Source organism: Heloderma suspectum, chromosome 3 (genome assembly GCF_057233095.1).
Source record: "Heloderma suspectum isolate Gila_16-S chromosome 3, 16-S_ref, whole genome shotgun sequence".
Lineage (NCBI taxonomy): Eukaryota > Metazoa > Chordata > Lepidosauria > Squamata > Helodermatidae > Heloderma > Heloderma suspectum.
Genome location: NC_139460.1, coordinates 64,719,175 through 64,791,263, shown reverse-complemented (window position 1 = coordinate 64,791,263; position 72,089 = coordinate 64,719,175). Strand labels below are relative to the sequence as shown.

Genomic DNA, 72,089 nt, shown 5'->3' with positions numbered 1-72,089 from the left:
TAAACTGTTACCCACTGCAAAGGTTATACTGAATGCGTGTTAAGATATGATAAGTTCACCTGTTCGACAGATCTCTGATCACATCTCTTAAAAAAATACAAAAGCATAGTGGTATGGGGATCTATACCTGTAGAGATTGGGTTACTCTTCCATTCTTCTGAAAGAAGTTCTTCTCAAAGAACTTTCTGCAGTAAGAAAAAAGACAGAAGCCACAACACAGGATGATTACAAATCGATGATGAAAACAGGTGGATGCCACTACCACCCTATAAAATGTGAGTGAATAAGCCATGGTGATTCCACAGTACATGCCTTGTCTAGAAACCACTCAATTCTGCCACAGTGATATTGTGTGTGTGTGTGTGCGCACGCGCACACGTGCATGCATGCAAGTGTGTATGTCTGTACATGTGTACTCATCTCATGGTGGAATAAACATATGACCAGCTCATGAGTCACCATACTTTTTGGTGACCCTAATCTTCACTGCTTGTTAGACCCACTAGTTTCATGTGGATCCCTTCATGCAGTGATTACATCAACAACAGCATACTAGAAAAACTGCACTATGCAACATGAAGACCTGAATACATCCTGTTGTTAACCAGCAAAAAGAGAGGGTAAAAGACTGAAAGCCGATCTTACACTGAATGAATGGAAGAGTGAGAACCAGCGCAGACATTACCACAGCTGGCTAATCCCTTGAACATCCATAAGCAGAGTAAAGTCTACAGCTGGGACACACAGAAGACTGCAGTAGCTATTTCATGAGTATAAAAGTTGCAATATGCATTTTTCTACTCGTGGAAGTAGCTGCTACGATCTTCTGCATGCCCTCATTTTATACATGAATTTATACACAGAAAACAACAATAGCACCAGATCATACAAGTAAAATTCAGGAGTGTACCCTTTCAAACTGCTGATGTGTATATGTGGAGTGGGGCTTGGGGGTCATTGTTCTAAGTATTCCCACAGTTTCCCAAGTAATAGCACATCAGGGAGGGAGCTACATTAAAACTTCCTATCTGATGTGCTAGAATATTAGACAGGAAGCTTTTTACATGGAGGAGAATGTGCAAATGCTGCCCACCCACTTCTGCAATATGACATGGTACAGTTCAGAATCCTACTACTGCAACAAAGCAATCCTATGCATGTCTGCTCAGAAATAAGCCTCATTGAGTCCAGTGGGTTTTATTCCCAGGCATGTGTGTGTAAGATTACAACCATGTTCTGTCTAATGTGCATGTAAGCTCTAGAATGAGGCAGCTTCAAATAATCTATCACTATTTTTTCTTTGTAGGGGAAATCCAGATACCCTTTCCTGTATCTTTATGGGAACATCTAAGGATGATCCAAGCTCATCAGAAGTGAGGTCGAGGATGAGGTCGAGGACGAGAGAATGCGTACACTACTCTGTCTGCATTACTCATCCACTCCCTGGATTCCATAGTACGTGGCGGAATTTGCACCAGTGGCTCTATTCAGGTGGAACCTGAATAGAGGAAATGCGTGAGGAGAGGGAGTGATTTAGCCCCTCCCCCTCCATCGCCACATTTGTTGCCCCGTGGAGGGTGACAGTCTGAATAAGAAAGCCTCCTGTATGCATGGACACATGAGCCAGAATGATGGAAAATCAGCATAGGATAGATGCATACAGAAAAAGAAGAGATAAATGAGACACTGTGATGCAGACTTTTAGCAGTGCAGAAAAAGAAGAGAATGCAAAAAAGTAAAAGAGACTAATGGCACTTCCAGATGATTGCTTTTATCATCCCATCACCCTGCCTCATTCACAGGATTTTACAGGGGATCCAGATGTCATCATCTCCCATTCTTAACCCTCCCATGTTTTCCCACTGCTTCTTCCATCTTTTCTCTTACCACAGAAAATACATTAAGGGGGGGGGGGGAATGACAGAATACCGCAGAGTAGGCCAGTTTGCACAATCAAACAGTCCACCATGGCTTAAATGACACAACAAGCTGTGGTTGTGGTTTAAATATTCAAAATGGCTACCTGCATGCGCTACAGCCCACCATGGTTTCTTTAAGCCATGGTGGGCTGCAGCGCATGCTGGTGGCCATTTTGAATATTCAAACTGCAACCACAGCTTGTTGTGTCATCCAAACATGGCAGGGGTGGGTGGGTTGTGTAAGGGTTAAACAACCCTCACATATCCCTAAAACATGCCTTAAGTTATGCAAAGGTTATTCAACCCTGGCACAACCCACCCCCACAGGGTTCAGACAACATGACAAGCCACAATTGCAGCTTGAATATTCAAAAGCCACCAGGCATGCACCGGATCATGTGAACCAGGTCAATATCTTCTAATCAGTAGTTCTAGGAGCCCTCCATCTGGAAGCACCTTTAGACAATATGGTAAAAAAGAAAACATGAAATAACACATACTCTCTCTTTTTGTTTGCAGTTAATGCAGCAATGTGGCCCTCTTGAGTAGTAAAAATATAAGTGTAGCCCTCCAAACAACATGAGTTGTGCATCTTGCTACAAACCAAGCCATAGATCTTTACCTGGAGGATGTTGAGCACTCACTGAACCTAGAAGCATGAGCTGGTACTCAGAGGCAAGCAGAATGAAACTTTGTGTCTGGTGCTTTCAAATAAAGGTATGATATTCCTAGAAGAAGAGGATGAGCAACCATCAAATCTTCTGGCCACAAAGAGGAAAGTGGTAACCTCTTCATTTTCTCTGTGGCTTTTAACCTAAACCACAGCTTCTGCCTTTGGCTTAGGAGAGTTTTCTATACATTCAGATAAATGCAAGTACATTTCAGCATGCACACTATCTTATTGCAACTTGGAAACTTCCTCTATATTTTCCATAATTCCTCCCATAAACAACAGTGACTTTCAGCAGATGACAATACCACAGGCCCATTCTATAGATCCTTCCCTAATGCAACTACTAACCAGAGCATTTTGAGCCTACAGGCCACATCAGTCTTGACTGATATACCAAGAGGTATCCAGTACATTTTCCTCTAATTAGAGCCAAAAAATAACACTCTCTGAAGTTATCTGCATTTCCAGGAAAGTCTCCCTGGAAATGCAAATAGCAGCTTGGAAGAGGAGATTTTTGTCAAGGATGTGACTGGGAGAGAAAGAGTTAAGCTTCCACTCTGCACCAAACCCCAAGGTCCTGAAGCTGCTCAGGCTTCCGAGACTTTCTGTTTACATAACAACAAAAACCTATGCACATTAACTGTATTCACATAATTAACCTCCACTTTGGCAAATTTATAGTCACACTAAAATGGTTGCCATGTAGAAAGCAATACTTAAGCCACTGAGGCTTAGGCATGCTTACTAGGGAGTAAGCAGCATTGGACACTGTGAAAATTTCTTCAGAGTAAACACACATAGGGTTGTGCTGTTAAATTATTCTGTGATCACTGATTTTGACATGAAGCTTAACTGTTGTTTGCAACTACAATTTCTAAACATTCTTTGTATAAACAATTAATAGAATAAAGGCACAATCCTACACGTTTAGACAGAAAAAAGTCCTACAGTGCTGGCTGGGGAATGCTGGGAGTTGTAGGACTTTTTTCTGTCTAAACATGCATAGGATTGCACCCTAAGACAATGAATTCAAAGCAGTATTTCTATATAATGTGTTAGGGTTACCATTCATGCAAGTATTTGTGAACAAAAGAATTTAGTGTGCAAATGTAATACAAACAAGGAGCCAGCATTTTAAATGTCTTAGGATGCAGTCTAAGATAGAAAAAAGTCCATGCTTGCTGGGGAATGCTGGGAATTGTAGGAGTTTTTCTGTCCAAACATACACAGGATTGCGCTCTTAATGGTATGCAATACAAAAATTAAATATCCAAAATGGTGCAGATGTCACATTGCTGTATAGACATTTCCTATGATGTTGTTGTTCAGTCGTTCAGTCGTGTCTGACTCTTCGTGACCCCATGGACCATAGCACGCCAGGCCTTCCTGACCTGCCCTCTCTCCCGGAGCGTGCTCAAGTTCATATTCATTGCATCAGTGATGCTATCTAGCCATCTCATCCTCTGCCGTCCCCTTCTCCTTTTGCCTTCAGTCTTTCCCAGCATCAGGGTCTTTTCCAGGGAGTTTTCTCTTCGCATTAGGTGGCCAAAATATTGGAGCTTCAGCTTCAGTATCTGCCCTTCCAATGAGCACTCAGGGTTGATTTCCTTTAGGATGGATTGATTTGACCTCCTTGCAGTCCAGGGGACTCGTAAGAGTCTTCTCCAGCACCACAGTTCGAAAGTATCAATTCTTCGGCGCTCAGCCTTCCTTATAGTCCAGCTCTCACAGCCATACATTACTACTGGGAAAACCATAGCTTTGATTAGACGGACCTTTGTCGGCAAGGTGATGTGTCTGCTTCTTACTATGCTGTCTAGGTTTGCCATAGCTTTCCTCCCAAGGAGCAAGCGTCTTTTAATTTCATGGCTACAGTCACCATCTGCGGTGATCTTGGAGGCCAAGAAAGTAAAATCTGTCACTGCTTCCATTTCTTCCCCTTCTATATGCCAGGAAGTGATAGGGCCAGATGCCATGATCTTAGTTTTTTTAATGTTGAGTTTCAAACCAGCTTTTGCACTCTCCTCTTTCACCCTCAACAAGAGGCTCTTGAGATCCTCTTCGCTTTCTGCCATTAGGGTGGTATCGTCTGCATATCGGAGGTTGTTGATAATTCTCCCAGCAATCTTAATTCCAACCTCTGATTCATCCAACCCGGCTTTTCTCATGATGTACTCTGCATATAAGTTAAATAAGCAGGGTGACAATATGCAGCCTTGTCGTACTCCTTTCCCAATTTTGAACCACTCGGTTGTTCCATCTCTGGTTCTTACTGTTGCTTCTTGACCCTCGTACAGGTTTCTCAGGAGACAGGTAAGGTGGTCTGGTACTCCCATCACTTTAAGAATTTGCCACAGTTTGTTGTGATCCACACAATCAAAGGCTTTAGCGTAGTCAATGAAGCAGAAATAGACGTTTTTCTGGAATTCTCTTGCTTTCTCCATGATCCAGCGAATGTTGGCGATTTGATCTCTAGTTCCTCTGCCTCTTCGAAACCCAGCTTGTACTTCCGGTAGTTCTCGGTTCGCATACTGCTGAAGCCTAGCTTGTAGGATTTTGAGCATCACCTTGCTGGCATGTGAAATGAGCGCAATTGTGCAGTAGTTTGAACACTCTTTGGCGTTGCCCTTCTTTGGAATTGGAATGTAAACTGACCTTTTCCAGTCTTGTGGCCACTGTTGAGTGTTCCAGATTTGTTGGCATATTGAATGCAGCACTTTAACAGCATCATCTTTTAGGATTTTAAATAGCTCAGCTGGAATACTGTCATCTCCGCTAGCTTTGTTGTTACTAATGCTTCCTAAGGCCCACTTGACTTCACTCTCTAGGATGTCTGGCTCAAGTTCAGTGACCGCACTATCATGGCTATCAGGGACATTCAGATCTTTCCTGTATAGTTCTTCTGTGTATTCTTGCCACCTCTTCTTAATCTCATCTGCTTCTGTTAGGTCTCTGCCTTCTTTGTCCTTTATCATGCCCGTCTTTGCACAAAACGTTCCCTTGAGATCTCCGATTTTCTTGAAGAGATCTCTAGTCTTTCCCATTCTGTTGTTTTCCTCGATTTCTTTGCATTGTTCATTTAAGAAGGCCTTCTTGTCTCTCCTTGCTATTCTCTGGAACCCTGCATTCAGTTGGGTATATCTTCCCCTTTCTCCCTTGCTTTTCGCTTCCCTTCTTTCCTCAGCTACTTGTAAAGCCTCATCAGACAGCCACTTTGCTTTCTTGCATTTCTTTTTCTTTGGGATGGATTTCGTTGCTGCCTCCTGAACAATGTTACGGACCTCCGTCCATAGTTCCTCAGGCACTCTGTCTATCAGGTCTAATCCCTGAAATCTATTCCTCACCTCCACTGTATATTCATAAGGGATATGATTTAGGTCATACCTGAACAGTTTAGTGGTTTTCCCGACGTTCTTCAATTTAAGACGAAATTTTGCAAGAAGCAGCTCATAATCTGAGCCACAGTCAGCTCCAGGTCTTGTTTTTACTGACTGTATGGAGCTTCTCCATCTTTGGCTGCAAAGGACATAATCAATCTGATTTCGATATTGACCATCTGGTGATGTCCATGTGTAGAGTCGCCTCTTGAGCCGTTGGAAAAGAGTGTTTGCTATGATCAGCATGTTCTCTTGGCAAAACTCTATTAGCTTTTGTCCTGCTTCATTTTGTACACCAAGGCCATGCCTGCCTGTTATCCCAGTGATTTCTTGACTTCCTACTTTAGCATTCCAATCCCCTATGATGAAGAGGACATCTTTTTTTGGTGTTAGTTCTAGAAGGTGTTGTAGGTCTTCATAGAACCGATCAACCTCAGCTTCTTTGGCCTCAGTGGTTGGGGCATAGACTTGAATTACTGTGATGTTGAATGGTTTGCCTTGGATTCGTACTGAGATCATTCTATCATTTTTAAGATTGTACCCCAGTACTGCTTTTCCCACCCTTTTGTTGACTATGAGTGCTACTCCATTTCTTCTAAGGGATTCTTGCCCACAATAGTAGATATGATGGTCACCTGAATTAAATTCGCCCATGCCTGTCCATTTTAATTCGCTGATTCCCAAGATGTCGATGTTCAATCTTGCCATCTCATGTTTGACCACCTCCAGCTTACCTTGATTCATTGATCTGACATTCCAGGTTCCTAAACAATATTGTTCTTTACAGCATTGGATTTTCTTTTCACCACCAGACACATCCACAGCTGAGTGTCCTTTCGGCTTTGGCCCAGCCGCTTCACTCTTTCTGGCGCTACTTGGAAATACCCTCTGCTCTTCCCCAGTAGCATATTGGACACCTTCCGACCTGAGGGGCTCATCTTCCGGCGTCATATCTTTTAGCCTTGTGATATGTTCCATGGGGTTTTCTTGGCAAGAATACTGGAGTGGGTTGCCATTTCCTTCTCCAGTGGACCACATTTTTCAGAACTCTCTGCCATGACCTGTCCGTCTTGGGTGGCCCTGCACGGCATAGCTTATGGCTTCACTGAGTTACACAAGCCCCTTCGCCACAACAAGGCAGTGATCCATGAAGGGGCTCATGATTCATTCATGAGTCATTCCTATGATGACTCTCTCCTAAAAAACATTACAATATGTAAATAGCAGTGTGTGCCAGAATTGGATGTGCTGTGTGTGAATTGTGGGGATAAAGTGAGCCTTGAAGGCACAGCTTTGCCATTTGGTGGGAAGACAAGGGGTGTGCATAGCTTCAAGAAACTCTTCTGGAGGGGTTATGCCTCAGGCTTATCTAAGCACACCAGGATGGAACAGGACTCAGTGGAGGCTGGTGGCTCCAATGTCAGTGGGGTAGTGAATCCATTCTGGGTTTCAATCAGAACCAGTCAGAACTCTAATAGAGCTATCCAGATTTGGATAGCTCCTTTAGAGTTCTGACTGGTTCTGACTGAAACCCAGAATGGATTCACCACCCCACTGACATTGGAGCCACCAGCCTCCACTGGAAGCAGTGTGTGCCCTTCTTTCTCAGAGTATAATACACTCTGCCCAACCAAGCTTGTTTCCCTGGACATATACCCTTCCACTAGGGCCTACTGAGCAAGGAATAAGCGGCTTTGTATTTCAGAAAGCTCAAGGACTGCAGGTGCATCCAACTGCTGTGCAGGTGAGAGTAAGATAATTAAAACCAACGGTATGGGCTGGTTTGAACTCTGGGCTGTTTGTTAAAGCGTCAATTAGTGTGTTGTCTGAACACAGCATGTTTTCCACAAGGTGGGTTATTGTGTTGTATGAACGCAGCCAAGGTGGCTTGTTAACCACACAGTATGGCTTGTTAACCACCCTGAAAAACCCAACAAGAAACCATGGGTTCTCAAGGTGGTTTGTTTGAGAAAAATAAGCCACATTGCATGGTTAACAAGCCACCCTGGCTGCTTTCAGACAACATGATAACTCACAGTTCAACAACCAACCTACAGTTCAAAACAACCCATACTCAACCACTGAGTGTGGGTTAGCGTGTTGTGTGAACAGCCCCCTAATCTCTTAGGTGCTGCCTCTCTAAAACAGTATCAGTTCATTTACATTCATAAAAAGGGTAGCATTCTTCCATTTGCCAACACTTTGATGGCAGTGGAAAAGAAAATAAGACCGATGCCAGAAATGAAGTCAATCAGATGGCAATCCTACCATGATCTTTTCTAAAACAATGTAATCAATCAATTAAATAATTAATTAGGACCCAACCATATCTGGACAGTAATTTGTGAATGTTTTATAAATAAGACTTAAAGGCTAAATCCCATATTTATTTATATATCATCTGTTATTTTGAAAGTCTAGGGATGAAATCACTTTCCTGTGAACACTGCTGTAAGCTACCCATAAGATAAAGTTTAAACCATCATTAGGAAGAACCAATACAGTCTAGCAACTGCCTTGCAGTTGGAATGGTGGCATCATGATTGTGAAGCTTTCTCCTGCTGCAGATTCACCATGTTTTTAATTGGTCAATGCTGTTTTACAATGTTTTGCTGATGTTTTCTTCCTCTGCCTCTTTTTTTTTTAACAATTGTTTCTGTTATTGTTTTAATTAAGATTTTTGTTTTCTTTGTTATATTGTATCATACATGATTTCACTGTAAGCCACATTGGTTATTATTTCAATAGAACAAATTTGTATAAATATTAAATTATATTAATATTTAATACTATTGCACACCTTTCTGATACAAAGTGATTGTGCTGCTGCCTGTATCGGATTGACAAAATAATCATCTGAATGTGTTGAGCCTCCCAATCATGAATTTCCTGTCTGGAGATGTTTTAGCATTTGTTGTACCAGCTTAATAGGGTTCATCTGTCTGGTTCAGGAGTCAACATTCAGGTTGTGATCTGTACCATTCGAGGCACACCCACTTGTAGACTGGAGACAGAACGATCTAGTGAGTGCTGGTAGCCCCTCTAGATAGAGATTAACCAACAATCCTGCCAATTAAGATGCTTGGTGAACAGGCTTTGAAACTCATAAGAAGAACATAAGAAGAGCCATCTGAATCAGACCAAAAGCCTATCTCCTCCAGCATTCTATTCACACAGTGGCCAACCAGCTGCCTGTAGGAAGCTTACAAGTAGGACATGACTGCAATAGCACCCTCCTGTTCATATTCCCCAGCAACTAGTATACAGGGTCATACTGCCTGCAGATCTGATACTGGAGGCCATATATATCCATCAGAACTAGTTGTCATTGATAGCCTTATCCATGAATTCGTCTGTTCCCCTTTTAAAGCCATCCAAATTGGTGGCCGTCACTACATGTTGTGGTAGTGAATTCTATAGATTTTATCTTTACTGAATATCCCACCATTCAGCTTCATGAGATGACCCCAGGTTCTAGTAGTATGGGAGAGGGAGAAAAACTATCTCCTTTCTCAATACTGTGCAAAACGTTATATAACTCTATCATGTCTCCCTGTTCTCACCGTTTTTCTAAGTTAAACAGTCTCAGCCATTGTAACCTTTCCTTGTAGGGTGTTGTTCCAGCCCCTTGATCATTTTAGATGCTCATAAAGATCACCCGGTTTTTAGACAACAAATAAGGCCCTCATTTCTGATTTGTTTGCCTGGCATCAGGTTCTGGAATCTTAAGTCATTTAGAGTACAACCTTATGCATGTTTAGACAACAAAAAGTACTACAACTCCCAGCATGGCTGACTGGGGCATGCTGGGAATTGTAGGACCTTTTCTCTCTAAACATGCATAGGATTGTGCCCTTAGTAAGAGGATCTGAACTGTAAAGCATCACAAACCAGCAGGAGAAGGTATCCTTTCTAGACCTTCAGTTCCTGGGTAGGGAATGGAAAATAAAATTCTACCTTTTTTAGCTTCCACCAGCTTGAATAGTGTCATCACTGCTTTTCCTTCCTGATACCCAGTCTTGCTGAGTGAAGCTCTAGGAGCTGTTCCAAACTTGCCAGACAGCTGCAATGTCAGTTTGATCAAGTATCTAACTATTACGTGTCTTGTTTCCTTCATCCCAGTTCTAAAACACTTCCAGTAGTGCAGTACACTTTGATCTCAATTTATCAATACATTCATTTGCTGCTCTTGACTGAAGGCTGATGTAGAAACCTTGTTGGGGTGCTTGTGTTTTCTTTTCTTTATTACTCCAGGTGTGAAGCAGCACAGGCTACCACAAATCCATTAATTCTGATTTCATTGTTAGGTTTAGGGCTGCAATATGACAGACAATGTAACGCATGTTAAATTTGGATGGGGAGACCTGCCATTCAAAGCTCTGCATCATACAGAGACCACCAAGTTTCTTTCTCAGCCTAACACTCCGCAAAGAGCTATTCAGAGGATCTTAAATGAAACAAAGTGATGCTGTCTGTAACACCCCTCCCCCCTGAGCTGTCTGGCTAGGCAGAAATGCAATCTGAATAAGTAAAATATTACATAGACTGAGTTTCTACCCTCATTCTCTGTGTAACACAAGAGTTAACTGTGAAATTGGGCATTCAAATACCTCTAAAAATAGATGTTTACTGAAATAATATCAATCAGAATGTTTTGAATGATTGCTAATAGAATATTAAATTTTCTACTATATGAATTCATTTCAAAAACACGATGCAAATCTCTCTGTTTACAAAGGTCTATTCAGCAGGGAGGAGTCAGAATTAGCAAATGAGCTAATTCTTAACTGAGTATTTCTTAATTGCTTTCAAATGAAGTCATACTAGTTTCTGACTTTTTTCCTGACAGAAACTCTGCACCTTTCACTGCTTCATGACATCTAAGATTCAACAAGTAAAGCTTTCTCTGGAATTCTATTGAAGAGAAAAAACTAAGCCTATTGCAATTGTTAAAGGCATACTTCCTCTGTAAGAAGAAAAAACAGCAAGTTTGGCTCCAGAAATACAGCCTGGTTGCCACAGGTGACCAGGCATGGGAGGAAAGATCACAGTTCAGTGGCAGAGCACCAGTTTTGCATCCAGAAGGTTCCTTGACATCTCCAAGTAAGGCAGGAAAGCTAACTGTCTAGGGAAGCAGTGATTCTCCATTGCTGGAGGTATTCAAGCAGAGACTGGACAGGACAGCCATCTGTCAGGGATGCTTTAAACTGGATTCCTGCACTGAGCAGGACTGGATGGGCTAAATGCCCCCTTCCAGCTCTGTGATTACATGATTCTTACTGCTTACAACAGTGTCTCCACCTGGTGCAAAGACAGAGGCTGACCTCTTCTCTCCACCCAAGTCCCCTGTGTGTGTGCCAAAGGATAGGGAGAGGAGATGAAAGGCTGGCAATCAAGGTAAGGCACATTTGTGTACCCCCAGTGGCCATACCAAGGTTTATGTATACCCCATCCATCCAAATGGAAACATAAATGTCTGAATGGAGTGGCTTCTTTATAAACAGTGACACAACAGATAGCACCACTTTCAAAATATAATAGTTTGCTTCAACAGCATGAATAGGGAGAAGCATAAATAGAAGGAATCAAAGGACAAATATACTTGGTCTTGCATCTAGTAATTATAGATGCCAGTAAATTAACCTGTACTCATCTGACTATATAATTGCCAAAATACACATGCAAATGAGTGAATACTTTAATGTGCATTATATAGATGTTATACACTCTCAGCCAAATTAGAGTCTGCTGCAACTTCACGGAGCAGTTGCAACACATATTAATTTGGCCTGGACCATTTCTACAGATATATTTCATCATTCTCCTCCCTGCTCCCCACCTCCACACACATCAAGGGATAGCAAACTATCTTCTGAATCAGTGTTCAATGGTCTCCTTGAGGCTGCTGGACTCCCTGTTTAATCAGACATAAAACAAATCGCTTGCGGAGGCAGAGGCGTATAAGCTGGCTTTAATTACAATATTGTAACACCAATTAGAGATCTATCTAATCGAGGACTCAGTACTTCCTACTTGGGTATTACTCCCATGTTGGGATAATTGCTGCTAATTAAGCTTGGAACTAATTAGGCCAAATGATCTCATTTATACCCACAAATATGACTTCCACAAGTCCACAAGAAAAATGTGTGATTATTACTTCTTTTTTAACAAAAAAATATTTTTGGACTTTTCAACATTTTGGTTTTGACATGGGGCATTTCTTCTGAAAAGCAGTTATTTTGCTCCACTATTCCCTTCTTAGTCCCAAAGGAACCCAATTTCTTCAGAGGAGAAACCACTTTCGAAGGAGTACTTTCTGTGAAACTGTGCTTTCACTGAAGATGATGGAATCACTGCCACCCATTTCAGCTGGCCTGGCATTTCAGTGCTTGTGTATCTTAAAAAGTGTAACTGTTTAATTTAAAAGTGCTTTTCAAACAATCATAAAGCTGAAATGGTTTTAATTCAGTATTCTGCACCAAGAGAAATTTTCTACATACAAACACTCCTTACAACCTTCCACCATCTGGTGCCCTCCAGATGTGTTGGACTGCAACTCCCATCATTCCCAGGCAGCATGGTGGCCATGTCAGTTGGGAATGATGGGAGTTGCCATCTAACGCACATGGAGAGCAACTAGGTTGTACAAAGTTGCCCTATCACATGCCATGAATAGAACAGGAACAGCCCAGAATAAGATACATTTTCACCCGACATTAACATGCGTGTTGAACACAACTTCTAATGGACTGAGAAGAAATTAAGGCACACCCACAGGCTCACTCCACGTGGCCTGACTATTCCCTAATATAGGGATACTTTATAGTAGATTTTTGTTTACACAGTTATTAGAGCAGCCCTGTCTTTAACTAATAAGACTAATTTCAGGCATGACTATGGCCTAGCCATTCTATATAGCTACGGCTTCCTGCCTTTCTATACTGAGTAAAACTATACAACCACATTACACATTTTTTCCTCTTCATGTTTCATAGAACTATAGAGTTAGAAGGTACTTTGGATGTCATCTAGTCCAACACCCTGCTCGGTGCAGGATCTGAAATGCAGGGTGGAACTACAGCATCTCTGACAGATGGCTGTCCAGCTTCTGCTTAAATGCCCCCAAGCAAAGGACAGCCCACCATCTCTCAAGGTCTGTTCCTCAAGGTCTGAACAGCTTTTACCATTAGGAAATTTCTCCTAATATTTAGCAGAAATCTGCTTCCCTGCAGTTTCCACTTTCTGCAGCAACAAAGTCTCCTCCATTCTTCTGCATGGCAGCCCTTCAGATATTTGAAGACAGCTGAAGGCTGCCCCTTTTCCCACAGCACCAAACTCTACCTAGGACGCAGACTATGATTGCACCAAAATAGATGGAGTTTCAGCAAGCTGAATATGATATTGCCTCAGCTGTAAATTTGCTGGTCCTTGCCACTGCCCTACTTTCCACATTGTAGACAGTATTCTATAGTGGTTAGAGTACTGGACTGGAGTGACCCGGGTTCAAATCTTCATTCAGACATGAAGCTCACTGGGTGAGCCAATCATCATCTCTCAGGATGACCAACCACACAGGGCTGTGCGGACAATAAAGGGTAGGGGGAAGAATGAACCATGCACACTGCCATAAGCCCCTTGGAGGAAAGGTAGGAGAATTGTAATCAGTGGTAAGAGGAGCACCGAAGCTGTGTATTTTTAAAATTGCAGTATTAAGGGGTTGGTTAGTCCATGCTAAATGAGTTTATGGGTGCTCCCTAATTCTCTTTCTAGCTCAGTGCCAGACCCCTCTTGGTCCTTGCACTTTTTTCCTAATGGGTTGTGTAGCACTATGGTTTAGGTGGATGAAATCCAGGAAAAACATCGAAAGATCAATTGGAAGTTGTATTAGCGGGAAACAAGACTGCAAAGGTGCAATCCTATGCATGTTTAGACAGAAAAAAGCCCTACATTCCCCAGCCAGTCATGCTTTCTTCTGTCTAAACATGCACAGGATTGCACCCTAAGCCATTTGGCTCAGATCCAAGGCATTTGGCATTTGGTTAAGATCCAACTTATCTTAACTCCCAAGTGTTTTCTCCATTTTCATTACCCTTACATTGCTTGTCTCACAAGACATGATTTTAATGGCATGTCCTAACTCTAAAACTAGCTCATTTTGAAAGGGTTAATAGGAATGCAATTGTGGAAAGGAAGTTGTTCATCTTTTACATAAAGATCTTTTACTTTTGGACTGTGGAATGTTCTGTATCAGATGGCTGTGTACAATCTTGTCCTTGACCACTGTTGCCCAAAATAGAGTTCCTAGGAGCATGCAAGTGATATTTCCCCATAGGCACAATATCAACAATATAAAAGAACAATGGTGATTGGTGATTCACCTCATTCACATCTCAGGGCCACTGGAAAGAGATTCCAACAAGGTCTGTGGAAAAGGAATAGTTTCTTAAACTACATCTATCAGCAAATCCCTCCCATCTCACCATTTCGCATTTTCCTAATTTTTCAAAACCGTCTTGCCCATAAATGAACTTTTCTGGAAGCCTGAATAAAACTCATCCCAAGCATGGGGAGCAGGTGGTGGTGGTTATGCCATGTGTATATCAACAGAAATCAAAACAGAAACTAAATGTTTTCACTTTTTCTAAATTTTGCCAAATCACCGCAGGCCTTATCTTTAAACAACAACCTATAGTCCTGTCTGAGTCTATATACCAAGATAGCGTATTCGCCCTTCTCTCCTTCTTCACTATTCCCATTCCCATAAAGCAAGATTTGGCCATTCTCTGGAAATAAATGGTGCTCAACAGAAATTTTCACTTTTTAGGAGAAGTGCCTGCAATTTCTCAAGTTTCCAAACCTTGAAGAGCACTTCAGGTACAGGATACTGTGGTCATCACACCTCTCTCACACATATCCAGCTGGCAACATGAAACCTTTCTTCATCCTCCTATTCCCCTACATGTTCAAGAATCATTCCACCAAAGTCAACATATGAGACAACACTTTAGATTTGCTAAAGCAGTGAAGTTGCTTTTTATTTATACAGCATATGCTTTAAAATACAAATCATTTGTTTAGAATATACCTAAAACATACCCAGAAGTTGTATTCAAGAGTTATTGAAGTTATACTACTTTTTACTAAAGATGCTTAAGAGCCACTTAACACAGTTTATAAAAACAGATCTTGCTTTCTCACCCATGTATCCCCTTTTCTCTTTAAATCAGACTACCAACTACCACCTTCTATGATGTTGTGACAAATCTTAATTGAAACACACAGAACTGCAGTTATCATGTATATTACCTCTGAGCCCTGATCAAGGCATACACTGGGTTTCCATGGGTCCAGACAGAAGCTTTAGGGCAAGCATGGGCAGCTTCAGGGGGTCCAGGAGCCATTTGTCAGGAGTGCCCTAGCTGCCTCTTGCAGTCCCCACCAATAGCCAACTCAGGACACAGACGACGAGGAATTCTTTCCAAGACTTTATTCCTTTATTACTTTATGACTCTTTCAGAATACTAGTTGCTAGCGCCAAAGCAAGGAACAGCACTGGGGAAAGATAGCTGAGTAGCTTAAGCTCCAGGTAAGGCAGTTGGTCCCCATTTGAAGGAGAATCACGGGAAGACCCTGAACTTATGGGCTAGGGAGAGATCCTCCCTCTTTCCCTTGGGTCCTCGGGATGCAACCGTTGTTTGCGCGCCAAACGAGCACTACGCCTCCTTTCCACGCCCTCCATCTGTCATCGCTCCCTACGTCTGCGCCGAGCATCCAGCAAGCCCCCCTCCAGCGCTCTCTCACTGCCAGGGTCACTATCTATCCCAGGAATGCTGGCAGGAGGAATCTCTGCCAGCTGCTGTGCTTGTGAGAGATGAGCGAGCTCCTCTCCCACGGATTGCTGTTCCTCCTCAGAATCAGAACTGCTCTGGGGCTCTATTGGCTCAGTTTCCACCCTGACACCATTTTTGCCCTACAAGGGCTACACTCCACAGGAGCTATAGGAAAAAAATGGTGGTTTGCCCCCAAAATTCACTGGCAAACTACTACAGTACACAAAAAGGGTCAAATTTAGCTTTTTCTCAAGATACTTGTAATCTTTTTCTCCATGGTGACTATGGAGCACTAAAAGAGTCAAATTTAGCTTGAGAACAAGCTAAATTTTGACCTTTTTAACACTCTGTAGTTCTAAAACTGCCAGTTTTTTCCCCATGGGGTGACACAGGGGCTGCACTGGGCAGGGGGGGTGCATACAGCCCATGTGTTACCACCCCTGCTTTAGGGGTACAGACTTCCATCCCACTCCCCAGATCAATCTCAGTGGTTTAATTTGCTTAGAACCTGTTACGTTCAGTAGATTATCTTCCCTCTTCTTCCCCCCACCTCTAAAGCAGTGTTCCAATAAACTGAGGGCTTGATCAGCATCCAGATCAGCATCATTCTGTGAATGCACCCCTAGCTAACTAAAATTTAAGGTAGACTAGTTTAAATCAAAGTAACTCTTATTTACCATGTGGTAGGTAGCTGTAGGCTCAGTAACCTTATCCTGGTTGCTTTTGTATTAGACTTGTTTTTATTAAACTGTTGTTACCCACCACAGGCACTATATATATATTTAGCAGAAAGGCGGGATATACATTTTCTTAAATAAAATAAATAATCTCTGTCTCACATTTCAAACAGGAGGGCTGCCTAGAATGAAAGAGCTGGATTCCAGCTCTTTGTCTTTCACAGGCAACTGAATTCCTACTCCATACAGGGCTTTGTTCTTTGTTTTGCTTCTATCGGGAATATAAGGGGACAACTCTCATCATGCACCCATCTTTCCATTCCACCACAGCTTTGTTAAAGATCTCTAGAATGTGTGGCTATATAGTACAAACACTGCAATCTACAAAAGTATGTGCACATACAAGGAGTTATCCTCAGTGGATCCGGCCCAGTCACAGGGGGGAAGGTAAGGCATGGAGTGGTGGAGCATATGCTGTATATCCTCAATGACATTGTCTACTATTTATCAGTCACAAGCTGAATGTCAAGTATACACAGAAAATAGAAATATGTTCTGCTCCCGAGGAACTTACAATCCATTATGATTTCATTTGCACATGCTGATCAGCGATTTCACAACCTGCTAATTCCAGGTGGGGATGAATAGCCGTTTCAATGAATAAAGAAACATATGAAGATGCATTTTACGCTTTATAAAGTCTTTGCAAGTAGAAAAGAATTTGGAGAACCACCAGGAACAGAGAAAGGAACGATGGGACATGTGAGAATAGCAATGGTCCTAGGCAGTCTTGAACGTGGGACAATTTATGCAAATCAAACAAATTGCTGCTTTTCTTGAGTTTAAAACACAGCACACAGTGAGGAAGAGGGAGTATAGCAAACAGAATCAGCTTCAGTTTCAAACGTGCTTTGTACAACAATGAAAACTCTGGACACAAGTCAACAAGATGTTCTTGTGCTTCTACAAACCCCTATTTCCTCCTTACAGAGTTATACCTACCGCAAGGTGAAAGAGGAAGGTGGGGAAGAAAGATGGCCAAACCAGTTTTGCAGACTGAAGCCCCTTCCAGTGATATGAGGCATAATGGCACACAGCTTCTCCACACAGATATGACTTCCACAGGGGCAACACAATAAAGAAAAAAACATCATAAAAGAGGTCTGCAAATTGCACGAGGATTACTGGTTAGTGAGTGTGTCACTCATTCTACTACTGAGCCAAATGCTGTAGTACCAGGAAAAAAAAAAAACTAGTGTAGATTGGCCTAGGACTTGTGCAGAAGAACTTGTAATAGTATGCGACGCTTGATCCTCCAAGCCTCACCCTTGGACCTTGGACCAGTATAAGCAGATCACCTACAGAGCTGGAGTCCTCAACATCTGCCATTTGTTACCCCAAAAAAAGTGGGAATGGGGGAGGGGCACACAAACATGAGAAAGCAAAAAAAAAGTGGCAGAAGGGAAGTGACAAAAATGACGGAAACCTTACAATGGGGGAGAGGGAGTATGAAGGATGCCAGAGGGAGGACAGATGAGAAAACTGTCACAAACAGAATAATGGAGACACAGAAAGAGAAAGAATGGAAAGTGACATGAACAGAAGGAAGGGAGGTACACAAGGAAGGGAAACACAGAAAAGGCAGTAATAGAGATAAGGATCTCAACAGCAGGAGGAGGAGGAGGAGAAATAACACACACACACACACACACACACACATATACACATACATAAAGTTACTTCCTAGAAGGAGCCACAGTGTTCCCCTATCAAATAAATATAGAGAAAAATGGAGGTGTGTAACTATTCCATTCGCAGCAAGACTTGCAATCTTTATCCCTGTTTCAATACATTTTACAGAAAAATGGTCAAAAATATTTTAAAAAATACCTTGCACAAGCAGTTGTTTGAGGATGCAATATTTTTAAGGGTGCTGATGGCGTAATATGCATTCTGAGAAATATACTTTGGAACCTCTTGCAGTATCAGACAGATGATACTGGGGTGCAGCTCTTAGGCCACATGCAGTCTAAAAATTGATCCCCAACATCTTCTGTGACATTTCAAGGGACTCCAGAAAACCATCATGTCTTGGACTGTTCAGCACATAGCATCTTGGGGAAGCTAAATCTCCCGGGGTAACCCCACAGGCTCCCCGCACATGAACGACTAACCCCCTATCCTACCCTGCAAATAAATAATTGAACTTGCAGAAATTACCTAATGAGAGAATCAAAACTTTATATTTCTAGTATTAAAGACTTGTAATTGCTCTTATAATTGTATTATAAAGCGCATTTCATTTATGTCATTTACCTCCATAAGAGCCTGGTTCAGAAGCACCCCTAGGTAGTATCCAACAACGCCATTGGGCAGATGCAAATTATGCTGCAGTACCATAAGGGACCTCTAGCACAATGCCAATAGCGTTAGCTTTTGTAACAGGTTTCCCAGGAAATCCTGTTGCACAAGCTAATGCTATTGGTGTTGAGTGAGAGGTCTCTTACGCTAGCGCAATGTAATTTGCATTAGTGCAATGACATCGTTGGCTACTGCCCCTAGTCCCCAAGGAGTTTAGTGGGTAAGTATATACTGTACACAAGTCAGGAATCTAAGGCTGCTAGGCCCTATTTTGGTAAAATCTTGAGAGTCTGCATTTTTTGTTTTCCAAAACAGGCAAGTTAACACAGGGGAAATGGAGGATGACATAAAAGCCTAATTCCACTGCAATCAGTGAGAGGGACTGGGAGGAGAATGGTACAATGCAATCAAAGCCATGGCAAAGGTTTGGCTATGTAAATCCACTTCTTTAAATGGACAATATATCAACAAATATAATATCATTTACAGGACATATTTATCTTATTCTTATTAGTATTTATTTGATGCCAATAACATAGTTTCCTTAGGTGTCATAGAAATCATTTAAAAATAGCATAAGAATACAATAAAAAAACAGTAAATATAATTTTAATGTGGCACAGCATTTCCCCCCTTTTACAATATCTGTATTTTGTTCATACAAACAACAACCAACCACTAAATTGTTTGCATCTTTATAGACCTCCCAAAGAAGGAGGTCAAGGAGTCAGAAAAAATGGAGTCTTCTCCCTCCTTTAGGCTGGCCCCACTGAAAACAAACTGAGAGCCACTGCTGTCATCCAGATATCCTCCGTCTGTAAGGATAGGTGCCTGCAGCCTTCAGGATTGCTACTCCAGGGTTTGTGCGCAACACTACGTTCATGCATAAGCACATTTAAATTCTATTCAGGATTTTCAAAAGCATCATAATCTCCGAAAGTCAGGGGCTTTCAGAATCTTCCTTCTGCTCGCTGCATTTAATGTCATTTAATTGCATTTAATGTCAGAGTAGCACTGAGTCCCCATATCTTTCATTTCCGAAATAACCGCAATTGTTCCCCACCCCGCTCAAAATATACCAGGACAAAGAGCACAAATCCTTAGGAAATATTTCGCAGATTTCTTCCTTCAAAACGTGACTGACCGTAGGCAACACATCTGAATAAATTTTCCTCTGAAGAGACAAATTTGCAACACACACGCAGCTTGCCTGGTAATCACACAATACATCATTCCACAGGAATTACGTGAAATCTTACGTCCACCTCATCTACGTCAACAGTACTTCCAGTTGCTAGCACAGGATTTGCCTAGGTGTCCCCTGCAGATGCGTGACAAAGGTCTGATTGCTCTAAACTGCTGTTAATGGCAAGGTGTGTACTTTGTTTGTTTATTCCTGAGAAGGAATGTTTATCATGGCTGTCAGGGATTATAAAAATATTTCCATGCCTTGAGACAGCTTGATACTGTAGCATGCAACTCAATGTGTGGGCAAATATGCAGGTGGAACACTGAAATAAAGAAGACATCTTCAATAAAAAGCTTAAGGATGGCAGCAGCAGAAGAAGGGGAACAGAAAGTGTGACAAGGGGGAGCTTCATCAAGCATAATAGACTTAGGCTGGGTTCACACATAACAATAAACAGTGGTTTGGGTTGCTGAATTCTGGGTTGTCATGATGGGTGAACCCAGACACTCTATATGCCAGTCTCCACTCTAGATATCAGTACTACAGCACCGCAAAGGCATTTGGGATACAGGGAACAGGGGGGAGAAGGAGGAGGGAAATGAACAGCCCAGGGCTTGAGAAAACAAACCATAGTTTGTTTGATCATCTGCCAGATAAACCCTGGCAGGACAACAAACCATGGGTTAACCAGTGGGTTACATAAACCATGGGTTAGTGTTATATGCAAACCAGGTCATATATATTTGCTATGTACAAAACATTTATCCAATGGACTCACAAGTGTATGCAATAAAATGGAATCATGCAATAGGGATGAGAAACATACCCTGTGGTGCAGTCTGTAAACTCAGCCAAAATCCTAAATATCTTACTTAAAAATATGCCTTACTTAGAAACATGTTTCTAGCCCTCATGCTTGCAGCTATAACTTTGAAAACATGATACCAAAAATACTGAAAGACATGTGTGTGTGTGTGTGTATATATATATATATATACACACATACATATATATATATATATATAGCACTCCCATAAATAAATGGTGTAGTGGTTTGTTTTTTCAACTGTCACAGTTACTACATTTACAGAGCAAAATTTTACAGGGTCTGACTCAGATTATTCACTTTTTTAAAAGGAGATATTTCAAACGGAGAATACAGAAAAACAAACTTCATCAGTTGTATCTGTCAAGGGCTCCTTGGAGGCCTCTCTCAGTCTAATCCAGTAGCCAAGTCCAGACACAGACAAAGGGATTCCTTTCAAAGCTTTATTCTTCTTTTACAACTTAACAACTCTACCATTTGCAACTAGATCTGAGCAGCACAGTACCTATGCCCTAAGTTGGAACAGTTGGTCCCCGTTTGAAAGGGAATTACTGGCAGACCCCTGAACTTAAGGACTAGGGAGAGTCCCTCCCCTTTTCCCTTGGATCCTCTGGGCGCAGCCGTTGTTTGCGCGCCAACCAGGCACTACGCCTCCTTTCTGCGCCCTCCATTTGGCTCCGCTCTCTGCGTCGGTGTCGCACGTCCACCAAATTTGCTATCTGCACTCTGTCACTCCCTGGACTGCTATCTAAGCTAGGAATGCTGGTGGGAGGAATCTCCGTCAGCTGTTGGCCCTGGGAAAGAGGAGCGCGCTCCTCTCCCAGGAGCGACTGCTCTTCCTCAGAATCAGAACTACTCTGGGATTCTATGGGCTCAGTGTCCACCCTGACAGTATCTTAATTATGTCAATTAGAAGAAACTATGGCTGCAATCAGAGAGACAATGGCCCAATATATGTAATTAAACTGTGATCTGGGTTCAAATCATACCTCAGCAACAAATGCATTGTATGTTCTTGGGTCAGGTATCACCTCTCAGCCCCAGCATTCTCCCATGTGTAAAATGGGCATAATAGTGACCTACTGCACAGGACAGTTGTGACCACAATGGAGATTACAAGGCATTTTGCAAATTAGAGACATTATATTAATGCCTATTACCATGAAGGTCTATTCTTGTGACGATTCTTCACAAGAGTTTATATAATGAAGTCACCATGTGTTGACTTTTTCAGAGCATTTTAGTAGTGCGACCCAATCTCATGAATATCACATCCAGATGTATTGCTCACCAGACCTTGGAAAACCATAACTATGTGGGTTGAGCAGGGTGACACTGTGATGCACTCAGGACCAGCCTGACAGCAGAAGCAACCCAAATTGTCACTTAGGGCAGAAATTATTTGAGGGATGCCAATGAAGCAGGATGCAAGCTGGGAGATTACCCCTATCAGACCCTGTGCAGCTCTTCTAGGGATCCTGGGGTGAAACTCATGGGCAATGTGATCAGCCCACTCAAGACAACAAAATGTCTTAAGCTGGCACTTTACCCAGGTGACTGCCCATTTTGTCATAGGACTTGCGGCAGCCCAACCCTTATGACTTAAGTCCTCAAGGACAAAGCAGAGAAAAAGGTGCGTGATCAAGGCAATTGTCACCAATTTATGTCAAAGTTTGCTGCAAGCAAAAAAGAGTCACACACAGTGGTACCCCTGAATCTTAGGGAAAGTCAGAAAGTGCAGAGAAAGCACTTTCTATGAGCATGTACAAAGTGCTTTCCATCACCAGTGATATACATAAACACACAGAATTAAGGAACAGGATTTATGGCATTGCCCTAGCCGTTCTGTAAATGAAGCACAGGATGAATGTACACCAATGAATGAACATGGTTGGTTTCAACTGTAAGAACCAACTTGCACGTTGAGGGCCAGTCAGCTTTATTGACCATGCCATCTTTAGGACAAGTGTGAACACTGATAGCTCAGAGAGGGCTTTTACAGTGGTTGCTCCAAAGCTGTAGAACCTCCTACCACTACTGCCTAGGACAGCTATTCCTTTGTTTTATTTTAGGTTTGCTTATGTTTGAAGCTTTCTGTGCCTGTTTAGTTTGATTGCCAGATTCTGCTGATGTTGTTTTTGCTTTATCTGTATTTTTCTTTTCTGTTGTTGTTGTTGTTGTTGTTGTTATGGTTTGTAAACTACTTTGTACAATTGGAAAGGCCATATATACATATTTTAATAAAATAAAGTAATAAATAGTATAAGTAAAAATAAACACCAAACAGACAGGAAGGTAAGATTTGTCACCTTTGAAATATTTATTTTGAAAAATCAGTAACAACAAAACAAGGGCTTTTATAGAGTATCATTATTTTTACTTCTCTCTGTTTAGCACAAGAAAACCCAGTTTTTAACAGTATGGTTACACAGGGGAATAATGTGTCTTAAAGGGTGTGATGTTAACATGTTTCCTGAAACACATTATCTAACATGCATTTGAATGTTTGGAGACAGACTACTACAAGTTAGCGAATACACACTGTAGATCAATAACACCTTTTGCTACGTGTTAACCCCTTGTGTAGATCTTCCCTTAGGGACTAAATGTTGCTACCACCTGAGTGTTGTTAAGAGGCATACACAAAATGAGATCAGTGGCATTCACCCAGAGGACAGAAATCTATGACGCAACTGGCCCTAGCAATGCCATGTTAGCAACAGCAAAATGAACAGCCAAAGATGTGTACTCTAAGACAGGACTACACATTATGAGGCAAACACAGGGTTCCCAATGACGTGTTTGCTTTGTAACATTAATACAGGGCTGTGGGCAGGAGGGACACTTTTTATTATTGTGCAATTCCCCTGCCTCATTCATGGACTTTAACATGGGGACCAGATGCTGTTGCCTTTCATTTGTAACCCCCATGTTTTCCTTCCACTTCTTCCATCTTCTTTCTTACCAGAATAAAGTCTGTTAAGGAGGAAAAGACAATATAGCTGCATGTTGACTTTTAATGGTCATGTTAGGTCCCCTCCATCAGGAAGCACCCTAATAGGGAAGAATCAGCAGATGGCCAGGGGATGTTTAACCTTGGTCTCCACCTGCCTATCCTTCCATTTTTCCTCTAACCAGCTCCAATAATAGAAAGAAGCCCAGCTAGGGGTGGGGGTGAGGTGGAGTTGCTGTTAACTGGAAAACACACATGTGGGAAACTTGTGTTTGCCTAAATAACATGTGGACCCACCTTTAGCTTGGTCCCATTAGAAAAGACTCAACGCCCACTGCTGTTCTGCAGCTTCTGCTCCACCTTCCAGAGTTCAGACTCCAGGAATGTGCTTAATACTAAGTTCATACACAAAAAACATTTAAATTTAATTCTGAATTTTCAAGACATATTCAAGAGAAAGTCAAGAGCCCAGTCCTTCATCAACTCACTGTCACCTATGCCAGAATTCTCACTCATCGGTCAGAGTAAGGCTAGGTACTCCTATCTGTCATTCTCAAGACTTCTAAAATAATCTTCAGCTGTTTATACTCTAAATATGGAACCTGATCCTATGCATGTTTACTGAGAAGTTAAATTCCCCTGTGTTCAACAGGGCCTGCTTCCAAGTAAGTACACATAGGATTGCGGCCTTAATATTACAAAGAACACGAGGAAAAAGACCTCCAAAACAGCATCACATTTTCCACTGAAAAGTAAGACAGAGAATAGCTAGTCCTCCTCCATCTTTTCATACAGAATGTTGTATACTAATTCTGTAAATGAGAAACTTATGTGTGAAGCCATGGCAAGTATCTTGGCTGTAAATGGAACCCAGCTGAGTGATGAGGCCAAGTCTCTGTTGCAGGTTACATCGGTTCTGTCTCATGGAATGCTCATTCCCACAACAGCAGCCGCCCCCAGCCTGTTGCCCTGCAGATGTTTTGGACTACAACTCCCAGCATTCCTGACCTTTGGCCATGCTGGCTGGGGCTAATGGGACTTAAAGTTCAAAACATCTGGAGGGCACCAAGTTGGGAAAGGCTGCACTACAGCATATTTGTATTTGGTCATCTGCTTCATCCTGTGCTCCACCATTAAACATGTGTTCTGTGTCTGTGCATACTGAATCCTTGGGGGCAAAATGCTGTCCTTACGGATGCACAGGTGTGATTTAGTTATTGTCACCCTCCTAGGTCCTGCCTCCCTCCTAAAAGAATTACCTGCCAAACATTGCAATTGTGCTTTCGTGTACTGCAGTTGTGAATGCTTTTTACAAAGTCTCTTTTCCCTGTTTATCTATGTTTAATCCCTTTTCTGCCTGAATCAAGTACGCAGAGAACCTTACATTAATAAGCCCATTATTATTACTCCTCAAAGCAGTGCTGGCCCAAGACATTTTTCTGCCTGAAGTGAAGCCCCATGTATTTATTTAAAATGATTTTTAGGCTGCCTTTAAGGGTACAGCCCTCTGAAATGGTGCCCCACCCACACTCTAGGGCCACCAGCACTTTTAAAAGTCTTATTGCACCACCCAAATATACATTTTTGTCTTCTTCTGCCCCAGGGGTGCACAACCTGTGGTCCCCCAAGGCCTTTGCTGGACCTTCTCACCATTGCTTTATTTCCCCCATATACTCTCTACTCCATCCCTCAAAGTTCCCCATACAGATCGCTCCTTCCCTGCTGCTACTAGCAGTGATGAAAGAGCTATTTTCCGGCCTCCTAGCTGAGCAGAGCAGAGCAGAGCAGAGCAGAGCAGAGCAGAGCAGAGGAAGTTGCTTCAGCTGGTCTAGGGGCTATACAAGCAAGCAGTCTCCCAGAGAGCAAGCAATCAGAGCAAGTGAACAGGGAGAGCAAACAGAAGTTTGCCAGGGGAGTTCGGCAGGGGAGGTTAAGGGGGAGGCCCCTAACATTTTTTATTTTAAAAAATTCTTTTTCTTGTAACACACACTTCCATACCAGTGGGACTGTGTTTTTAACCTCCAGTGAATAGAGGAAAAAGCACAGGCTATTTCAGTACATTCAGAAAGCTAGAAACATAAACAGAATAGAGACTATGGAAGGAAAAGACTCTCCAGTGATGGTGACCTGCAAAGTCTGTGCGATGTTTGTTTTCTTGCCTGAGATCAACATGGGCTACACCTGCAAGAAGTGCAAGTTGATCACACTGCTGGAAGAAAAAGTAAGAGGACTGGGGCAGCAAGTGTCGACCCTTCAGGAATAAGAGAACACAAAGAGTTCTTGGACAGAACAGTGAAACTACAGCAGCAAAGTGAAGAACAGAGGCTAGAAGAGAAACAGAAAGCTGAGGCAGAAGAGGAAAATGCTGAGGTGAGGAAAAATGCAGTAGAAGATACTCCTTGGAAAAGGGTGACAGTTAGGAGAAGAAGAACTAGAAGCCACTCTGCACCAGTGGAAGCAGTGGAGATGTGGAACCGATTTCGGGCACTTGAGGATGAGACTGGAAGACAGCCTGCAGAGGAAGAATTACAGGGGAACCTGCATGAGAGCGAGCAAGAGGCTGAAGGACAGTCAAGCAGAGGCGATGAAACCAAGGCCTACAACAACAAGGGAAGAGTGGGATCGAAACCCAAGTGTGTCGCGAAGACCCATGGACTCGCCAGGTATGCTGTCTCCCAGGAGGATGGATTAGAGACATGACTGAAGGCTTGCCTACACTCATAAAGCTCGCTGACAGGTATCTTTCTTCTCATCCATGTGGGGACAAATGATACCGCCAAGAGGGGCTAAGAAGAAATCACGTCAGACTTTGAAGCTTTGGGAAGGAAACTCAAGAACTTTGGGGCCCAGATAGTTTTCTCATCCATACCTCCAGTAGTTAGAAGAGGGATAGAAAGGGAACGAAAAATACTCCGGGTGAATGACTGGCTACGAAGGTGGTGCCAATGCGAGAGATTTGGATTCTGGGACCATGGGCAATGCTTCCTGAAAGATGGACTGTTGGCAAGGGATGGGTCGCACTTCACAAAGGCTGGAAAGAATGTGTTTGGCTACAGCATGAAGAACTTCATCAGCTTTAAACTGAATCCTACGGGGAGGGAGACGTAAAGTTGGGGGTAACAATGGATGAAGGCTCAAGCACCACAACAAAGAGAACAGTTCTAATAGTGCCCGATAATTGTCTTCAGAAACATGTAGGAAGAAAGCCAGACTATGAAGCACATGGTCTTCGATGTCTATATACTAATGCCCAGAGTATGAGAAACAAATAGAACGAACTTGAACTCTTAATACAGGAAAGAAATTATGACTTGATAGGTGTAACTGAAACTTGGTGGGATGACTCCCATGACTGGAATACAGCAATTGAAGGATATAACTTGTTCAAAAAGAACAGAAGGAACAGAAAGGGAGGTGGAGTTGTACTATATGTTAAAAATACATATCTCTGCACAGAAATACAGGAAGATGAGCTTGGTAGCCCCATCGAGACCATCTGGGTTAAAATAAATGCAGCAAAGAATAAAAGGAACATGGTGGTCGGAGACTACTACTGGCCACCCAATCAAGGAGAACACAAGGATGAAACTTTTGAAAAGCAAATTGCCAATGTTTCAAGGAAGCATGATGTAGTAATAATGGGGAACTTCAATTTCCCCGATATTTGTTGGGAGACAAATTCTGCAAAACATGGTCCCTCCAAGAGATTCCTGACTTGTATTGCTGATAACTTCCTCCTACAGAAAGTAGAGGAAGGAACAAGAGGATCGGCTATCCTTGACTTGATCCTAACCAACAGAGATGACTTAGTGGATAAAGTAGCAGTAATGGGAACACTGGGGGAAAATGACCATGTTATACTTGACTTCTTGGTTCTAAAGGAAGCAAAAGCCGACTGTAGCCAAACATGTATCCTGGATTTTAGGAAAGCCAATTTTAATAAACTCAGAACAATGATAAGTAAGGTCCCATGGCAAGCGACGCTAATGAGAAAAAGGAGTCCAAGATGGATAGGAGTTTTTTAAAAAGGAAATTCTCAAGGCACAATTACAAATAATTCCAACAAGAAGAAAAGGTGGAAGACAACGGAAGAAGCCAATGTGGCTTCACAAAAAGCTTAGAGATGACCGGAAAACAAAAAAGGACCCATATAGGAAGTGGAAACAAGGCCAAGCAACAAAGGCAGAGTACAGGCAGGTAGCACAGAATTGCAGGGATGGTGTCAGGAAGGTTAAAGCTGAGAATGAGCCGAGGTTAGTGAGGGATGCTAAAAGCAACAAAAAGGCTTTCTTCAGATATGTGCATAGTAAAAGATAGAGGAAACAAATGGTGGTTCAACTATTAAATAAGGATGGCAAAATGATAACAGATGACAAAGAAAAGGCAGACGTGCTCAATTCCTACTTTGGCTTAGTCTTCTCCTGAAAGAGGGTTTATGACACCACCACCACCACCACCCCGGCAAAGGTGAAGAACAGGGTGAAGGGGCAGGATTGCAGCTTGAGATAGACAGCCATATGGTCAAGGAACACCTAATTACTTTGAATGAGTTCAAATCTCCAGGGCCAGATGAACTGCATCCTAGAGTAATAAAGGAACTGTGGCAGAAGAACTCTCAGAACCACTGTCTATCTCTTTGAGAAATCATGGAGGACGATTGGAGGGCTAATGTTGTCCCTATCTTCAAAAAGGGTGAAAAGGAGGAACCTGGGAACTACAGACCAGTCAGTCTGACATCAATCCCTGGGAAAATTCTGGAGCAGATCATAAAGCAATCCATATGTAAGCATCTTGAAAACAATGCAGTGATTACTCAAAGCCAATATGGATTTGTCAAGAACAAATCCTGCCAGACAAATCTGATCTCATTTTTTGATCAGGTAACCTCCCTTGTGGACTGTGGGAATGCTGTGGACATAATATATCTTGACTTCAGAAAGCTTTCAACAAAGTGCCCCATGATATCCTGATGAGCAAACTAGCTCAAAGTGGGCTAGATGAAACAACGATCTGGTGGATCCACAGTTGGCTACAGAATCGGACTCAAAGAGTGCTTATCAATGGGATCTTCTCAAAGTGGGAAGAGGTAATGAGTGGGGTACCGCAGGGCTCAGTCCTGGGCCCAGTGCTCTTCAACATTTTTATTAATGACTTGGAGGAGGAGGTGCAGGGAATGCTGATCAAATTTGCAGATGACACAGAATTGGGTGAGATAGCTAATACCCAGGAAGACAGAAACAAAATTCAAAGTGATCTTGACAGGCAGGAGTGCTGGGATGAAAACAACAGAATGACATTTAATAGGGATAAATGCCAAGTTCTGCACCTAGGAAAGAGAAACCAAATGCACAGTTACAAGATGGGGGATACTTGGCTCAACAATACTACAAGCAAGAAGGATCTTGGAATCGTTGTCGATCACAAGCTGAATATGAGCCAACAATGTGATGTGGCTGCAAAAAAGGCAAATGCTATTTTAGGCTATATTAATAGAAATATAGCTTCCAAATCACATGAAGTGCTAGTTCCCCTCTACTCCTCACTGGTTAGGCTTCATCTGGAGTAATGTGCAGTTCTGGGTACCACACTTTAAGAAAGATGCTGTCAGGAGGCCCTAGCCAGCCTCTTTCAGTCTACTCCAGTAGCCAATTCCACACACAGACAAAGGATTCTTTTCAAGGCTTTATTTCTTTTACAACTTAATAACTCTATCACCAGCGACTAAGCTATGAACAGCAGAGTAATCTATGCTCCAGGTTGGAAACAATTGGTCCCCGTTTGAACGAGAATCACTTGCAGACCCTGAACTTATGGGCTAGGGAGAGTCCCTCGCCTTTTCCCTTGGGTCCTCTGGAGACGACCGTTGCTTGCACGCCAAACGGGCGCTACGCCTCCTTCCCGCGCCCTCCATAGCTCGTCGCTCTCTGCGTCTGCGTCGAGCATCCAGCCAGTCCTCCTCCCACACTCTTTCACTCCCAGGACTGCTATCTATGTCTGGAATGCCGGTAGGAGGAATCTCTGCCAGCTGCAGGGACTGGGAGGGAAGAGCGCACTCCTCTCCCACAGACGGCTGTTCCTCCTCAGAATCAGAACTGCTCTGAGGTTCTATGGGCTCAGTGTCCACCCTGACATCATCCCCACTCCCATGAGGCACCCCTGCCCGGGCTTGTGGGGGTACAGCTGGTGGAAATGCCTCAGCAGCAACAGAGCATGTACATATTCCGCGGGTTCCCAGGATCACTCATCTGGCCCGTACCCCTTCCAGTCCACCAGATATTGTAGGCGTCTGCGAGAAAGGCGGGAATCCAGAATCTCCGCAACCTCAAACTCGTCCTCCCCCTCCACCAGCCCTGGCGGCGGGGGGGGAGAGCCAGTCGAGCGATGAAGGTCGCCAGAAACCAGGGGGGACAGCAAGGACCGATGAAAAACAGGATGGATCTTCATGGAGCGGGGGAGAGCCAGGCGAAAAGCAACAGAGTTAATCTGGGCAGTAATCTGGAAAGGGCCCGAGCGACGAGGCATGATCTTTCTTGCGGGCGAGTGAGAGGGGAGGTATTGGGTGGACAACCAAACCCAGTCCCCTGGTTGCAGAGACGGACCCAGCTGGCGCCATCGGTCCGCAGAGGCCTTATAGGCTGTCTTGACGTGCTCGAGGGAGTCCTGTAAGAGGTGGTGTACCGCTCTCAACTCCTCTAAAAAGTCATGGGCCGCCAGAACCGAAGAGGGAGCTAGGGTGGACAGGAAAGCCTTGGGGTGGTAACCAAATTTGGCAAAAAATGGAGTTTGGCAGGTAGAAGCATGGCAGGCATTGTTATAAGCAAATTCCGCAAGAGGCAGCAAGGAAAACCAGTCATCTTGCTGGTAATTGACATAACAGCGCAAATATTGCTCCAGAGTCGCATTGGTGCGCTCAGTCTGACCGTCCGTCTGTGGATGGTGGGCGGAGGACAGACGGAGTGTCACATGGAGAAGCCCAAGTAGCTCCCTCCAGAAATGGGCAGTGAATTGGGCCCCCCTATCCAAAATGAGACCCTCGGGCCATCCGTGGAGTTGGAAAACATGCGCCAAAAACAGCTCTGCCGTCTCCCTGGATGTGGGAAACCCAGAGCAGGGGATGAAATGGGCCATCTTAGAAAACAAATCCACCACCACCAGAATGGTGGTCTTACCATGTGAGGAAGGCAAGTCAGTGATGAAGTCAAGGGAGAGCAGTTTCCAAGGTACTGAGGGGGTAGGCAGGGGGTGAAGCAAGCCTGTTGGCTTGCCTGAGGGGTCTTTGCCCACTGGCAGGCTGGGCAGGAGGTGACATAGGACTTGATGTCCTGACACACACAAGGCCACCAAAAATCCTTCGTCACTTCGTGCAGGGTCTTGGCGATGCCAAAATGCCCAGTTGCGGGGGAGTCGTGGCACTGATGGAGGACCTTCTCGCGGAGGGGTCTAGAAGGCACATAGACCCAGCCGGAATGGTAAAGCAGGCCACCTCGCAAAGAGAAAGGGGTAGGGTGGGGGGGGACAGAGGCTAGCCCCAATTCCTCCACCGTTGTGCGAACAAAATCATCCTGAGCCTGTGCAGAGTGAAGGAGCTCCTCCCAAGAGTGAGGCACTGCAGCTGCCGCCAGGCTCTGGTGGAGAAGAATCAGAGGGGGGGGATTTCCCTCACTCCCTGGCTGGAGGTCCGGCTTACGAGAAAGGGCATCCGCTTGTAGGTTGTCAGAGGCCTTCACATGGCAAATCTTAAGGTGGAACCGGGGAAAAAAAAGTGACCACTTAATCTCCCTCTGGTTTAAGGCATGGGCTGTCTGAATTGTTCAAGATTGCAATGGTCAGTTCTAACTTCAACTGGGTGCTGTGCCCAGAAGATGACGCCAGGTCTCCAAAGTGGACTTGATGGCCAACAGTTCCTTCTCCCAGATGGTATAATTCCTCTCAGACATGTTCAGCTTCCTGGAGTGGTAGGCGCAGGGTTGCAACCTGCTGCCCACCCGATCTGGTTGACAAAGCACCGCCCCCGCCACAAAGTCAGAGGCATCAGTTTGCACTACAAAAGGTCTCCTCGGGTCGGGATGTAACAGGATCGGCTCAGAACTTAAAAGCTTCTTAAGTTCCTCGAAAGCCTGTTGGGCAGATGCCGTCCAATGAAAAGGAGATTTCCTGCCCTTAAGGAGGTCCGTGAGAGGAGATGTCAGCTGAGCAAAGCTGGGCAGGAACTTTCTGTAAAAATTTGCAAAACCCAGAAAACGTTGCAAGTCCTTCTTGGTGGATGGAGCCTGCCAGGAGAGGACAGCTTGGACCTTTGCAGGATCCATCCTGATTCCATCAGCTGAGATAATGTAGCCAAGAAAGTCCAAAGAGGTTAGGTCAAATGCACATTTCTCCAGCTTGGCAGACAGATGGTTCTTGCGGAGGCGCTGAAGGACGGCGGAGACATGACGCTGATGGGCGTGGGGATCCTCAGAAAATATAAGTAAATCATCAAGATATACAATGAGGAAAGTGTCCAAATAGTCCCAGAAGATGGCATTCATAAAACGCGAAAACGGGGGGGGGGGGGGGGCGCAGGCAAGCCCAAACGGCATCACTAGGTATTCATACGCTCCGTACCGGGTTCCGAAAGAGGTTTTCCACTCATCCCCCTCCCGGATGCGAATCAGATTGTAGGTGCCACGCAGGTCCAACTTTGTGAAAATCTTGGCTCGCCCTAGGCACTCCAGCATCTCAGGTATAAGTGGGAGGGGGTACTTGTCAGGGATGGAGACCGAATTTAGGGCTCTATAGTCATGCACCAGGTGGAGTTCTCCAGATCGTTTAGCAACAAAAAAGGTAGGGGCGCAGGCGGGGGAGGAGGAAGGGCGAATGAAGCCACGTTTGAGATTTGTGTCCAAAAACTCATGCAGAGCTCGAAGTTCCGGCTCCGACATCGAATACAGCCGGCCAGCGGGGATGGTCGCCCACGGAATGAGGTTAATGGCACAGTCAAAAGGGGGGGGAGCTGGTCGGCCTCCTTCTTGTCAAAAACATCCCGAAAAGCCGCATTCTTCTCTGGGAGGATGACGGTAGCTGAAGAACTGCCAGAAACAGACAAGGAGGGAGAGGAAAGGGTTAAGGCCTGGACTGGGACAGGCACCTCCTCCGGGAGCAATGCTCCCGGCAGTAGGGAGACGCAAACTCCACCTGCTGAAGCCCCCAAGAAATCTGAGGATTATGCTTAGAAAGCCAGGAAACACCCAGCACGATTGGGTATAGGGGAACCTTGGCCAAGTGAAACTGAATCTGCTCAACGTGGGACTGGGCGCACAGAGTGAGTAGAATTGTAATACGGGTCCGAGGAGAGAGGACGCCCATCGATGGTCTCCACTGCCAAGGGGGCAGGAAGGGGCAGGGTAGGAATCTTGTGGAAGAGAGCAAACGTTTCGTCCATGAAACTGGTCGTAGTTCCAGAGTCCACTGAAGCCAGGGCTTCCACCCCACCCCACTAGGAGGAGCATAGGTGAACCAGCAATAGCAGATGGGAGGGTGGGGGGGGTTGCAGAAGGGAACAGACCCCCACACTGGAGGCCCCCAACAGGCTTGGGGGGCAGTCTAATCTGGCCTGGGGACGAGGAGGAGGAGGAGGGGGAAGGAGAGGAGGGGGAGGCAGAGGAGTTGCGGATCTAACGCGGCAGGTCTTGGTGAAATGGCCCAGTTTTCCACACCAAAAGCAGCGGCACTCAGCTCGCTGGCACTCAAGTTCCTCTGGCAGCAGTGGGGCTCGGGTAGGTCCCAGCTGCATCGGGATCTCCTCTGCCCCCACCGCAGGAGTGGGGGGTGGGGGAGGGGGCAGGAAACGGGGAATGGGAGGAGGGAAATCTCGGCCCCTAGCACCCCGCCGGGTCTGCCAGTGCCCCTCCAGCCGACTATCTATCTGAAGGCAGGTCTGGATGAGGTCCTCCAAAATCGGCGGGCTCGGCATGCGCGCCAACTCATCCAAGATCTCGTCGTTTAAACTGTCCAAAAACTGAGCCACCAGCGCGGCATCATTCCACTGTAAATCCTGCATCAGCAAGTGAAAAGTTGTCACATGGCTGGAAACTGAGTCCTTGCCCTGCCTGAGGCGGCGAATCTCCTGAGAAGCCATCTGCATACGCAGGGGATCACCGAAAAAACGGGCCATCGCTGTCATGAAACCTTGATAGGGGTTGTTAGCAAGAAGGAGTCCTGAAGTCCATTTAGCAGCCACGCCGGAAAGTAGGTTAATGATGAAACCCACACGAACCTGTTCCGTCAGGAAATCCTCAGGTCGAAGGCACATGTACAGCTCCGATTGGGCCCTGAAAATCTGAAAAAGTCCCTTCTCCCCAGAAAACTTCTCTGGCAAGGCCACCGGGCACTTGCGGCGGGGGGAATCGGAGGTGGCGGGGGTTGAACCGCAGCTTGTAGATTCTGCACGGCAGCCGTCAGTTGTGCCATTTGATCACGGAGAATTTGGTCCTCTTGTGCCAGAGCCTGCACCGTTGGTCCCCGGCACCCTCCATTTGGCAGTTGGAGGAGAGTGAGAGAGAGAGAGAGAAAAGGCGTAACGGGGACCAAGCTGTCAGGAGGCCCTAGCCGGCCTCTTTCAGTCTACTCCAGTAGCCAACTCCACACACAGACAAAGGATTCTTTTCAAGGCTTTATTCCTTTTACAAATTAATAGCTCTGTCACCAGCGACTAAGCTATGAACAGCAGAGTAATCTATGCTCCGGGTTGGAAACAGTTGGTCCCTGTTTGAACGAGAATCACTTGCAGACCCTGAACTTATGGGCTAGGGAGAGTCCCTCCCCTTTTCCCTTGGGTCCTCTGGACGCAACCGTTGCTTGCACACCAAATGGGCGCTATGCCTCCTTCCCGTGCCCTCCATAGCTCGTCGCTCTCTGCATCTGCGTCGAGCATCCAGCCAGTCCTCCTCCCACACTCTTTCACTCCCAGGACTGCTATCTATGTCTGGAATGCCAGTAGGAGGAATCTCTACCAGCTGCAGGGCCTGGGAGGGAAGAGCGCGCTCCTCTCCCACAGACAGCTGTTCCTCCTCAGAATCAGAACTGCTCTGAGGTTCTATGGGCTCAGTGTCCACCCTGACAGATGCAGACAAACTGGAGAGGGTTCAGAGGAGGGCAATGAAGATGATCAGGGGACTGGAAACAAAGCCGTATGAGGAGAGACAGAAAGAACTGGGCATGTTTAGGCTTGAGAAGAGAAGACTGAGGGGAGATATGATAGCACTCTTTATACTTGAAAAGTTGCCACAGAGAGGAAGGCCAGGATCTCTTCTCAATCATCCCAGAGTGCAGGACACAGAATAATGGGCCCAAGTGACAGGAAGCCAGATTCCGACTGAACATATCAAAAAACCTCCTGACTGTTAGAGCAATATGACAATGGAACCAATTACCTAGGGAGGTGGTGGGCTCTCCCATGCTGGAGGCATTCAAGATGAAGCTGGACAGCCACTTGTCAGGGATGCTTTGACTTAGATTCCTGCATTGAGCAGGGGGTTGGACTCAATGGCCTTGTAGGCTCCTCCCAACCCAACTATTGTATGATTCTATTTATGTGGCAATTGCTGTGGGATGTGTGCATGTCTATATGGGTGTCTGTGTATGTGTATGCACACAGAGCCCCCAAACCAGCATCATGTATAGCCCTCAGGGCCAAAAAGGTTGTCCACACCTGATCTATCTGCACCCTCATAGTGCCATCTGAACCAAGTTCACTTCCCCATGCTGCATGGCAGGGCCAACCCTGCCTCAAAGTATAAAGCAAGTATTTCCAATCGCAAACCTGACTTTTGCACTGGACATGGAAATATGGGGCAAAGAAGGTAACAAGGGTATCACAGGGTTCTGCAAACTGTTATGAAATCCAGTTCTCAAAACTTCCATTTACTCAGCATCCTTAACCTGCCTCTTAGGGTGGCTGTCTATCCTATTTTATACAGAGGACAGGGCTCTATTTGAAGGTGTCCTCTATTTGAAGGCCTGTCTAGTCCAAGTCGGGTTTAAAAACAAAGAAGCATAACAAGGGACAGCATCAGGGCCCTTAAAGTTGTCCATCAGCAGTTAGCCCTTGGACAGCCAACTGAGCAGGTACACAGGTCACCCGATCACAGTCTTCTGAACTATGGTGACATGCACTGTATTTCTATTTATATTACAGTAATTATTTCTAAATCTGTATCTATACATATAAATAAGCATATGCAATTTTGTGTCTTCTTTTCTGTTATGCATTTCCTCTTTTTATAGTGATGCCTAAGTAGCCCTCCTAGCCCTCCTCTGAACCTGTACAGTTTTTAAAAACATGCCTACACAGCTACCCAGATTAAAGGTGTATTGCACTGGCAAGGATACCGACATGGAGCTCCTACCTATGGGGTGACCTATCCACTTTAACTGAGGGAGCAACAATTTCCAAGGGGGTGCATGCATGGCAAATGGGGTTGAATTTGGAAGTATTTGTTCAGAAGAATGTGCTCAAGCATAGGAAATGTTTAGGCAAAAGTTATCAGACTCCAGAAGAGTGCAGGAAAACCCACAAGTCATTGACAAAGTCAACCAGTTTTTTCTTTTCATTTTATCCTAGGCATACCCTCTGCGTTCATCCTTCCGTAGGCTATTGCAGATATAATGGCTAACTATGGGGATGGGGTGCTTTATAAAACAATATACTATTGTTTTTATGGAATTATTTGTGTAATACAATGTTAATAGCAACCACAAACATAATAAACAACAATACACACAAATCATGCTACCTCTTTTTTCAGTCTTGTCTATATATTTCAGGTTTTCAGTATACTGTATACAGAGATCACATCCTCCTACCAAGTCATGGTTCAGGTGAGAATTTTTGCAAGAGAGGGATACAGCAGAAGGGAGCACAATAACCTGCAGCCTCAACCCAGTCCCTACACTATGCTTAGTCTTCTGCACTATGGTCTGCACCAGCCTTTTTGTAAAATACCTATTTATGTTTCAGAGGTGAACAGTTAAATCATCACTGGGAAAACTGTGCAGAAAAGTTACACATCAACACAGAAACTGGATCAACCACTACTGAACTGTTCCCCTTCCAAGTATCCACATATTATACTATTACATATCATTATTATTTATTTATTTTTATTTATTTATTGCATTTATACCCCGCCTTTTTTCCGCTTGCAAGGAACCCAAGGCAGCTTACATTATCCTCCTCCTCTCCATTTCATCCTCACAACAACAATCCTGTGAAGTGGGTTGGGCTGAGAGTCTGTGACTGGCCCAAAGTCACCCAGTGAGCTTCCATGGCCATGTGGGGACTAGAACCCGGATGACCCAGCTCCTAGTCCAACACTCTTGCACTATACTACACTATCATGCTATTAAGAAAAGAATGTTCAATATTAGTATTTTATTCTGGTTGTACTGTTATATTGTGGTTTTAAGCTTTCATATTTTATGTTGTTTTATGCTGAGCTTTGTGGTTTTAATTTTTGTGAACTGCCCAGAGAACTTTGAATATTGGGTGGTATAGAAATAAGTAAGTAAGTAATCACATCAACTTTTTTAGCTGAACTAACATTGGGAGTTCAGCTAAACTATAGAGTGTTGAACTCTGACTAGGGAAACTCACATTCAGGCACAACCATGAAGCTCACTGGGGGTGACCTTGGGCCAGATGCTCTCTCTTAGCGTTGCTATGAGATTAAAATGGGAAGACCGTGATGCATGTCACCCTGAGTTCCTTGGAAGAAGGAAAGGATAACAAATGCAATAAATATATACTAGAGACATAACCACCAAGTGGCATGAAACAAAACTGGTTTCCATTAGATCCTGTACCCACTTACAAATTCTGAGTATGACCTGTACAAAGAGAACTTTAACCAATCACATAATAGAGGAGTTTTATCTGGTTAGAACTCCTACTGAGATTTCAATATGTGCTGTTAACACGTAGTTTTGGAAACATTACATCAGAACTTCATACCTAAGTAAATTTAATTTTCCAGGATTGTGAGCAGGATTGAAAAGAGGGCCTTTTCGGCAGTGGCACCCAGTTGTGGAATGCCCATGGCAGAGAGGCTCACCTGGCCTTTTGGCACCAGGTGGAGACATTTTTATTCTCCCCAACATCTTAAGATTTCTATAGTGATTTTATCTAAACATTTTCGTGCTTAATGCTTGCTTCTGCTTTTACTTATTTTTTGTCTTATACTTGGTTTTATATTCTTTTGTGCTTGGTTTCATATTTTTGATCTTATAGCTGTAATTGTTTTTATGGTTTTAATTTTTATGGTTAACTGCTCAGAGAATGTTGTTAATGGGCGGCATACAAATAGCGTACAAACATACATAAAAGGTAAAGGTGTCCCCAACCAGTCGTGTCCGACTCTAGGGTGTGGTGTTCATCTCCATTTCTAAGCAGAAGAGCCAGTGCTGTCCGAAGACGCTTCCGTGGTCATGTGGCCGGCATGACTGAACACCGAGGTGCACGGAACGCTGTTACCTTTCCCGCCGAAGCGGTACCTATTTATCTACTTGCAATTTCTTGCTTTTGAACTGCTAGGTTGGCAGAAGCTGGGACTGAAGACGGGAGCTCACTCCGTCACACAGCACTCGGGTCTCGAACTGCTTCCGGTCTGCAGTTCAGCGTCTTAACCACTAAGCCACCGCGGCCCCACATACATACATAGGTTGCTACAAAATTATATTCCACACTACCTAAAAGTTGCATGGGATAACTGATGTAGTATTTCTGCATATGGATACCCAAGAGATCACTTGCAAACTGATACTGTGAGCCCCAAACATTGTATCAAGAAAAGACCCAGATAATTATTTTGTTACATTGTGTTTCAAGTGATTCATAAAGTCTGGACTAGGCTGAGTAGGCAATCTTACATGAACATACTGAAACTCCAGAGTCTTCCCTTAAAGTGAGCAGGGATCTGTCTCATTTACTTTGGATGCAACAATGGCCACTCTCTTCTGACGCCATGCTGAGGAACTGGTTCTGTAGTGACTCAGACAGATTAGAACATTGACTAAATCACAGACCTCTGAATTTACAAGCCACTAGTGGACTGACCAGATCTTGATTAACTCAGGGGACTGATAAGCGACTAGAGATTAATTTAACATAGTTTCAGATACACATTCAGCTATTTTTGTTTGCATCAGAAAGGCACTTATCATTTGCTGCAGAAGGTGTATCATATATTGAGATTATGTATAATGCTTGGGCTTATTTGCTTGATTTCTAGCATTTTGTTTCTTTTGTTAATTTGTTTTACAGAAGGAGAAGAGGCAGCAGCAGTAGCAGCCCTGGATGAATTAAGTCATTCTGTCCTATTTAATGCCTTGCCCACACCAAAACACATGCCTACTATGACACATGTCCATCATCTAAAAAGAAAGTGAGATTTTTGGTTCATAAATATATTACCCATTTAGGCACATTTATTCAATAGCTAGTTAATCAGTTAAACAAACTCATATAATTAATTTATTTAAAAGTCTTGAATTGGACTGAAGCTCTGATAAAAATGCAGGCTTGTTCCATCAGATATAAAGGGCACCTCCCTCATACATTAGCCTGCTAGCAAATCCCATTGCCACAGAAGCTATTCATCCACACCTCTCTTTTTCCTCTGAAGACGACAATTGAAAGGACTACATGGTACCACTGATGAGAAGGGGACAGATTTGGTCCAGAGACTGGCAGTTGCTTACACTTAGCATACAGTCTTAGTGGAAGCTCTTTTTTGTTTCATTCATTTAAAACACGTATAGACAACCCACAGACCACCAGCCATGTGTGGCACTTGAAGATCTCCAATGTAGACTACTGTGGGTGCATATGCTGCCACACACAACCCCAATTTTCCCTATGCTGCTGCTGCTGCTGCCACAATTGTGCTTGGGAAGATGTGCAACAAGAAGTCATTCACACGCATCCTCTTGTCCAGCACAATCATGCTCTCAAAGGCTCAGCTATTTGATGGGCTGTCAGGAACACAATTTAAATGGACAAGCTGGTACACTGGGAGAGTCATCCCTGTGCGCAGTCTTCTCCATTTAAATAATGTGCCTCCCTTCCACCATACCCAGCTGTTTGGCAGTGGAGACAGAAAGTGATCTCAGCATGCAGGGAAGGGAGGTTTAAATCTCCATATCCCTGTATGTGAAGATGAGGGAAGAGCATGTATGCATGCATGAATGTGTCTGAACATGAATGTTTGCACATGAATATATATGCACATGTGTTTGCCTCGGAATATGTGTGCCTATGTGTGCCTGAATATGTGAGTGTGGTCCCTGACACATCACCACATGTGGTCCTTGGGAACAAAAAGGTTGTTTTTTAACAACCATGGTTTAGAATAAAGCAGACCCTATCACTGGCAAACTATTAGCAGGTTTCAAAGTTAATTTGTTAGTTTGCCATTTTCCTTAGTGTATTAATAATTTCCCGTTTGTCCAGTAAATACCAGGAAGAACTGGTAAAAGCTGGTAATTATGAATCAGCTGTCAAAAACTAGTTTTTCCCAGGAAACTGCCAACACTGGTGATGAATGAATAGATAAACACATTAACATCCATGCAGTGCTTTTCAAAATAAAAAGGCAAAGAGCCCACCAGAACCATGGCGGAAAAGCAAATATCACATCTGTATCAGCATTTGATTTGCTAGTATACATGTGTCATCTCAGTTTTGAAGCTGGGAAGAAGCCAAGTTCACACACACCACATTTGAGGCTGCATTGTGAGCTCTGTTTTTATATTATGCTGCCTTCATCATTACTTCGATGTTAAACCCACTTTAAAAATGTCTTTGTAGTGTTTGCACACAACACTTGTGCTCCTTTGTGCTAAAGTTTATTGCTTGACCTCACCACCCCTATAACCCTAGAGGGCTGTCATGCAGAGGAAGAAGCCAATGGCCTGCATAATGTGTGAATATTGTGGATTACATATAGTGTACATCAAGCAAGAGCTGCTGACCACATATTTAAGAGCCAAGAGTCTTAGATTTTTTAGTGTGTAAAAAAATGCAGTGTTTGGCAGCTGAATCACACTGTGTACACAAAGAATGTAATGTGCACATTACAAATGTATTTATCCATTGGGTGACACAAGACTGGAATGAAGAATGAAAGAGTTAATCCCAGTTGTATTACTAATATGCCTCGGGCTACACCTCAAATCAGCGTCAAAATCTCAAAATGTTTGTGGCTTCCAGGACTTTTCCGCTCAGTCCACTAGAACATACTGTCTCTCCAACAGGCTTGGTGAAGCAGAAAATAAGAACACCGTGTTAGCTGAGATGCTTATGTACATCTGTCCATGCTGTGTGCAGCAAAATAAATAAATAAAAATCAACCACTTGTGTACTCAGGATCTATATATATGTATGTGTATGAGCACTCATAAACAGGAATGTCTAAAGCAAATGGCAGACAAGCACAGAACTTGTGGCCTATGCATTTTTGATAAGTTTTGCAGCACATGAATATTCTAAACAGCCTAACAGTGTTTGTGGCTTGAGTGTCTGCTAGACAGGAATGATGTTGGTGGATCAGACTAGTAACAAAAATACCAACAACCTTGTTGTCCATTAACCTGACTACCAAAAATCCTATCTAGAGAAACGCAGCCTACCAGAAGAATTCTTGAGATTGATTCATGCAAGTTTTACAGTGAAGATTAAATACCTAGTCTAGCCTCTCTTCTTCCCCCCCCCCCACTCACAAAACAGCAAAAACCAAATGGCAGGCATGTCTGGATGCCTTTCCAGGAGGGTGGTTGTACCATGTATGGCACCTTAAGGCATGCATGCTCTATTCAGCACAGGCTGGACTACAGTTGGTGGTACAAAAAGAAACAGAGTACTTATGTGTCAAATACAATTACTTGTACTTATTCCTGGCCTTGAGTCAGGCTTGGTGATGAGTGGATTTAGTATTTTAAAAAATGAAGATCTAATTAGATCAGCAGCTTTAAAAGAAAGCGGCACAAAAACCTGCACGGGTGTTTCCTTTTGTCCCAAGTCTACCACTTGTAAGAAGAGACAGCACCAGCAACTTGTGGTCCTTTCTAAAAATGAACTCTCACCCTTCATATAGTGCCAGTTTATGACCTTGCTAGCTCCGATTTCCTACTCAGTGTTTTTTTCCCAGAGCTAGAGGGCCCATCACCCCATTTTTCTTCTCCTCTTAACACTCCTTGGCAGCGTTTATTTTCAATCTGCTACCAAGGGGCCAATTAGTGCTTCACTGTTGTTGAGCTTTGTGATTTACCTAATAGGAACTAGATTGGAATTAAATCGGGCACCAAACAGCCATGAGCAGGTATCAGCATTATGTGCTGCATTCAAACAGGTGGGGACCCTTGACACAGCGCAGTAAGTGTGAAGAACAGTGTGTGATAGGACTTTAAATCCAACAAGCTTTTTAATAAAGCAAAATACATTTTGAACATGCTTAACTAAGCTAAAAAATAAAAATAAAGCAACCCTAGGATACTAGGGTTTCACACAAATTAAATCAGTCCCAACTCAACTTAACACAGTTTACACTGGGTCCAGTTTTATGGCATACATATTTAGTGAGGATGTGGAAAGATGAAGTAAGTTATATAGGATACTTGCTTCCATGTGGGCCAGAAATGGGGGGGGGGGGGAGAGAGACAGCATCTGTGAAACACATCATAAAGTTATACGCTTCTAGATTGGCAGCTCTGAACACTACCCAATCATTGCTCTTCTGCTGTAAGCTTCATGTGGAATTGCTATTGCCTTTTCACACTTGTGCTGGGGGATGTCAGTGTATCTGAGTGTGTGTGCACATCTCTCGATGTTCCACTGACACTACTGGGTATAACCTAACCTTGTGGGTGGGAAAGGGACAACAACTCTGAGCACACGATTTTTAAAATCAGTTCATTAATTTATGCTGAAATGCTTTTTTATTTAGGCACAATTGTGCAATTACTTCAATAACTTTTTAAAAGGCAGGCTAAAAAGTGTTAAAAGAACAGCGGGGAGTGGGGGGCATAAAAACCACAGTGCTAAAATGGTGCCAACCACAAAGGCAAATTGTTGTAAACTGCCCAGGCTCTTGGGAGGTATAGAAATGTAATAAATAAATAAATAAATAAATAGCCTTCTTTAAAATCAATTTTTAAATTTGAGCTAAGATACCTTTTCATGTAAGTGCTATTGCAAAACATTTCAATATTTTTAAAATATAGGTAGAAAACTGTTTTTCCACAAATTAAAAGGTGGTTTTGGAAAAATTAACATGCTGTTAAAAATGGCACCAACAGCAAAGGTATGCCAAAATAGATGCATGGCAATAGGTTCAACCACCCCATATATCACTGTACACTTCAAAACAGTGTTTCTTTTAAAAATATGGAAGAGCAGCTCCAAAAACAATCCATACCTGCAGTGATTATGGGAAGGTGTGGAGGGAGGGGGGAATATGGATGTTGCCCTCTTTCCTGTCTTCTTGCACTGTAGCATTCTTCTAGCTGTTTCCGCCCACCGCTACCATAAGGGAGATGAAGAGAGGGGCCAGGTTTGGAGAGGCAGGGTGGGGGTGGGTCCTGCCCTTATCTGCAGAGAGATAATGGCAGCATATCCACTGCATCTTTCAAAGGTAGAGGGGGGGCTCTCCCCTCCCATCCTTGCCCTGAGACAACTCCCTGACCTAAACCTTTTATCCAAGTTGCTTCCGCAGTCCCCATCCCATTCATAGGCGCTGATCATCCCCCCCCCCCGCCCCTGACTCACCCCACCCCCTGCTATGGACATAATTGATGGCCAGGGGCATATTTTTGGTGAATAGATAAGTCAAATTCTGCACCACATATGAGACTCTAGTTTCCAGAACAATTCCAGAGACACACAACATTCAGATGGAAGCATCTTTAGTTACAATAAGAAGAGAGCAGAAGCATACAAGGGATACCAACCCCATGTTCTCTTACTGAGATGCAGAACATATGTTTCTGCACTTTGTAAAGTAATGCAGTTGACAATTTTGGTATTTTTATTATATGCTACCATCACAATTAGCAGAATTTTACGCCGCCTTTGTGCTCATGTCAATGCCTACTAGAAACAGAAAGGAAATTAACTAGTCTTAGTACATACATTATATTTATGTCATAGATATGTTTTGTCTCATGGAGGAAGTGTGCTTTGTATGTACAGAAACGCTTTGCCGCTATGTATTTCCATAATTTGTGACAGCTCATTCTGATGTGTACCTGTGAGCAAGACTTAAATACAGATGCGTGAAATAAGCTGGCATATTTTATTTTATAATCAATATGGGAAAGTGTACAGGATGACCAGTGGACGCTGCCAGATGTTACAGCAATAGATAGAAATGTTAGGATTAACAACACACTGCTAATGTTAAGAGGCAGGGTTTGGAGATCTCTGCCTCTTCACTAGACCATTCAAGCACAGGACTCCTTGCTTCTCTGCTGACATTCTCATTCATGCTTCAATCTTCACTCACTTAGAATCTTTTCTATGGGTCCTATCTACTCAATTCTCTTCATTTGCTAAATGTGTCTACTTCCCTTTTCACAGACAGACAGCAAAACACAGTTCTATCACCCTCTTTTTTCAACAACTGCCAAGAGCGACTCTTTCATGTCAAAATTTACCTTGCAAGAAGAGCTTTCATGGATTGTTTGAGCCTCAGCTTTGGAGTCACCCTGTCACCCTACCTACAAATTTGTATTGTTTCATTCTCTCCCTCTCCATAATACAGTAATTGCATGGCACACATCTTCATTTACACAATCACAATTTCCCAAGGTGAAATTTGCAGCACAATAAAAACATCTGGATCTTTATATGTGATAGGTGTACACAGATGTACAACACAATTCTTTTTTCCTATACCCAATAAGGTAGAGTGGCATGCACACAGCCACCCTACAGTACAAAACATTGACCTGTACAGGTCCATCCATTGAGGAAAACTGTTCTCTCTTTCGATTGTGACCCTATTCCAAAAATGATCTGGAAAACGTGTGTTCCTTCTCTTACTCTGACTTATCTCACTTTGCCTCCCCCCAATCTCTTGTCATATTTACTGCTATAATTGCACTGTAAAGTTCCATAAAACATGTGGATCTAACCATCTTCATCTAACAAAAAAAAAAGTATACTTACCAAAGAAAGTTTGGGTGTGGAAGAAGTGCTTGAGGGATAGGGGCTGGGCAGAATTTCTCCTTTGCACTTTGCAGAGGCAGAAGGAGCCTCCATTTTCCTTGCCAGACTGAGGAGGGTCTCAGGCCACTTTCGTCTCCCTCCCCCTTTCTCCCATCCTGCTTAGATTCTTTAACACACATGACGTTCTCCTGCAGGAACTGGCTAGGAAAGCCTGGATCAGTCTCTCTTTCTCCCTATTTTTCTCACCCTCTTAGAACAGCTTCTGTAGGGCTTGGGTTGTGTTAGAGGATATTAGGCAGATAAACATTTGTGCCATTCAAGACATTTATAGATTTCTATATACTCTCTTGTTATTTGTCCAAAAGTGATACACTCTAGAGTTACTGTATGTGATGAAAGCTAAAAGACTATGGAGAATTCACCTCCAGCTTCAGTTAAAATCCTGTCAATATTTTAAATGGAATGAAAATCCTTAAGAACTATGAGTGATACCATTATTATTTTTAAGGAGCGGCAATAATAAGCCAGCCCCTCTCCCTTTTTTGCTTTTTTAACATTACCTCAACAGCAGTAAGGTTAGACCTACAAAAGCAGTGAACAAGCAGCCCTCTTATATTGTTGCCCTCACAGTCAGCTAGCTATTTGCTGAATGATAAATGGCATCATTCTCTAAATAAATGTTGTTTACTCTCCCAAATCCATAATACAATTTCCAGCTCCAAAATCAACACTTCTTGCAAAACATACAGATTTGGATTCTCAGCTAGTCTCAGAAAACACAAGATCTGGATACAACAATGACAAAAGATTCATGGTCTCCTTCTTCCTGGCATCTCGCTATTTTTTTTTCCCCTTAACATATGTACAATTAAAGAGGCGGGTGAAAAAAAACCAATTTCTCCTCCCACCTCATTCTCAATGTTAAACGCCTTGTAAATCTTGCAAAAAGACACAACAGAAAAGGACAAGAAGCCAACAGGTGTGGGGGCCGGGGGGGGGCGGAGGGGGGATAAAATATTTTTTTTAAAGCGTTGTGTAGAAATGCCATGATGTTACATTCAGCTATGTTCTTTCGCGTATTTATCAGGGCGAGTGAAGGAGCTTTCTAAAATACGAATAAAAGAAAAACCAAACCATGTTAACTTTGACCTTCTCAAGAAGCCTTTTGGTCAAGCATTTTTTTTTTTAAACGGCAGCCACCAACAAACACCATGAACCAATTTCCTTAGGTGGGTGCGGATCTTCTCTTCTTTTTTTTTTTTTCTTTTTTTTTTTTTACAACAGGGGAAACTGAGGCACGGGAGGTGGAGATCGCCACCCCCTGCTGGGAAAAGTTTCTGGCTGCCCCCTCCCTGGCTGCTCCCCGCCCCCCTCTTTCATCCTTCCTTCCCTGCCGCTCTATCCAGTCGGAGCACTCGCACTGGGGCACCCTTCCGCAGCAGCGAGCAGCAGAGCTGGGCCGGGTCTCGTGTAAAGAAGCCACAGGCGCCCCGAGCCAAGAGGGCTGTTGCTCGCGATGCAATCGCTGCGGCGGCGCCTTCGGCGGGGCCGGCCCAGCAGCCCTTGTGCTCTCCAGAGCCGCGAATGAAGAGCAGCGAGAGAGAGCGAGAGAGAGCGAAGGGGGGGCTGGGAGCGAAGGGGCCGCCAGCCAGGAGGCTGCTGCTGCTGCTCGCTCCGCGCCCCCCTTTCCCCAGCAGACGCCTCCTCCCCCATACACCCTTTTCTCCTCTGCTGGACTTAGCCAAAAGACGCGGGGAGGAGGAGGGGGAGGGGGAGGCGGGAGAGAAGCGCAACTGCAACCAAATAACAGCGCCAACCCAAAGCCGCCTCCGCACGCACGCACGCACACGCGCACACACGGGCGCGCATAGAGCGAGCGAGGGAACCCGCGCATTCCTGCGCTCTCTTCGACGCGACTCCGGAGTGAACGGCCACCAAAGCCGGTGAGGGCGGCTAAGTGGAGGCAGTCCCAAAATGAGTCTCTCTCTGTCTCTGTCTCTCTCTCTGTCTCTCGCTCGCTCGCTCGCTCGCGCGCGCGCTACCCCCCCCCCCTATGGAGCACTCAGGGGTGCTGAGCAAATAAGCCTTGCTGGTGTTGCTGCCGCTTCTGGTTGCCGCAGAAGGAAAAATTGTAGCCTCTCTCTTACCTTTTCTCTCTCTCTCTCTCTCTCTCTTTCTCAATCTTTCTTTTCTCTCTCCCTCTCTCTCCCTCTCCCTCTCTCTCTCTTTTTCAAATTGTGTGTTATGAGGAGAATTTCTGGAGAATCATTCCGCCAAGGCGAAGGGGGGGGGGGGAAGCGAAGGGAAACAAAAAAAACCACCCGCCACCCTTTCCCTGCGGTCCCCCGGCCTCCTGGTACCAAGACGCTAGGACAACATCAAAGCAACTTAGGGGGGACACTTGAGGGGCCTATTGTCTGCTCCGGACCGCTCTGTTTTTTCTTTCGGCTCCCCCTCTCGCTGCCGGGAGACTTGGTATGGCCCAGGCATTCATGCCAAGTAGCTTTCACACATGGAAGCTTGTCTCAAGCAATTGCTGACAAGCCACAAACAAGACGTTCTCCCTCCCTCCCCCCTCCCCCTCCTCCTTTCTTCAGAATGCAAACTAAAACTCCAGTGACAGGCAGGCAGGCGGGCTTGGCCTAGTCTCTCCCCCCCCCCTACACACACACACACACACACACACAGCTCAGCTTCACTGCTGTACTGGTGGAGTTAAGAGACAGGAAAAAGCCCAGGCTGAGTTGGGGGCAGGGAGAAAGCTGTCTGCTGTGTCCCAGTAAAATGGCAGAGAGAGAAAGAGAGAGAGCTGTGCACACAACACTGCAAAGCATTTGCTTTCCTCAGATGCGGTGGGGAGGGGGGAGAGATTAAAGAATGAGCAACTGCGGCAAGGAGAAGGAAGACAAATCAAACTCTTTGGCATCATATCTTGGGCATGGGGGGGTGGGGGGTGAATTTTGCCTTGCAACCTTAATTGGCCGAGATTTCTCTCTCTCTCTCTCCCTCTCCCCACACACACATACACACATAGGCTAAATATTCTGCATAATCTTTCCCAGAGTTTGCTATTTCAGAATTCCCCAGTATTTGTTAGATTTATCCGTCTCTATAGCACTTTGCCAGTGTACAACATGTTCCTCTGCTGTTCTTGTGACCTCATTTGTATGTCCTCACAACAACCCTGTGAGATATGGGTGAAGCCTTGAGAAAGGGTGACTTACACCAGGCCTTCCGAGGAACTTGAGGGTTGGGGAGGGACTTCAGCCAGGGTCTCATACATGGATCCTGGATGCTGAGTCTGCTTCCCATTGTGCAGCCCTGCCACCTAAACTCTCTCCATGTTGTCACTGCATTGTTCCAAGGGAAGGAAGTCATATAAGGGAAGGAGGTCGCTCAAGGTCATGTACAGCACTAGTAGCAGAACAGAAGCTAAAGCTCAGGTATTCCTTATGATCTGTTTTATTGTTGATCCAAGAAGGGGGGGGAAAGATGAACAGGGCAGGGAAGAAGGATTTATGTAATCCTACTGGGGAGAATTTCACAGAAGAGCCAGCATGGTGTAAATAGAGCAGGGTTAGGCAATCTGGTGCCCTCCTGATATTTTGGGCTACAATTCCCCTCAACCCTAGCCAGCATGGTCAATACTTGGGGATTATGGGAGTTGTCCAGTGGTAGCTGGTGCCTATTGGGGCTGGTGGAGCAGAAGGCAGGGCAGGGATTGCTGGAGAAGACCATGTGTGGCACTTGGAGGAAATGTACCTGGTTGTGGAGGGATCTCTCTGTCACAAGTGGGTGGGGGACAGGCAGGTTCACAGCCCCATTTGCCCCAAATATAGAGCCACCTCTGGAGTTGTCCAAACCCTATACAACTCCCATTATCCCCAACTATTGGCCATGCTGGCTAGGGCTTAGGGGAATTGTAGTCCAAAACATCTGGAAGGCACCAAGTTGGAGACAGCCGGCTTAATGATTTCTACCTGCACCATTTCCCCAATAAAAATCCCCTCCAGTTGCCACGATCATCAGTCTGCCGCATAGTTGTCCCGAATGGGGCAAATAAGCAGCTTTGGGAGAGGGATGAATTTTCATAGGGAAATGGCACAGGAGGAGACGGTTAAAGCCCCACTGTGCTGTGGAACTGATCTGGACTAGCAATCCCCACACAGCCACTGTTTGCAAAACTTTAAAGCAGGGGCATCAAACCTCTTTCGGGGCTGAATTCCATTTTGGAGAAGCTCTCAGCATTTGCCTTCCAGTGGTAAGCAGGGCCAAAAGCAAAGGGGGAGGGCCAAAATACAAAAAGTACCCGCAAAGCTGGGAAACCACCAAACTGGCAGTCAAGGGAAGGCAGCGTGGCCATCCCGTGGGCCTGAGGTTCAACATCTCTTTAAAGAAAATGGAAATGCATCCACACATGTCCATGATCATGTGTTGTTCAGCCCTAAGACTCGTCTCATTGAACTTGGTGGGATTTACAATTAATTAATTAATTAATTTGCCTGCCTGCCTTCCACTGTGGCACACACTGAGTTCTCCTGAGGTCTTCTTTCCAGGTACTGGCCAGACCAATGTCTGCTTAGTTTTAGCTGGCCTGTTATACCACATATGTTCATGCCCTGAACCATACTTACTAAGGATGCCTTACAGTTATGTTGCACAAGTGAGACATTGATGCAAGGGGCTACTTGGGATGGGGGGAAGCCTACATGAGTCTAACCATTTATCCCAATTCTTTATCTCATGGTGCATGATTTGTGTTTCTCACCGTTCTTTCAAATCCCAAGGAGCTCAATGGCAGAAGCTCAATATTTTCATTGAAATCTATATCCTCCCAGCACCCTTCAATAATCCTATTACACTTTTATCCCACCCACCCTACAAGGAGATCAGGGCAGTGTCAATGGTTCCTCCACACTTTTATCCTCACAACAACCCTATGAAGTAGGTTAGACTGAGACTTTCTGACCTGGTTTGCATGATCAAAACCAACCCATCATGGGTTATTTAAGACACAGTGGGCTGTGGCATATACCGGGCAGGATTTGCATATTCAGCTCCTGACTGCGACTTGCTGTGTCATGCAAATCTGGGAACCAAGGGTTAAACAACCTAAGCCAACAACAGTCCATGGGTAAAGCGAGGATTATTTAACCCAGGTTCACATGATACAAGCTGCAGCTAAGCACCGAATATTCAAAGTAGCTGCACACACATGCCAGCATGTACCACAGCCCACCATGGCTTAAATAAATAAACCCCAGTGGGCTGGTTCACATGAACCAGCCTAGTGACTGGCTCTAGGTCACGTAGTGAGTTTCATGGCTGAATGCAAATTTGAACTCTGGCCTCCCTGCTCTTAGTCTAACTGGAAATACATCCACACATGTCCATGATCAGTCCTTGAACTCTAACTCAGCCTCCCCGCCATCTGGTGCCTTCCATGCTGGCTGGGAATGATGGGATTTGCAGTCCAATGACACATCTGAAAGACACTAGGTTGGGGAAGGCCAAGTTAAACCCCCCTCTGTCCCCATCTTAGTTTCAGCCCAGATGGGGATCCCTGTGGCTGTTATTTGCAAAACAACAGCCACAGGACTATGCATTCCGGCATCTCTGTCATCCGTCTAACTGTATCATGTTTTTAAGATTTAAAGCCACAGCCCATAAACTTGATTCTATTTGTCTGAGTCTGCATAGAGACAATGGTTTCCTGTCCCACTACAGATGTTAATTTACTCTGCAATGCTAAGATGATTGTGTTACCATCAATTACTGCTGCTGGGAACGGTCTTATTCTGTGCATATACAGTCAGGGCCAGAAATATTGGAACAAGGATAACTGTTTTGGCAGTTGGCCTCTGTACACCACCACATTGAAGCTGAAAGGAAACACACCCAGATGGGAGCAAAGTCAGGACTTTCAGCTGTAATTCAAGGGGTTTGACAAAAGTGGGGCACTAACCATTTGGGAAGTACAGGCAGTGGCATACACACGCATCCATCATTGGTGGCTCATAAGTAATGGAACAAACCAACATCATTCCAAACTTAAGAATCGCCTTTAATACCTGGATGAAAATCCTTTGCAGTCAATGACTGCCTGAAGTCTGGAACCCATGGACATGACCAAATGCTGAGTTTCCTCCCTCGAGATGCTTTGCCAGGCCTTTACTACAGCTGCCTTCAGCTGCTGCTTGTTTGTGGGTCTTTCTGCCTTCAGTCTTGTCTTCAGTAAGTGAAAAGCATGCTCTATTGGGCTGAGATCAGGTGACTGACTTGGCCATTGAAGAACATCCCACTTCTTTGCCTGGAGAAACTCTTGGATAGCTTTTGCTGTATGTTTTGGGTCATTATCCATCTGCAATATGAAGCGGCGTCCTACCAGTTTAGCAGCTTTCGGCTGAATCTGAGCAGGAAGTATAGCCCTATACACTTCAGAGGTCATCCTGCTGCTTTTATCAGCAGTCAGGACATCAATAAACACCAGTGACCGGGTTCCACTGGCAGCCATACATGCCCATGCCATAACACTATCTCCACCATGTTTGACAGATGATGTGGCATGCTTTGGATCATGAGCTGTTCCTTTCCTTCTCCATACTTTTCCCATCATTGTGGTACAAGTTAATCTTGGTTTCATCAGTCCCAAGAATCTTATTCCAGAACTGGGCAGGCTTATTTAGGTATTTGCTGGCAAAGGCTAACCTGGCCTTTTGGTTCTTGAGCATTACCAGTGGTTTGCACCTTGCTGTGAGGCCTCCGTATTTACATTCATAAAGCCGTCTCTTGACTGTAGATGTTGACAGTGATATGCCTACCTCCTCAAGAGTGTTCTTGACCTGCCTAGATGTTGTGAAAGGGTTCCTCTTCACCATGAGCAGAATTCTGCGGTCATCCACTTTAATTGTCTTCCGTGGTCTTCCAGGCCTTTTGCTGTTGCTGATCTTGCCAGTTAATTCCTTCTTTTTCAGGATGTTCCAAACTGTTGTGTTGGCCACACCCACTGTTTTTGCAATCTCTCTGATGGGTTTATTTTGTTTCCTCAGCCTAATGATGGCCTCCTTCACTCGCATGGACACCTCTTTGGACCTCATGTTGGGAGTTCCAGTGAACAGCTACCAAATGCAAATGTAACACTCAGAACCACCTCCAGGCCTTTTCTCTGCTTGATTGGTCATGGGGTACCCAGGAAACAGGCCACACCTGGCCATGCGGCTGCTTGCCAGCCATCCGTTCCATTACTTATGAGCCACCAATGATGGGGGGGGGGTGTATGCCACTGGCTGTCCTTCCCAAACAGTTAGTGCCCTACTTTTGTCAAACCCCTTGAATTACAGCTGAAAGTCCTGACTTCTCTCCCATCGGGGTGTGTTTCCTTTCAACTTCAATGTGGTGGTGTACAGAGGCCAACTGCCAAAACAGTTATCCTTGTTCCAATATTTCTGGCCCTGACTATATAAGCACTGCTTTAATTGTAACAGACTATACTTTTCATATTTCATTACCATTTGACCCTGCTTTTTGCAATTTTCCCTCTGCACCCTCACCCCCTGCTAACTAAAGGTGACAATTCATGCATCTAATGAGATGGATTTATGTCTACAAAAACTGGGACCCAATTTGTTAGTCTTTAAGGCGTTACAAGTGTCTTTGTTAGTTCAAACATTAAGCACCCTTAGGGTGCAATCCTATGCATATTTAGACAGAAAACAATCCTACAACTCCCAGAATTCCTCAGCTGGCCACACTGGCTGGTGAATTCTGGGAGGTGTAGGATTGTTTTCTGTCTAAACATGCATAGGATTGTACCCTTAAGCAAATTGAAATAATGAGCTTGTGCATATTAGATTTGGGTTGGAGTCTATAAAATGTTTGTGCATAATGTATTCATGGCTCCTTGTGGGTTGGCTTTTTAAAGAAAAGAAATAAGCTTCGCTTCATTTTTATTTTTATTTTAGTTTTAGAATCCGGATAATCATAGTTCAAAACTGTAACAGCTAAACAAGGACCCAAGTAGCATGATACACTATTGTTCTGCATACTGTACACAGATTTGTACCTGAAAATGAACCACATGACTGACTGTCAGAAGTTTCATAAGAAAAAACAGCATTGCTCCGCCTTGAAAAGCATGCGCTGTGCCCAGAGAGAGAAAAAGGTTCAGCTTCTGGGCTTGTCAAAAGGTCTGAAAGGAGGCCCAAGGAAATTCCACGCAAACTTCACCTGGCTTCACATGTATAACAGTGCCTTTCATCCAAGGATATCAAAGTAATATTATAAATAGGAGCAAACGTTATTATCTCAGTTTCGTAGGTGGAGAAACAGACAGTGATTAAGCACTTTGCCCAAGGCCACCTAAAGGAGGAGAATAGAACCCAGGCTTCCTGACTCAGTGTTGATTAAACTAGTAAAACCACTAAAAAACTCTACCTACAAAGGTAGAATTCTGCAGGTCTGACTGTTTCACTACATTTTACCTGCACCTACTTTGTGGTTTTCGGGATTAGATGAAGAAGAAAAAGGAATCAATTGGAGAAAGGAAAGACAATGCAGGATGGTTTTGCTTTTCAGAGGCATGTGAAGTATGAAAAATGGAACATAAACAGAATGTTGCAAAATTCCAGATGGCATGAAGGCTCAGATGATGAGGGCAATATATATCGAAAGAAGCAACATGAAATGTTCAAGAAAAAGATGTCTGGGCTAGATAAGGGAAGCATAACCAATTAGAATTTGCTATTAGCCCAATTACTTGCACTTCAACAAATATTTTTCATTATTAACATAGTATATAAATGTAAAGAATAGGGTCACCCAAGTTACACATACATATTATATGTAAGAATCTATTTTTTCATATTATTATTACTCTAGTCCCCTGTTTTGATAAGCTGATCTATATTTATTTTTATAGACCCTAAAACATATGATTGTACAGATTACACAGATGCTTATCTTTAATTTTACCTAATTTCTTCTTTATAAGAGCAACCCATTTATGTTATCAAGTTTGTGGTTTTATAATATTGCTTCACTATGTAATCCTAGGTCAACAAAATGGTCAGATCCTTAATTCTGATCATCTATAACAAGCTAATAGGAAAGGAGGGGGGACCAGAAAAAGACGCTGCAGAAATATTTGGAGAAGCAGCAGGATTAGTCAGACTCTGAGTTCCAAAATCTGGGGATGTGTTTGTACAAGACCTGGAATGTCAGGAAACCTATCTTGCAAAACAACTTAGAGAAATATTCAAAATGAGCAAATAATATTACTATGGTTAGTAGCATTACTATGTCCACAGGTTTCCAGGCACCTAGGAAAACAGATCCTAAATGAAAGAATTAACCATGAAGGTTTGTTGTGGATGATTGTTTGCATGGACGTTTAGTAAGATAACTCTCTTGACACAATCAGAACCAGACAAACGGTTTTGTCACACACCTTTCAGCTCTGATCCAGCAGAGTGATGCATTCCACTGACAGACAAAGCAAGGTCTAAGGGATCCTTTCTTCAGTTAGTAGACATTGACCTGGTTCACACGACATGACAGCCCAATGTAGCTTAATTGATCCTAGGGGGCTGTCGCATTGTGCCGGGTGCCTGCAGGTGCCATTTTTGCATGGTGTCCACAGGCGCCCGATTTGTTGTGGCTTGTCATGTCATGCAAACCCAGACAGCAGAAGTTGTTTACTGACTGGGTTTGCATGACACAGCAAGTCATGTGACTGGGAATCATGCAACAGTGGTGCTCATGTGTGCTGGGCATGACCCAACAGCCTATGCCAGTAAATTAAGTCACAGTGGGCTGTCCTGTCATGTGAACCAAATCACTGAATTAACTGAAATAGCCTTCACTCTAAATGCTGGCTCCCACCCTTGCCTGGGGAAGTGGTCCCCTGAGACTATTCATTTTCAGTCATGCTATCAGATACTCCAGGGGCTGAACTGTGAACCTTGTGGCCTGGGTTTGGGACCTACCTTGGTGATCTAGTTGATGCCCTTTTCCTGCATAAAGAGAACAGAGCTGTGCAACACCAGCTCCTGCAACTGACAATCAGTATGATGGAGCCATTAGAGTAGGTAGACCTGGTAGAAATGTTAGAAGAGCCTTTCCCAACCTAGAGCCCTCCAGATGTGTTGGACTACAAGTCCCATCATCACTACTCAGCACAGCATTGCTTGGGATTATGGGATTTGTGGTCCAGCACATCTGGAGGACTCCAGGTTGGAGGAAGCTGTCCTTCTGACCTTGCTGGAGTTTGCTGCACTTTTGGCATCAGCTTCCAGCTCCATGCACACCAGACCAAGATTCAGGCAAGGTGTCCATGGCATTTGCTGTGATATGAACATAAGCAGAGCCATGCTGGATCAGACCAAGAGTCCATCTAGTTCAGCATTGTGTTCATACAGTGGCCAACTAGCAACTTTTGGGAAACCCACAAGTAGGATGTGAGTACAATAGCACCCTCCCATTCATGTTCTCCAGCAACTGGTATACAGAGGCATACTGCCTCCTATACTAGAAGTTGCATATAGCCATCAGGACTAGTAGCCACTGATAGCCTTTTCCTTCATTAATTTGCCTAATCCTCTTTTAAAGCCATCTAAATCGGTGGCCATCGCTAAAATTCCATAGTTTAACTTCCTTTTATCTGTCCTGAATCTCCCACCAATCAGCTTCATTTGATGACTCCGGATTTTAATATTATGAGAAAGTATATATTCTTAGCTTGTGGAGATCCATAAGGGTGTGTGCTGACACAGTTACAGCAACATCCAACAAGGAAAGTCTGCCTTGCTATGTAGCAACACCAAGTTGACTAAACTCAAGTTGAATTGCAATGAAAAAGCTCAAAATATCATTAAATCACACACATATGGCCACATGCGCGCACACGCAAAATGATAGTATTCAAAATTCTTCTAATATCAAAAAGTCACATAACTCAAAGAAAAGCTGAAAATCAAGAAAAAAAAATAATGAACACGGAAATTAATACTCAAGCAAGACTCAAATGAGATTGTTGTTGAACTTGAACTGTTTGTTCCACAACCACAGAACGTTCATATCACATAAGACACCAAAGACTGAATAGTGGCTAGAAGGTGGAAGTTCCATGAATTCTGTTTATAATAATTACAATAAACCCATAATGGTGCCAATGCGATTTAGTATTTTTTAAAGATCTATGTATTTATAAAACATAACACTCTATCTTTCAGAAAAGCACTCAAGGCAGCTTACATTTAAAGCAATAATAAAGCATAACTATCCAAAACCAGTAAAATCACTTTAAAATATCAGAATAAATGTTCCATGATAAAAAAAAAAGGTTACAGCTCAAAATGTCTGAAATACTTGTGTATTATATATATTTTTGTATAGGATGATTTTAATCATATTGTATGTATTTGGGGGTATAAATCTGAAAAATCATGTTCTAGTTGAGTTGTGTTTATCAGTTCATTTTGGTGGCTAGCCTTGCAGGATTGGAGTGCAGATGACTTGGCTATTTTCCCCCCTTCCCCAGTTTTGAATGTGAGGATAAGGCAGCTCCCCATGTTCCTGAGTCAGACCATTGGTCCACCTGACCCAGTATTTTGATTGATTGATTGATTGCATTTATATCCTGCCTTTTTTCCTCCAAGGAACTCAAGGCAGCGTACATGATCCTCCTCCTTCCTCCATTTTATCCTCACAACAACAACCCTGTGAGGTAGGTTGGGCTGAGAGTCTGTGACTGGCCCAAAGTCACCCAGTGAGCTTCCATGGCCGAGTGGGGACTAGAACCCTGATCTCCCGACTCCCAGTCCAGCACTCTAGCCACTACACCACACTGGCTCTCAGTATTGTCGACACTGACCAGTAGCAGCTCCTCAGGTTTTCAGGCAGTTTTTCCAGCCCGCCTGGGAGATGCCAAGGATCGAACCTGGGACCTTCTGCATGCAAAGCAGGTGCTCTAACACTGAGCTATGGCCCCACAGAGTGTTTGCCCTGTTTGCAGTCCCATTATAAGAGATTGTGCCTACCTACTCAGGCATGTAAGGCTGTGCTGACTTAGCTACTAGCTACGTGATGTTAGAAAGCCCTTTAAGGTGATGGGTATGTGAGTCATTCCCAGTCCTGTCCTCACTATGCCTGTGACACACCCTGCCTGCCTCATTCTGTGTCATACCATATCTTTGCACAATACCTTGCTCTACTCAGTCTTGCTAGTGTGGCAGTTTCTCAGCTAGTGTGCACTGCTGCAAAGTATGTGGGTTACGTCTCAAATCTGCTCTATGCTACAGGTTGCAACCCTGAGATGGCTTTCATTGGATGCTGTTCTCAACATGTATCCATCTGTGCTGCAGCTCACTAGGCCATTCCATGCTTCTGCAGTCAGATCCTGTGCATATTTACTCAGATGTAGGTCCCATTGCAATTAATGGGAGTGACTTCCTGTAAAGTCAGGGGCAGGCAACACCCGGCTGAGGCTGCATGCAACACCCCCCCAGCCATTTTTGCACCCCTGCTGCATTTGCCACCACAGTGGCAGCAAACTGCCCCATGCCCGCACACACACACACACACACACAATTTTGCAAGAAAACAAGGCATGTGGGAACGTGCACCATGTCTGGAGACATAATCACTCCCCTGGAAGCCTCCTGGGAGCACAATTCTGCTTGTAAACAAGGCACCTTGTTTCCTTCCAAAATTGTGTGGGGCTTGCCACCACCACCACTGCGGCAATTTGGGGGGGAGGGTGCAGCCCTTAGTAGGTTCCAGGAGACAATGCAGCCCTCCAACCTCCACGTGCTGCCCACGTGTGTATTAAGTGTTCTTAAGACTGCATTCTAAAATGGAAGAAGCTGAGTAAAGATAACTAAGTCAAATGGGGAAATATATTAATGTTTGTTTATGCAGCTGAAGGAAACAAAATACTTGGGCCACTGTGCCACCAGGCTTGGCTTGAGCGAATCACTGTCTCTCTGCTTTAATTTATCATCTTTAAAAGGGGAATTATCATCATCTGCATGCTGCATTATATGAGCTGTTGTAAGGATAAACTAAAGAAATATTGTGAAGTGCTTTTCACATTAAAAGTGCTATATACATAAATCAGATTAGAGAAAAAGTAATTTACTCCCACCTGTTTCACAAGCCAGTCACATTGCTTCTGCTTACTTACCAGGTCTTTATTTGCTCTCAGATTACTTATCTTTGTAGATGAACATACCTGGTGCTCTGAAAACCAGAAGTGTATTTATAAGTGTGCAACTTTGAACTGAAATGGAATTAAAACAGAGCCTGGGTCCAGACAAGACATACGTGGTAGTGGTAGAAGCTGGGAGGCCAGTGATTGCGGGCATCTTGCTGTCCTTTCAGTTAAGGTTCACAGACTCATAGTCCAGCACGTAGCAGGAGATGTGAAAAAATGGCAGGGCTGCCCAGCCACTATTGGCCAATCCTGGAATACCAGCTATGTTTCTGCCATTACATACCTATCGCCAGCCGGTAGACCAGGGCTGCAGAACCTCTTCCTGCCCAAGGGCCAAATTCCATTTCAGAGAAGCTCTCAGGAGCTGCATTCCAGTGATGGGTGGGGCTAAAATACAAAAACAACAACAACACCCCAGCCCATTTTAGCTTAAAGCCCTCCTGCCAGTAGCTAAATCTTAGGAGAAGCAATTCAACCTCTTAGAATGGCGGGTAAAACTACACAAAAGACAGGAAATAGAAAATAATTGATGGTTGGGGGAAAGGAGGTGGGCCCTAGGGTAGGGGGCATGGCCATTTGGGCAACCCTGGAGGACTGGGTTGGGACCCCAGAAGAGTCAGCCTTCACCCCTGGGCCTGAGATTCTGCACCCCTGCAGTAGACAACAACCCACTCTTCTTGTCTTCAAACACCCCATGTATTCACGGTGGTCTAATTCAGTTCTGTACAACATATGGTATATGATATAACCTCACACACTAGGAGGTGGCCAAGGGATCAGGTTGCAGCACACATACTGAGAGGTGCACTCCAGGGACCCATCTACACGAGCCATTTACTCTGGGGCTGCTGCGATCTGAGGTCCTTCAGGACACATGACACAATCGCCACTTCGCAGCCTAACTGCAGTTTTCATAGGGACAATGCGGATTTCTGCAGAGGTGTTTTGCTGTGATTTTTTAGCTTGCTGCGGGTTTACCGCAGTTGCTGAGTTGTCTGTCCCTAGGGATGTGCAAATCTACCCCTGTCTGGGTTCTCCGGGCGCCTGTCCAGCCCCTGCCCCTGCTCACCAGTTCCTGGACTGCACTTGAGCCCCTCCCACATTCGGTGAGCAGCCCACACTCACCCCAGTGGCCTTGTTGAGCTCTGCAGTCACCATTTTTAAAAAAATTAAATGGTGATTGCAAAATGTGCATATTTGTGAATGCGCATATTTGTGTATGTGCGAAAATGTGCATTTTTGCAAACCCCATTTTATTTCTCAAAAAATGGCAGCCACAAAGCTTGACAAGGCCACTGGAGTGAGTGCAGGCCATTTGCCTGGGCAGGAGGCGAGCAGGTACAGGGGCTTGGCGAGCAGGGCTCAGGGATGTGGGCAGGGGCGGTTCTGCCGGATTCTCGGATGGAATTGGGCACCCGCGCCATCCCTATCTGTCCCTTCCTCAAACTGACTTCGCAGTTTGCTGTGGGTGTGGGGTAGGCATGGTTAGCGATTGCGTCACTCTGTGACGCCTTTTCATTCCTCCCCGTTCCTCCCTGTTCCTTTGCAGCTGCACAGTAACAGAGAGGTATCCATTTTGGAATTATGGGTAGGCACATACCCCTCACATGAGCATACCCCTTCGCATGTGCGAACCATTGTGAGAGTTACCATGCCAAACAGTTGGCATGGTAACGAAGGAGCAGAGTACCCACATCTTACCAAAGAGGAATGGGCAGACACAAAAGAACCCCTAAAATACAGAACAGCCACTCAAACCCGAAGTGTTGCAACCCCACCCTCATGTGGCTGCACAGCTGCGCATTTAAATATATTACTTTAAAAAAAAAGAGCAGCTCGACTGCCGCAGTTTACTTCACTGTAACGGCTATGTGTCAGGGCACAGTGGATTTTCCCGTTGGAGAAGTAAATCGCACATGTACCGCAGCAGAAGCTAATTCACAGCTGCAATGCTGCGCAGTTTTGATGGCGTGAAAGTTGAAAGAGGTGTCATGTAGATGGCCCCCAGGATTCCCTGCAACTTCACACAGAGATTACCCATGAGTGTTTCCCAAAATCCTCTGTCACATTGCAGCAGATAAGAGGGAGACATTTTGGATGAGGTGTTGCCTGAACATCTGTACAAGAGTTCAGCAGATCACCTCGCTTAATCATCTTCTAGTCCACAGACATCTGTACCAGTTGAGGAAAGGAGCTGGAATTCTAATACAAGGGTATTCACTATTCATCATAGCGAGCTTCCTCAGGTTAAAATCATTGTCTGAATCTCTCCAGGCAAGCAAATGGATGGTTCAGCTTGCTCAACTTTAGTGGCAAGCAGGTCAAAATTAGAGGGATAGCCTGGTACGTGGGCCCACAATATCCTGTTTTGGATAATGAGCAACTGGTTTTGGTCAAAATACACAGTTACCCCTTTATTCCTAATTCCTAAAACCAACAATCAACACAACGGTTGGCACTCAGTTTGCTGGCTCAACCAAGACAGTGGAAAGAGCTTTTGCTCCCATAGCAACTGTCCACAGTACCATTAGGAAGGCCGAACTCCCACTTTGAGGACCAATGGCTGCCTGTTAATTTATCTAGCAGTATAATTTGTAGACTTTTAGCAAAGAATTCTAGATGTTCTTCCCCACACCCCTTGTTAAAATGCTTATTTGCCAGAGAGGGGAAAACATGACTGATAATACCGTCACATCATTTCATGGTAGTGCATTTACCGAGAGCAATGTAATAAATGGTGCAGTTTCTAGTTGGGTCCAGCAGGCGGACCTGGGCTGAACACACAACAGAGCTATGCATAATCATTATGCCAGTGCTGAGTTGGTTTCCTTTCTTTTCTTTCTTTTTTTTCCCCACCTCTCCTAGCAACACAAATCTGCAAGAGGAATAGAGCTATGTCAAACTGAGGGAGGAATGGTCATAGGAGATGCTCGCCTTCCTTTCTGATTATTCCAATTTTGTTTTCTGTGGAAATCCAGGAAACCAGTCATCATCTGCCTGCCTCAGTGATTCATACAAAAAGCTGCTAGATCAAAACATTGCCTGCCTGTGAATTTTTCAGTGGAGTCCATTTTATGGAATTTCATCCACTGAATTCCTAGAAAGAAATTAAGTTTACAATAGGGGACAGGCAGGATGCTTGTGCAGTATTACTTAACACATATACATCTTTCAGCCTGTTGCTCCCATTGCTGGGAACCCAGGCAGGTAAAGAAGGTAGGTGCCCAGGGCCTTCCCTCCATTAACATATCATGTATTAAAGTACACTGCAAGAATGAATGCATACAATTCTTGGAAACCACTAGGTACTGCTCAGAATCACCAACGTTTGTAAGATATGGCATTGGAGGTGTTTTCAGCTGCTGCAAGAATCACACAAATACCTCCTGTTCCTGTAAATTCTTGAACCCTTCCTCATGTTTATTAAAAAATAAAAACTCAAAAACATTCCCTGCAGTGCTCTCTAAATACATTCATTTTAACAGAATGAATATTTTAGATTGGGCGCTGTGGCTACCTCTGTTATAGTGTTCTATATTCATGAGCTGCTCCTAAAACTTCACCCTAGTGACTACTTACACTCACACCAATTGTTGTTTGGAGATTGTGCAAAAGGATGAAGTCAGGAGTAGGACATGGGCAGTGAGATAGGTCCAAGGCAGGGTGAATGCAGACAGGGCCAGCCCAAGTTATTTTGCAGTCTGCCAGCGTCCGCCATTGCACCTGACAGCGGCAGGAGGCGCCTGGCATAAAAGGCCGTCAACACTCTTTACCACCACTAGGGTGCTGGCACAGGATGAGAATGGATGAGGGGGAGGGGATCAGGAGGAATGGCTAGAGGATTTGGGGGAGTGCCTCCACTCCCCCAACATCTGCCACCTGAGCCAGCTGCCTCACCCTGTCTAATGGTAGGGCCAGCCCTGATTTACCACAGCACACATTTAACCAACTAGTAAGCAGGTCATCTGCACTGTCCTGCCAAGGGGTGAGGGACACCTTACCACACTTACACACTTGATCAGAAATCTAGAGAAGTAGGGGAATGGTAACATTCTCCTTGGTAAGAAAACACATATGACCAGTTTGCATGCACACTGGGGTGAGTTTCCACTTGACAGATGTATTCACCCAGAGCAGTATTGGTGCTAGAGCAGACAGGCAAGAAGAAGAAAAGCAGGCAGGCAAGAAATGGGCAGGAATTTAGGTCAGGCAATTGGTTCAGAAAAAGAAGCAGTTCAAGGAGAGGCAGAGGTCCAAGGGAACAGGTAGATAGTTACAGTGAATTAGACCCTTTCCCTGAGGAGCTCTCAGTGTTCACAGGGCCCTACTAGCTGTTTCTTTCTGTTCCTTTTGCTGGAAAGCTAGGGCCAATGAAGACTGGGCAACCAAAGGAATCTCAGTTGCATCTCATGGTGTAGGTGTTGGTGACTGGGTTGGAAAGCAAAACCTGTCTCACTCTTGTTCTGGTCCGTCATCAGTAGCTTGATAACTGTACAAGTGTTATGGAGCGGGAAGCCTTGCCCAATCAGTGTCCCTCCAGAAATTCTGGGCTACAGCTCCCACCAGCCCAAGCCAACATGGGTAAAAGTCAGGGGCGACGGGAGTTGCCATCCAAAACATGGGGTGGGGGAGGTTGGGGACACTGCTGTCAGGGAAAGGATGAGCCTGTTCTATTTCCTATTTTTCGTGGTAGGTGCTTCCGCTCTCCCCATGCAAATTAGCAGAGCGATGTCATTACATACTGCTTCTGATCTATCAATTTCATTCCAAAGGAATTCATGAAAAAACTGTTCTTGCAATAGCAGAGCGTTACTGAATGCAACAGAGGAGTCGTACACTAAAGTTGAGAGAGAGAGAGGTCTTTTTAGAAGGCTATATGAGTGCTCTTATGTATATATAGTACCTTTCACACTCTGGCTGCAATTCTAATCCCAACTGAACCCAGTAGAACTTACTTCTGAGTAGACATACATAGGCTTGCAGTGTTACACAATTGCAGTATCCAAACCTTTTAGAGCTTTAAAGGAAAAAATGCACTTGTGATGTCTAGGACAGTTCTATATCTAGATCAGCATAGAATCATAGAACTGTAGAAATGGATGGAGGGATTTCACACTGGCCAATTGACTGGTCAAATATTCAATTCATCCATTCTTTGACAGCCATCAAATATAGCCAAATATTCCATAAAACCCAGAATATCACTGTATAGATGGCCATTTATCTTTCTTATTTGTCAGGCTTGCTGCCTACCATTGAGGCCCCCAGACCACCATGGACTCTGAGGAGGACATAGGTAGGGTGTTGGTCACATGGGCCAGAGGCAGGAGATGTAGTCACAGACAAGCTGGAGATCAAATATTGGATTAAGCAACAGGAACTGATGGCCATCACCATCATCATCCACTTTAGATCACCCAATATCCAAAGTTCTCTGGGTGGTGTACAGGAACAGGAGATGAGGTCACAGCAGGAAAGAGGTTAAGCAGATGAAACAAGATGAGCTGAAGTTAGGTACAGCAGGTGTGAGGGTGCGAGTCAATCTGCGTTGCTGCTGTGACAAATTGCTCAGAGTACCAGAGTAGCCTAGAAGGAAGGCTTTTATAAGGCCTGATGGCTCTCCATTGGTTTTCAAGATCAGCTGACCGCCTTGAGGCTGTGGGGTCAGCTGACAACACTGGGGCTGGTACTACAGTCTAGAGGGCACCCTTCCTCTAATCTGACTCTGGTCAAAGGCTCAGAGCGCTGGTATCGCAGGAGATGAGATGCTGAAGGCTGTCCACTGGAGGCCCTGGTCTGAGACCCTCAATGGTAACTTACATTATTTCATTATTATGGTGTCATTTGTTAGCAAGGGCAGAAGTGATGACTGTTTGCCTTAGCCCTGCAGCAGTCAAAGGTAATCAGAGCAATGTAACAAAGTTTCTCCTCCTTGCCACCTGCTATAACTGCAGGCCTCTACAAACAGAAATAGGACTACAGTCATCAGTGGCAAAGATCACAGCCTAGGATCATGCATGACTTCAGAAACCTCCTCCATGGTATCTGGCTGTCTGCTCTGTAAAGTTCCTGAGGGGGATTGGACGCATATCTAGAAAACCGGTAGCTTTTCAAAGCACTGAAGGCAGTGACTGCAACAAAACACATAAAATATTGCTGCAAGTGTGACAGTAAATTATAGGCAGAGACAGCCCAAATCTTTCTTTTAATGCTCAAAAAACATCTTACCACTCTTTTACATTATTTCGCTGATATTTCAGTTAATTGGCCAAACCTTCTTGGACTGGTCAAATGCCAGCTCCTTGCACTGTGGTCTCAGGTCACTCCTTACATGCCTACCTCTCCACCTTTTACCTGCCAGAGGGTTATCCCAGAAACTCCATTAGCTGGGGGTCATAATCAAGGATGTGGTATCCCAGAAAGTATGGTGCTGATTTCTTTAGCTCTCGCCCGACTGTGATGATGGATGGGACTCGCTCAACGTTAATGCTTTGGTTCCCGTTCTAAATGTTACTCTTTAAAGAAAACCAAAAGATGGCTGTTAACCAAATGTCAATATGTATCAGTTTAGCATTACTCAAAGAAGTGGCAAGTTGGGTTTAGGCCAGACAGGCAGATCAGACACCAAGACCAAACATCCTCCCTTTGTAGCAAATTTCTCCAACAGTGAGCTCCAAAGGCAAGGCCATGGCGAGAAGAGAAACCCTAAGCAAAGAAGAGAAGCTCCACAGAGGAGACACTGCACCGTTGTAAATAAAAGCACCTGTGCCCTGCATGCAAGCAGCCACAGCACGGGGGCGGGGGGTAGCCGTGCTTCCCCCCTCCCCCTGCCAAGTGCAATGGTGTCAATTTGTGTCACCCTGCATGCTTACTGGCCAGAAGTTGAAATGTGTGACAGCAAACTGTGGGACGTAGACATGCGTATCTTCTTGGGCTTACTTTACAGTTGACAGATCATGTTTGCTATTTTGCCTTATGTTTTCAAGGGTTTTGTCTTCTCTCTGCAAATGTAATAATTCAATTTTAAAATGAACAAACCTGGGAAAATGCATTCATGTGGAGGGTGAATTCAAGTCCCACAGCTACCTCAGGCTTCTAAAATAGCTGTTACTTTCTTTGTCAACCAGCTACGCCAGGGGAACTTGACACTCAATTTGTCAACGTGTTACAAACAGTTTACTAGACAGCAATAGAACTCTAGAGAATAAGGGCACAATCCACTGGGAACATCCTCTTGTGCAAGCCCAATTGATTTTGAGAGAAGCTCCTGGCGGATTTCACCCTTAATCTCCAGCATCTATTGCTGTCTCATGAACAGTTTAATAATTTCAACTTGGCTTTCACAAGAGAAATTCCTACAGGATGGTCATAGAATCATAGAATAGTAGGGTTGGAAGGGGCCTACAAGGCCATCGAGTCCAACCCCCTGCTCAATGCAGGAATCCAAGTCAGAGCATCCCTGACAGATGGCTGTCCAACCTCGCCTTCAAGGCCTCCAGTGTGGAGGAGCCCACCACCTCCCCAGGTAATTGGTTCCATTGTCGTATTGCTCTGACACTCAGGAAGTTTTTCCTGATGTTCAGCCGGAATCTGGCTTCCTGTAACTTGAGCCCATTATTCCGTGTCCTGCACTCTGGGATGATCAAGAAGAGATCCTGGCCTTCTTCTCTGTGACAACCTTTCAAGTACTTGAAGAGTGCTATCATATCTCCCCTCAGTCTTCTCTTCTCAAGGCTAAACATGCCCAGTTCTTTCAGTCTCTCTTCATAGGGCTTTGTTTCCAGTCCCCTGATCATCTTTGTTGCCCTCCTTTGAACCCTCTCCAGTTTGTCTGCATCCTTCTTAAAGTGTGGTGCCCAGAACTGGACACAGTACTCCAGATGAGGCCTAACCAGTGCTGAGTAGAGGGGAACTAGTACTTCCCGGGATTTGGAAGCGATGCTTCTATGAATGCAGCCCAAAATAGCATTTGCCTTTTTTGCAGCCACATCACATTGTTGGCTCATATTCAGCTTGTGATCGACAACAATTCCAAGATCCTTCTTGCTCGTAGTGTGGTTGAGCCACGTATCCCCCATCTTGTAACTGTGCATTTGGTTTCTTTTTCCTAGGTGCAGAACTTGGCATTTGTCCCTATTAAATGCCATTCTGTTGTTTTCTGCCCAGCACTCCAGTCTATCCAGATCACTTTGAATTTTGTTTCTGTCTTCCAAAGTATTAGCTATCCCTCCCAATTTTGTGTCATCTGCAAATTTGATCAGCATTCCCTGCACCTCCTCCTCCAAGTCATTAATAAAAATGTTGAAGAGCACTGGCCCAGGACTGAGCCCTGCGGTACCCCACTCGTTACCTCTCCCCAGCTTGAGAAGGTCCCATTGATAAGCACTCTTTGAGTCCGATTCTGTAGCCAACTGTGGATCCACCGGATCGTTGTTTCATCTAGCCCACATCGAGCAAGTTTGCTCATCAGGATATCATGGGGCACTTTGTCGAAAGCTTTGCTGAAGTCGAGGTATATGATGTCTACAGCATTCCCACGGTCTACAAGGGAGGTGACTTGATCAAAAAATGAGATCAGATTTGTCTGGCAGGACTTGTTTTTGACAAATCCATGTTGGCTTCGAGTAATCACGGCATTGTTGTCAAGGTGCTTCCAGATGGATTGCTTTATGATCTGCTCCAGAATTTTCCCAGGGATTGATGTCAGACTGACTGGTCTGTAGTTCCCAGGTTCCTCCTTTTTACCCTTTTTGAAGATAGGGACAACATTAGCCCTCCTCCAGTCATCTGGCACTTCCCCCGTCCTCCATGATTTCTCAAAGAGAATAGACAGCGGTTCTGAGAGTTCTTCTGCCAGTTCCTTTATGACTCTAGGATGCAGTTCATCTGGCCCTGGAGATTTGAACTCATTCAAAGTAATGAGGTGTTCCTTGACCATATGCCTGTCGATCTCAAGCTGCAATCCTGCCCCTTCAGCCTGTACTTCGCCTTTGCCAGGGGGGTCATAGACCCTCTTTTGGGAGAAGACTGAGCCAAAGTAGGAATTGAACACCTCTGCCTTTTCTTTGTCATCTGTTATCGTTTTGCCATCCTTATTTAATAGCTGAACAACCATTTCTTTCCTCTGCCTTTTACTATGCACGTAGCTGAAGAAAGCCTTTTTGTTGTTTTTAGCATCCCTCGCTAACCTCAGCTCGTTCTCCGCTTTAGCCTTCCTGACGCCATCCCTGCAATTCTGTGCTACCTGCCTGTACTCTTCCTTTGTTACTTGGCCTTCTTTCCACTTCCTATATGTGTCCTTTTTTGTTTTCAGGTCATCCCTAAGCTTTTTGTGAAGCCACATTGGCTTCTTCTGTTGTCTTCCACCTTTTCTTCTTGTTGGAATTGTTTGTGATTGTGCTTTGAGAATTTCCTTTTTTAAAAGTTCCCACCCATCTTGGACTCCTTTTCTCGTTAGCGTCGCTTGCCATGGGACCTTACTGATCATTGTTCTGAGTTTATTAAAATCAGCTTTCCTAAAATCCAGGGTACGCGTTTGACTACACTCGGCTTTTGCTTCCCTTAGAACCAAGAACTCAAGTACAACATGGTCGCTTTCCCCCAGAGTTCCTGTAACTGCTACTTTATCCATTAAGTCATCTCTGTTGGTTAGGATCAAGTTAAGGATAGCCGATCCTCTAGTTCCTTCCTCTACTTTCTGTAGGAGGAAGTTATCCGCCACACAAGTCAGGAATTTCCTGGAGGGGCCATGTTTTGCAGAATTTGTCTCCCAACAAATATCGGGGAAATTGAAGTCCCCCATTACTACTACATCATGCTTCCTTAAAACATTGGCTATTTGCTTTTCAAAAGTTTCATCCTTGTCTTCTCCTTGATTGGGTGGCCGGTAGTAGACTCTGACCACCAGGTTCCTTTTATTCTTTGCTCCATTTATTTCAACCCAGATGCTCTCGATGGGGCTACCAAGCTCCTCCTCCTGTATTTCTGTGCAGAGATATGTATTTTTCACATACAGTGCAACCCCACCTCCCTTTCTGTTCCTCCTGTTCTTTTTGAACAAGTTATATCCTTCAACTGCTGTATTCCAGTCATGAGAGTCATCCCACCAAGTCTCAGTTATACCTATCAAGTCATAATTTCCCTCCTGTATTAAGAGTTCAAGTTCGTTCTGTTTGTTTCCCATACTCTGGGCATTAGTATATAGACATCGAAGACCATGTGCTTCATAGTCTGGCTTTCTTCCTACATATGTCTGAAGACTATTATTGGGCGCTATCAGAGCTGTTCTCTCCATTGCAGTGCATGCGCCTATGTCCATTGTTACCCCCAACATTACATCTCCCTTCCCCGTAGGATTCAGTTTAAAGCCCTCCTGATGAAGTTCTTCATGCTGTGGCCAAACACATTCTTCCCAGCCTTTGTGAGGTGCAACCCATCCCTAGCCAACAGCCCATCTTCCAGGAAGTATAGGCTGTGGTCCCAGAATCCAAATCTCTCTCGTCGGCACCACCTTCGTAGCCAGTCATTCACCCGGAGTATTTTTCGTTCCCTTTCTATCCCTCTTCTAACTACTGGAAGGATGGATGAGAAAACTATCTGGGCCCCAAAGTTCTTGAGTTTCCTTCCCAAAGCTTCAAAGTCTGACGTGATCTCTTTGTAGCTCCGCTTGGCGGTATCATTTGTTCCCACATGGATGAGAAGAAAGGGATACCTGTCAGTGGGCTTTATGAGTGCAGGCAACCTTTCAGTCACGTCTCTAATCTGTACTCCCGGGAGACAACATACCTGGCGAGTCCATGGGTCTTCGCGACATACTTGGGTCTCGATCCCACGCAGCAAGGAGTCTCCCACTACTACCACTCTTCTCTTCTTCTTGTAGGCCTGGGTTTCATCGCCTCTGTTTAACTGACCTTTAGCCTCTTGCTCACTCTCATGCAGGTTCCCCTGTGATTCTTCCTCTGCAGGCTGTCCTCCAGTCTCATCCGCAAGTACCTGGAATCGGTTCCACAGCTCCACTGCTTTCACTGGTGCAGAGTGGCGTCTAGTTCTTCTTCTCCTAACTGTCACCCTTTTCCAAGGAGTATCCTCTATCCCATTTTTCTTCACCTCAGCATTTCCCACTGCCTCATCTTGCTGTTGCTCTTCAAGCTTCTGGTCTGCCCTTTGCTGCTGTAGTTCCCCCATTCTGTCCAAGAACTCTTCGTGTTCTCTTATTTCCCGGAGGGTCGACAGTCGCCGCTCCAGTCCACTTACTTTTTCCTCCAGCAGCGTGATCAACTTGCACTTGTTGCAGGTGTAGGCCATGTTGTTCTCAGGCAAGAAAACAAACATTGCACACACCTTGCAGGTCACCACCACTGGAGAGTCTTGTCCTTCCATAGCCTCTTTTCCCTTTTTGTGTCTAGCTTTGTGATTGTTCTAGACTAGCCTGTGCCTGCTCCTCTACTCAGTAGAGGTTAAAAGCAGAGTCCCACTGGTGTGGAAGTGTGTGTTACAAGACAAATAAATGAAAAAAAGTTAGTAAAAAAAAAAAAAAATGTTAGGGGCCCCTTGACCTCCCCTGCCGAACTCCCCTGGCCAACTCCTGTTTGCTCCCCCCGTTCGCTCGCTCTGTTCGCTCGCTCTCTGGGAGCTTGCCTGCTTCTGTAGTCCCTGGACCAGCTGGAGAAGCTTGCTCTGCTCTGCTCAGCTGGGAGGCGGGAAACAGACCTGGTCCTCCAGGTGCATTTGCACAAGTGCCACTAAGAATAGCTTTGAAGTTCCAGTACAGCACTGTGGAAAGTTGGTGGCATTTTTAATTCAAGAGTCCATGTGACTCTTTTGTCCAAATTATAAACATGGGAATAATGTCTTCCACTATAAGTTTGTCTAGATTCGGGTTGCCAACTCTCCAAGATAGAAAATTATTGGCCACTGCTAATTTGCACATGATAAAGGTGTGTGTGTGTGTGTGTGTGTGTGTGTGAATATGATAGAGATTTTAAAATGCAGATGATCTGGGACTGCTCTGAAGCCCCCAGGATTCCACACAAGAATCTGCCAGTGACCAGCCCTTGTCCTTTGAAAGACCCTTGCACTGCATTGCTGTGCTTCACAGAATAAGCAGGAAACCACTTCAGACGTTCTGGTGGCTGCTAGCATGGGCTTTGCAGTAATGAAAGACTGCAACATTGTCCCTTTGTAGGAGAAGAGTTGATACCTCCATTCTGGATCATATGAGGTTCTGTTATAGAACAACAGCTCACTGCATTGGCTGTTGGAGTGTTACTTCCAAGTTATCAATGTCAGGGAATGATGGACACAAATGGGTGATGTCTAGTTTCCAGTATGCAATTGTTCAGCCTTCACTGTGATCTTCAGCTCTTCTATTTTATGATGTCTGAAAGCCTGCGCTCCTTGATTTCGTTCAAGCTGATCCATTCAAAGAGGCTATTACCTAGCCTCCGTTGTCTTTCCTTGCCAAAATGAAAACAATAGCCTTCCTAAATTGTTTTTAATCTGCACTTAATTTTTGCTTTGTTTACCTGAAGGAAAGTAACCTGCTGAGGGTGTGTGCTTGTGGGAGAGATTGCATTGTTGGGTAAGGGACCGATTGCTTTGAAATTCTGAACAATATCTTTACAGTTGGTTATTTCTGTAACTGAATTGCCAGTTGGCAGAAGCTAGGAGATTATGTCTCTTCAGTACTGAGCAATGTACTACTCTAGCAGAAGCTGGAATTCAACATCTGGAACCTGTTTGCTCATGAAAAAAAACCCACCTGGCTTTGTCAATAGAGTAACAATGTAGTCAGGTGAATGGGACAGACTGTTTATTTATTATTTAATGTTATACCCTCACCCACCCTTTAATCCACTGGAATTCCCAGAACAGTTTACAAATTAAAACATTTATGAATGTACGAAAAATTGATTTGGCTAGCCATTTAGAGCAGCTGAGCTCCTACTACCCTTAACCTTATGTGCCCTTGGCTCTTCCTTCCTTCTGCGGGCCACCTGGCAGAACAGGGATTAGAACCCAGATCTTCCTGGTCCACATCCTATATTCTGTCTACTGCATCAGACTGTCTTGGTATAATTCTGCCTATTGATGATGATGGGGGTGGGAGTGCCGCATTTTATGCCAAATCAGAAATGCCAACAAGCAGGGAATGGTAAAATCCTCCTCACCATTTGGTAGTTGCATAGCAGAAATGAACACTAGTGCAAAAGGGAGCGAGCGCAACCCCGGAAACGAGCCCAGGTTAGTGCTTCCAGAATCAGAAGTTAACCAGAGCTCGTGAAAGGGGGGAGCTCTGCTGACTTGTCCTGCTCTGGAAGTGCTCATTTGGGCTAGTGTCTGGGGTTGCGCTAGCAAGCACTAGCTCCCCATTATGCTTGTGTTCGTTCCCACTAGCACAACGTGTTTAGCGTTGGTAGACTGCCAGCACTGGATATTGCCCATATATACCACACCCTGTTAAGTTCCCACTCGGTGAATTGTTGTCTGTGTTCATCCAGTGGATGGGAGATATGGGCAATAAACAAAGGACATCTTTGAAGATGAAGATGGGTGAGGTCACTACAAGAAGAGGAGGGAGAGAAAGGGAAGACCAAGTAAAATAAAACAGGAAAGGAGGAAAGATATGCTGAAATCTAAACAGAGGTCCATGTACAAAAGTTGTGTGTGTGTGCGCGCGTGTGTGTGCGCATGCACATGCGCACGCACACACACAGGTGTTTGAGGAAATATGCCCATATTCTAGAATGACAAACAAAGGAACAAGGGAAAATAAAGCAAAGGAGAGAAACAAAGGTTTTTCACTGAATGAAGTTTAACAGGAGAATGTCACAACAGAGTGAATAGAAATCATGTACACATTATGTAACTGTC

At 44.4% G+C, this 72,089-nt stretch overlaps 1 long non-coding RNA gene across 1 annotated transcript; it reads left to right on the top strand.

The window, feature by feature from the left end:
- Positions 1-46,200: 46,200 nt before the first annotated feature.
- LOC146349772 (uncharacterized) lies at positions 46,201-53,101 on the top strand. Its single transcript, XR_014789076.1, has 2 exons — positions 46,201-46,950; positions 52,969-53,101. It is a non-coding gene; the product is annotated as an uncharacterized LOC146349772 (long non-coding RNA).
- Positions 53,102-72,089: the final 18,988 nt, after the last annotated feature.